Source organism: Zosterops lateralis (assembly GCF_965231275.1).
Source record: "Zosterops lateralis genome assembly, chromosome: 2".
NCBI lineage: Eukaryota > Metazoa > Chordata > Aves > Passeriformes > Zosteropidae > Zosterops > Zosterops lateralis.
In genome coordinates, this window is record NC_139763.1 from 53,280,085 (window position 1) to 53,352,173 (window position 72,089).

Below are 72,089 nucleotides of genomic sequence, written 5' to 3' on the forward strand. Positions count from 1 at the left end.
AATAAGAAACTTGTTTTCTGTGATATTCAATACCTCAATAAAGCAGACATCTACAGATATGCATTATGTATTGCAGCACTAATTTACGAGGTTTCAGGGATCTGAAATACCAACATCCATGTCTCAGCACTTCTGCTAGACCTCTCCATTAAGCCTAGCAGGCTGCTTGATGTCTGTTTTTATCCATTACTTGCTGATATTTGGCCAACAACAAAAATTACTGTTTTTCTAAACTCTTCACTCCTCTTGTAAAATCTCCCTAAGTGCCTGGTTCTTTACTTAGATTGCTTTGTTCCTTCTCTTGAAGTATCTTATTCCGTTCACAGAGGTCTTTGTGCTCTTCTTGAAGAGCTTTCTCCTAACCTCCTAGGGCCTCTTTCTTATTTGAAGGGGCATATTCCCTTCTTGCAGAGCATATTTCTCCTCACCGAGAGAATTTTTTCTCCACGATGAGCTTTTTCCTCTACTTGAATGGTTTTGTTGTCCTCTTGAAGAGCTTTAAGCTGGTTCTTGAAGGCTTTGTGTTTTTCTCATAAAGCTAAAATCTCATGCTGAAGAGCTTTACCCTTCAATGCAAATGCTCATCCTTATCCTTTGAGAGCCTTAATCTCTTCTCTGAGGGCTTTATTTTGTTGGCAAGCCTTTTGCTGTTTCTCAAGGTTCTTTGTTTCCTCTGAAGAGTCCCTATGCTTCTCTTGAAGGATTTTATTCTATTCCCAAAGGACTCTGTTCTGTCTGTGGACACTTTGATTCTCCTGATAGTAGGGTTTGTTCTCAATATGAAAACTTTGTTCTTTTGCTGAAGATTTTGATTCTTTTCTTGAAAGACCAGATTCTCCTTCCAGTTTGGTTAAACCATGCCACATTACAGGAGATGGCAAATAGGAGTAGGAGCAGCAGCAATAAATTGCTGATTTTCCTCAAAGAATATTTATCCTTTGATTCAGACATTTTCTCACTTAGCTGCACCACTGAGGGGCTGTACTATGCTCCAGGTGATTCCATCTTCCATATGCAGTAGTCAGGGAACAGAGAATAGAGGTTAAGTGTCTATCAATAACAAATAAGTAAATAAATAGATATAGTACTAAATCTAAAATAAATATAACAGTAAATCAATACTGACATTTGACAAGCACTGGATATTTTAGCATGTGGTGAAGTACATTCAGCAGATTAAATTTCACAAGGCTAACTTGATTATACTATTTCCTCTTAGAGTCCTTTTAAGAGTCTAAAAACTTTGTCAATCTTTCTCATTATATAACTCGATTATAACTGAGGTAAGTGTAATAAATAGATTAGCCAATTTAATCAACAAAAGGAATTTATTGAAAAATTGAAGTATGAGTTTTGAGAAAGCCACAAGCAAAAACAGTGCTGAGCCCGGGGTCGGCAGGGAATGAACTTTAGATTCGGTCTCTATCGCCCCAAACCTCCCCCACTTCACAAATTCTGCCTTTGTAGGGTTCATTTTTGTACAGTTTTTTGGCTGGGCAGGGGTTTTCTCATTATTTTGTCCTTCTTGTTCTTCTAATGTAATCATGTCCTTCTTCTTGCTGCCAGTCTGTCAACAAGTTTTCTGGGAAGGGATAAATACTTGATTCTTTTTACAGGAATCCAGTATTGGGATACATGACCTTGATGATGCAGATTTTCTTATCATAGATGCATATTGGATGCTGATCACCAGGGCGTTGTCAGGCCCATCCTGGAGGAGGCTCATCTTCAATCACTGCCACCCTTTTCTATTACAGTTTCTTCCCCTGTCACCTGTGGTTTCACAATTCCTTAATTCTAAAGGACTAATTATTTTATACCATATATCACAGTAAGGCAGCGTGAAACACTTTTTATTGTTGTTTATTCCTTATCCTACACTGCTGCAACAAAGTTATATTGTTTGGATTGGAGTAAATGCACAGACTAAGTATGATTTTTATAAGTTTAATTTCAATATAAAGGACAATATTATAAAATCAAACATGTTTTGGATATATGTCTGGTGTTTGCTCAGAAACAATGAACAATTAGCTAACATGCCTCTCAGTCATATAATTTATGCATACAGCTAAATATATACACATATTCCAGCTGTTCAGAGAAACTACATTATATCTGTGGAGTACCCAGCAGAAAAAATTATGAGAAATTAAGGAAATCATACAGTAGTTACTGTTGTGTTGTCCTTAAATCAGTTTGCCATCTGGCAGCTAAAGGCAGACCTGTCAGTGAGGCTATCCTTATTGATGTAATTTCAAAAGGCATAGCAGCAGTGACACAGCATGCATTAAGTGGCAGCAGTGATCAAATAAATTGTGTCCATCTGAAGTAAATCATAAGGGTTTGCATGGCCAGGGTTCTCTAGCAAGACAGTCTTTATTTTCATCAATTTTTAAAAAATATTTCTCCATCCATTATGTTCATGCAAAACATCAAAACATTATTTTCCACCTGGTTAATTTTTTTTTTTTTTTTTTTTTTTTTTTTTTTTTTTTTTTTTTTTTTCCATTGGTATTGATGGCTGCCATGAAATATTTTCTTACATAGACTCTGAAAGTGAGCTTTTTGCTCCTAGCTATCTTGGCACAAATTTGGGGTAACTGTATTTGTATTAATTTCTAAATTATAAGAAATGAGATCATATATGGTCTTTATATTATTCAGGTCTCTATATTATTCAAATTAGACTAGAATTAGTATTCATAATTACAAGTATTTGAGTATATTTAGCAAATACACATGAAAAGAGAGAATTAAATAATAAAACAGCATGATCGTAGGGAGTCTGCAATCTTCATTGCCTCCCAGGTAACATTCTTTTTTTTCCAAATCAAACAAGATCTGTGTATTTTATGACAATCACTTTGCTTTGTTTGAAAAGAAGATGAATTACTTCAGACACATCTTAGATTACACCAGTAACTTACCTACTTCTTATGAATTTTGGGGGGCTGAGGAATACTGTATTCTGACTAAAGCATAAACCTGTTTCCAATATTTGTTATCCGATCAAAGTGACTGATATGTGGGTTTTTTTAATCATGCACTATGTGCTCAGGATATTAAAAATGGTCCAGTCAGTTTACAATGAGATTTTGCAATTCTGTTTAAATCACTACACACATCACATCATCTCTTTGTACTGTCTCTCAGCTCTGTTCTGTATGTTAATTAGGTAGGGGACTGAAATATGGCATGTAAAATGTTCAGTAATCCCAGGAGATGAATATATACAATTCCCACTGAAAACTTTACAGGATGATCAGCCCTCTGAATCCTTTTCTCCAGGATATTTGATTCCCCTGCCTGCTCAAGCAAATTAAATAGGCAATGCAGATGAGTAATACTGAAACCTATAATATCAAACAAGATCAGTATCTTGGGTTCATATATCTTTCCCAGTCTTTTTACCTTACTTTAACTCCTCAAGAACTATTTAAATCTTATTTCCTTCATGCTTATCATCAATATATGTCTGAATATTATAGTTCTGTTAATTTTTTTCAGGTTCTTTAAAAATGTCAGAGTGATTAAAAAAAGGTAGTTCACTTAAATTGGTATTTCTTGTAGTTGTTTTCACGTTAAAATGTAAAGTTTAAAAAACACTGGTTATTTTGACATGTAGGCTCCTTCCTTTTACAATTTAGGAATATAAGCAGTAGGAAAAAGCAGTCAGTTTCAACAAGTGATCCAGACTAAGGCCATATTTCCTTCTCAGTCTGCATAGTAAAAGAAAAGATAATCTGAAGCTTGGAAAAGAGGGAATTTTATGAATGCACTCCAGGGCTGGACTAAAACAATGCAGCTAAAATGATAGCAATAATTATTTACTTCACCAGAAACTAATGTAAACTTCTCTGAACTCAGCTTCATGATGTTTTCTTGAGTGATGTCACTGGTCACAACACTGAAGAGATTAGCACCTGCCCCTGCACTTCCTGTCATGAAGACGTTGAAGACTGTGATGAGATCTCCCCTCAGTCTCCTCCAGGCTGAACAAGCCAAGTGACCTCATCCATTTCTCAAAAGGCTTCCCCTCTAAATTTTTCACTATCCTTGTGGCCCTCTTCTGGATGCTCTCTAATAGCACAATGTCTTTCTTATATTGTGACACCCAAAGCTGCACAGAATATTCAAGGTGAGGCTGCCCCAGTGCAGAGCAGAGCAGAGCAGGACAATTTCTTCCTTGCCCTGCTGGCCATGCTGTGCCTGATCACCCCAGGTCATGGTTAACCCTTCTGGCTCCAGGGCACTTCTGACTCATGTTCAACTTACCATCGACCAGCACCCCCAGTCCCTTTCTGCAGTGCTGCCCTCCAGCCTCTCATTCTCCACTCTATTCACACAAACTGGCCCATCAAAGGTGAGGAATCTGGCACTTGCCCTTGTAGAAGTTCCTACAGTTGCTATTTGCCTGTGTCTCTAATTTGTTGAGGTTTCTCTTCAGGGCCTCTCTGCCCTTGAGGGAGTTGATCACACTGCTGTTTGGTTATCAAAGTACATGTAAAATATAGAGAATGTTAATAGAGAGTTCTAAGACAACTAAAATTAAGATTAAAAGCCATTTTTATACTATTTAAAATACTGCATCTTACCATTGTGATTTTTGTAGTGAGCTCTGTGATTGAAGGCAATGAGAGTATATCATTGCAATGCACACCGCTGAGGATTATTTCAGTGTGAAAATGTGTGTAAAACCTAATATAATAGTGAAAAGTGGCCTAGGCAAACTGTGATTTCAGTTTAACAGTTCTTAATTCAGATTGTTCTGAGCAGAAAGTAAAGAAATTTTACATTACAGTGAAATGCAACAATCTAGATTTTTTTATGACACCCACTCTGAGTGGCTGCACAGTAAAACAGCACACACAAAGCATCAGTGAAAGATCCAGGAAAAGGATTTGAATTCCTGCTGTAAGCTACACAAAAACTGAGCTATAAACCACTCTCACTTACAATGTTTCTGAATGCCCCCACTGCCCACATTTAGGTCTGCTGCTCAGTGGAAAGAAGTAGCAGAGCAGATATTTTCTTAACTTTCCAGGTGACACTAGCTAACAATTTGATTAAACTCTGACCTCAAAATAGCTAGACTTACAAAAATGCCAAGTACATGCAAAGAAAAAACAGCATAGTTCAAAAAATAGGCTTAGGAAATCAAAATCACATCCATTTTACAGCTTCTATTACATATGCCAGTTACTGCTGGATAAACCTAAAAACTCAGACTGGAACCTAAAAACCTAACTGCCATATTTGGCCCATCTGGCACTTTTACCATTCTGACAATTTTATGCTGATGTAGCTTCTTTTTCAGGTCATTCAAACTCACGATTTTTCTCTCCCAAGTGGATATGAAATTTATGTTGTTGCTTCCCGGAGACTGAAAACCTGGACTAAGACAGATCTTTGCTCTACCTGCCGGAGATTAGCAGGGTACCACAGAGAGCAAAAGCTGATGGTGCTGTACATCTGTGCATTCAACATTCAGTGGCACTAAGCCACTAGTCTCTTTTCTGCATGACGAACTGACTAATTACTTTACTTGGCCTTTCTGAGTCCCTTCAATTAATGCAATGTGCAGTTGCACACAGTAATGGAGTCACCCATACAGAACAGAATCTCGGCCAGAATTAGGCTCAAAGTCCCAGAAGCACCTGTTACAAACACAGAATGTCCAGATGGTCTGGTCTTTGTGGGAAAGTGTCAAGAATTGACTTATCTGTCTTTCTTACTTTTGGTTTAAGGTCATAAACATGATTCTTTTGAAGCCGAAAGCCAATCATATTTAGGAAAACAAACAAAACAACAAAACAAACAAAGAAAACCAAACCGGAAGGAAGGAAGGAGGGAAGGAGGGAAGGAGGGAAGGAAGGAAGGAAGGAAGGAAGGAAGGAAGGAAGGAAGGAAGGAGGGAGGGAGGGAGGGAGGGAGGGAGGGAGGGAGGGAAGGAAGGAAGGAAGGAAGGAAGGAAGGAAGGAAGGAAGGAAGGAAGGAAGGAAGGAAGGAAGGAAGGAAGGAAGGAAGGAAGGAAGGAAGGAAGGAAGGAAGGAAGGAAGGAAGGAAGGAAGGAAGGAAGGAAGGAAGGAAGGAAGGAAGGAAGGAAGGAAGGAAGGAAGGAAGGAAGGAAGGAAGGAAGGAAGGAAGGAAGGAAGGAAGGAAGGAAGGAGAGGATAGATGCAAAACCCAGTCCATTTGTAAATCTTAATAACCCAGTCAAGCTCGTTGTTATCATGTTCTGGGCAGGCAAATGGGATTAGCCTGTGATTACAATGCAGCTTTCAATATAATTAGATAGATTTATTTAAACACAGCTGCAAACCATAAAAATGTGAAATATTTAATGACTATGTATTCCACAGTTTGTAAATTCAAACTTAAATCTCTTATTATCTATTTTGCTTCTGTTTTGTTTAGAAACACTAGAAAATACTGCCCTTCTATCTCTCATTCTCTCTTTTTTTTTTTCTTTAGAGAATATCAGTTATTTGTGTTTATAACAGTGAGGATTGTTTCTGAATGTTAATTCACTTTCTAACAGTGCACTTCTTCATTCACGAGTGTCTTTTCTCCATTGGCAATAACCATGGAATCTGCATTCTATGCCTTCTGAGCTGCATGAGATGGAGAAAAAAATATAGAATTTTATGTCAGATCCCAAAAGCAATTAGGATGTCTCAAGAAATAACAGGGAACAATGGCAGTCATGGCTTCCTAATCAGAATATTTTAATGGAACAAATAATGGACAATATCAACAGCAGTACAAGTAATAACCACCTGGTTTATGCATTGCTGAAGGCTCTTATTTTCCTGCTTTATATCTCCTTCCTTCCTTCCTTCCTTCCTTCCTTCCTTCCTTCCTTCCTTCCTTCCTTCCTTCCTTCCTTCCTTCCTTCCTTCCTTCCTTCCTTCCTTCCTTCCTTCCTTCCTTCCTTCCTTCCTTCCTTCCTTCCTTCCTTCCTTCCTTCCTTCCTTCCTTCCTTCCTTCCTTCCTTCCTTCCTTCCTTCCTTCCTTCCTTCCTTCCTTCCTCTATATACCACTCAGTGTAACAGTAGTAAGAGAATGAAAGAAAGAGAAAGATTGGATTGAGGAAGTGAGGGAGGAGGATATTTCAGTAAAAGGGAAAATTGAACAAAACATATTTTCTGTGCAGAAATTCTTTCACTTGTATCAAATATTTGCTATTCTACTTTATGTCTGTAAACTTCAAAAGCTTAAAGCAGTAACTGACATATCCCTGCATGTTCACTTAACACAGAAAAAGAAATCACAATTAGTTTACTGAGTTCCTAACTCGTATTTTAACAAGAGTAGTAATGAATTCATATCAGCCATATGGGAAGCATGCCTATTTTTATTATTCATAAGTTCTGAAATAATATTGGCTGCTATAAATATGTAGGAGACAACCAGTATTTTTAATCATAAATTACAGCAACTAACAGCTACCAGCAATAATTATGGATTTTTTCGTATTTGATGCATTATTTTCCCTAGACTTTTGAGAAAGTTTAATATATACTGAAGAAAATTTCTGTATTTTCAATGGCTCAAGAGACCTATGCTACTTGAAATAAATCTAAATTAATTGATTCACATGATGCTTTAAAATGTGAATAATAAATATTTTACTGTATTTTTGGAGCAATCTTTTTACAGAACAAATATTTGAATTTTAAAATGTGAAAAGACCATGGAAATGGCATGAGGAAAGAATTATCCCAAGGACAGAAAATTCAGTATTTTCTCTTACTTGTAAGAAGTGATAGGAAAGCTAAGATGTTATTTTTCTAAACAAATGGAAATACAACGTAGGGCAATGTTGTGAACAATTCAGAAAGGCTGAATCATGCCTCATTATGCTTCATCATCACTTTATTTATGTAGAAAACAGATTAAATACTCCATACCTTAAGTTCTAAGAAGAAACAGTGGATCCACCTAGGAAGGACTGCAGCTGTGGGCACTTACCAGGACATTTTATTTTAAAAGCGTATTGGTGCATCCATCTGGTTGTATCTGAGCAGTCAGATGTGGAGCAGAGCTCACCTTACATATAAGGTAAGAGGGCATCATAAGAGAAAAACACTAGGCCAGATCCAACAAGCTGGCAGAGTAAGGATGCTGCAGCTCTGTGCTGCCAGGTGCAACCTGTAGCAAAGCCGAGCACATACAACCAGTAGGCATGTGCATATAGATCACATGTTCACCACATGTATCATGGAATCATAGAATGGTTTGGGTTGGAAGGGAGCTTGTAGATCACCTAGTTCCAATCCCTCTGCCATGGGCAGGGACACCTTTCACTAGGGCAGGGTAAGCTCAAAGCCCCATCCAACCTGGCCTTGAACCCTTCCAGGGATGGAGCATCCACAACTTCTCTGGACAACCTATTCCAGTGCCTCACCATTCTCACAACAAAGAATTTCCTTCTAATATCTAGTCTAAACCTACTCTATTTCGGTTTGAATCTATTCTCCCTTGGCTCCTGTAAATAGTTCCTCTCTGTCTTTGCTGTAGACTCCCTTCAGGTACTGGAAGGCTGTGATTAGGTCACACCCACATTCTTTTTTCCAGGGTGAAAATGTATATATACATACATATATATATACAAAAATGTAATGAACAGCAAACTATTGACACGTTACTGAGTTTTTTACCCCCTTACACATTCATTTATCCATTCTTGTTCCTCCCCAAATCACTTAAATCCATGTTTCCTTCCTTGAATTCCTCCTCAAGACATCCCATATTAAGTCATGTGCACTGCTGAAACATTTGCCACTCAACCACCATGTGACCCTGTTACCACCTGTTGCTGAAGGCGGGGTAACTGAGGTTCTTGTCAATAATAGATCCCTTGGGGTGGATTAGAGTGAAATGACACTGAATTACCAGTGTTTATATATGTATACGTATAGCAGGTTTATTTTAGGAAAAATTACTTGCATTGGAAAGGAGATACGTAACTGTTTTGGTTATTATCTATATAAAAGTATAAAGATATCATTTAAGAAAATATATAAGGAAAAGAAAGAAAGAGAAAGAAAAGATAAGAGTAGGTAGCAAAGATATCATCACCTGTGAATCCAGTGACAAGAAATTGTTGCAATTTCTATGTCCATTGGTCACATTCTAGATCCATCAGGCAAGGAGAAAGCTCCCAAACCTCAAAGTTCAATGGGTTAATGTTCAAGTGGGAATGCCCAGGTACCTTCCCTGGGGAGGAAATTTTACACTGTCTATTGTAACATTGTGGATCATGTGCAGTCCTCTGCTGGAAGGCCCCAGAAATGAGCCTGGAGGCGTTTCAGGGATCTTTGATGGTTTATGATCCCTTCTAAGACATGACAGCTGCCTCTCACCTCAGCATAGTTGAGCAGTTATGTTCCACTAGAAGGGATAAAATCCCTCAAGCCTATGTATGAATATCCCAATACCTTCCCAGGAGGAAGTTTTGTGACTGAGACAGCTGTATAAGAGAGGACAGGGGCATGATAAAAAACACTATCCCACCTTGGAGGATCTGCTTCTTATCAGGCTCTTGGCTGAAAATCAGCTTCTTTCTAAACAAAGGTTGTTTTGCCCTGGTCATGATAAAGAGATCAGAGTATTATTTGGGCTCCCTTTCCCACTATTGTCTTTCTGTGGTCTGTTGTGGTTGTGGAGGTAACCCCTTACCAGGTGTAACTAATTATGCACATAAGTATGTATATCTGCTCGTACACAGACTGTTTCTAGACACCAGCTTTCTCCATTGAAAAATGTGAACTGACTGAGAGCAACTGTGAGTAATCACAACTGAAAAAAAAAAAAAGTATTTTAAAGCCACAGCTTATTTTGCATAGGTGTGATGCTAGTGGAACTGCTATGACGACTGCTGTGTCATCACCCATGCAGTTGTTTTAGAGCAAGAAATATTGCAAGAATTTAGCTGCACTTTAACATGAATAATTATGCTAAAAGAATCTACTTATCTTCCTAAATAATTACAGATAATGAATGAATCTTTCTAATTGTTAACTGCAAACCATATATGTAATATAAACATATTTATAAATTTATAAATGCCATTTTTCTATATATACATTATAATAGATACATTCAATATTATAAATGGCAAATTAGGTGTTTCCATGTATTTTTTCGTTTATTTTCATGTCACACAGTGTGAAATTTATCCCATCTAAACTCTGTCTAACAGCTAAGCATTTTAATCCAAGTAAGTCACGACAGACTTTTTTCATAGTCATGTCAGAGAAATACATACCTCCAGGGTGAGATACATCTATTAACATAGGCATCTAAGAGAAATAAAATGAATCAGTACTATCATCAAGATGAGCTTACTTTTGTTCATTAGTTCAAGCTGACCTAGCAAAGCTTAGATATCTGCATTTTAAGTAAATAAAGTAGTTAGAATCCAGCATCACGTAACAAAAGTAGAAAGCAGCTGTCAGGGAACGTCTCCACATCCATCTCAGTTGTGAAATTTTCTTTTATTACATACTTTCCATAAGGAAAAATGCAATAAATGATCCAGAAATTAAATGTTGATAGCATTGTCTATTTCCTTTGAAAATGACTTTGTGAAATTCATAGTCATGGGCACAGAGGTAATTTAAAAGAATAAGACCTAATTTCCTGGAACATACCAAATCAGCATCTGACAGAGAAAAGACATTCTTACAGTATCTTCCTAACTTGATTTGACATAAATAGGAAGGAAGAATTAACATCCCAAAGCATGTCATGCCTCCACTCCTACCTGTTCAGTCAGAGACAGGCTGAAGCTGTAGCTCTCCTCATCATTCTTAATAACAGCAAAGGATCCTTTGCTCAAAGATACACTTGAAATCAAAGTCCTCATTTAATTACACTTGCTTAAAAAAACCCCATAATCTTTCTAGGAATCATTAACAGTTTGCTATACTCAGACCACTTCATCTGCATCTGCCTCTCTGAGTAAACACCATGACAGAACCTGAAGTCAGATAAATGCCCTACATTTGGATTTGTTGTATAGAATCCCTTCACAATAAAATTGATACCTAAAAGATGCAATCCATCTTGTCCAAATTTGTCATCTAAAATAGACTGTATCAATTGTTCCTCATTGTGTGAGACTGGAGGAGAGGTTGACTGGCTTGAAACAACCAGTCGGGAAGTGAGGGGGAGCAAGGCAAGCCCAGCCAGAGGTGGGATCACTCTCTGCTCCCCCCCAGCACACTTGAACCTTCTAGTGCTGGGCTGTGCAGTGTGTGACCATTGGAAAAGTCAGTGCTGACCACTACTGTAAAGGGGGTGGTAGACTCCAAGGGCCAGCTGGGAACATCTGTGTAAAATGCAGGCACGAGACTTTGGTGCTGAAATCAGCGTAAGATCTCCTGGAGGAGGGCCCCAGCAGATCAGAACAGATAAAAGGACAGTAACATGTGCTACTGGATTTGAAACAGCTGAGACAATGCTGTATTGAGTGGTGACTCTTCCTTCCTCTCTTCCTCTCTTCCTCTCTTCCTCTCTCCTATCTTCTTGAAATATATTGTAAACCAGACCAAAAATTTCCTGTCATTGCCTTTTTAAATGCCCTCTTATGTCTAGATAAGTTAAAAGATTGTTAATTTAAAATTAGCCACATGCCATATTCAGTTGGAATGTTCTAAAAGTTGCAAGAAAATGTTCTTAATGAACCTCCTGAGAATTTTGTTGTTTTCCCTGTGCACCACCCAAAGTAAATCCAAGTATATTCCCCTAAATCCAAAGAGTGGACAGGGTTGTGATACTTGTTTATTGCTCATCTTTGAATGCAGAAACCTAAATTGGCTTGCTCATTCCAAGCTATGTGCTTGGAATCTTTTCCCAATTGTTCTGAATATTCTCCTCTACTTGGTATGAAAAATCATTACCACTCTACTTGATATAAAAATCATTATAAATCTTTCTTTCTGATGAAATCAGTATTTCACAAAATATTTTTTCCGATGACAGTTGTGGGACCAAAAACATGTAGGCTTGGTAATCTACAGAAGACCAAATTTAGATGCTGTACACAGGTGGGCTTTTACTAAAAAGTATTTGAAAGAAGTTTTAAATTTCATGAAATATAGGAGAAACTTCTGGCAGGTAATTCAAGATCTCTTTACTTGCTGGATTTGCAAAGGTGATTCCAAGCATTGAACTCTTATGTTTTACATGGGATTGATAATAAAAAAAACAAACTCATGTACCTAAACCCAGGATAATCACATTCAAATCAATCTATACAGCTTACTGCATTGCTTTTATGTCCATACTCCATTATGCCAGGGTTTTTTATTGCTCACATCTAAGAGAAACCACAAAGGGGCATGATTTAGCTTCAGAAAAACCTATGAAATCTGCATGCCTTTCTACATATAATTAATTTGTCTGCAAATTATACCTTTATTCATGTATATATTTTTCTCATCTCAAACTTTTTAAAGTAAGGAAAGTTTAGCCCTTCAATTCATACATATTTCAGTTCCATTCATACATATTTCAGTTAAAATTATGGGGGAAAGCAGTATTAAGTCCTGCTTCTATGACAAAGTGACATGCTCAGTAGATAAGGAAAAGGCTGTGGATGTTGTCTGTCTAATGTAAGGCATTTACATGTCTGTCTAATGTAAAGCATGTGACATTGTCTCTCACAGCGTTCTCCTGGAGAAGCTGGATGCACATGGCTTGGATGGGTGCACTCTCTCCTTGGCACAATACTGGCTGGATGGTTGGGCCCAGGGAGTGGTTGGTCACTAGTGGTGTTCCCTAGGGCTCAGTATTAGGGACACTGCTAACATCTTTATCGGTGATTTAGACAAATGGATTTAAATGCATCCTCAGTAGATGACACCAAAGTTTGGGTGGGAGTGTTGATCTGCTGGGTTGGGAGGAAGGCTCTAAGAGATCTTGACAACTTGGAACAATGGGCTGAGGATCTAATTTCAGAATGGGCTTAACTCTTGCAGGAGTTGAGACTCTGCTCACAATTATCTGGTATTGAAATGAAAAGCACTGAAATCTAGTGTTTTAGTAACAAAGATATTTCTGTACTCATGAATTAAACAGGCAGGAAATCTTCTCAGGCTGAAATTATACCATCTATCCAGCTGTGCTCTTAAAAGGGCCTTTAGTATGGGTTTCAAACATGGGCAAAATTCAGAATTAGGCATGGGCCATGGAACTACTTCATCATTGGTTGTTTTGTAAATTCAGAGTTTAGGACCATCGGCATAAGCTGATCTATCCCAATTTGTCTTGGTGTTAGCTTAGTTTTCTAGCACACATGCAACTCAGACAGTTTCTCTGATGTTAATTTGAGGATAGGTTTTTAACCTATTCTTTGTGTTTTATTTTAGTTTCAAACTCATCAAGACAGACTTTGTGTATCCCAATAATAGCATCAAAATCTTTCCTGTATTTTACAGGAATTCAAAGTGAATGATCCAGGTTTGTAAATTCCTTTCTGCGCCCAAGTTTCTTTGTGAATAGGAACCATAGCTTGGCAAAAGCTTAGCTTTTGTATGTTATGTTACAATATGTAATTACAAGGAGTAGTATAATAGTCTAGTGAATAATTATTTTCTTTACTATTTCAGATAAAAATCAGCTGTTAACGAGGTTTTTACCATGATTTACTAGATGAGGACCAGGTGTTAATTTTTACCTTTTTCCTGGTTTAAGTTAGAAAATATTGCACCTCCAGAAGGCTATTAATATCCTTAATCCATCTAGGATATCTAGAACACACCTTGGAAAACTTTTATTATTTTATTTGTGTTCTTTTTGTTACTGTAAGATTTTCAGTCAAATTCAGTCTTCAAAGGCATTACTCTAACTCTCTTGGGAAAACTAGTGCTTTAAAAATGAGATATCAAATTGACAACATCAGTAACTGGGGCAGAATAGACTTCATCTGATTATCAAGATTGAATGACAACGTTATCTAGATGACACAAAATGCTTGGATAAAAAACCCCATATAACCTGCTCAGTATAGTTCAGAACATGGAAAATAGTTTTTTAGTAATAAATTCTTTACCTCCTCTAACAAAGGGAGTACATGGTAGTGCATGCAGAATCTTGCTGAAATCTTGAAGCATGTGCAATTTGTTGAGAAATATGTAACTTGGAAAACAGGAACAGCAATTCCCAGAGAAATGCTGTTTTTACATAATTCATTAGATCTCTTTATTTTTTCTCCTCCCAGTGGCTTGGATGTGTGTGACCTTAATAACTTCAGTGATATCAGCTCTAAATTGTAGTGCAATGAGATAAGTCATGCCATCAATGTTACATTCTGCCTGTCTGAAAGGTTTAGCCTTAGAGGCTTTAGAGCTGAAATCCAAACAGCTTTCTAAAGAGATTTTTTTTTCCTATGAGGTCCTTGAAGACAAAAAAAACAAACACCCTGCTTGCAGATAACTTATGGTCTTAGTACTGTACTGCAGCATGCTTATCTTCTGGTTCTGCTTGTGCACAGAATACACAGAGAGCTATCCTAGCAGAGTCACTGTTTGCATGGATAGAAAATCTAATCTTGAGGGAGATTTTGGGGACTAACTGAGGCTTACATGTTACCTACATGATTCTTAATAAAAGTGAAGTAACGTGTAATTCTGGTGCCTGAACATGGTGGCATCTTAGATATTACATATTAACATGTGGCTGACACCTGCCAGCCACAGATTTCTAAATTCTCCTGAAGGTCCCATGTCGTATATGCCAGTCCCATATGTGTGTTGCATGCATTTTAGTAATTTAAATGGCTCTACATGACATATGACTACGCGACACTACCCAGATTGTTTCCTTGATTTGCCATGTGAATTAATCTCAAGTTGCAGATATAGAATCAACATAAAGTACAAAACTTTAGAGAAGAAAGCATTCAAGCAGAGACAGGTTATATTCTAAACTTTCACAAGCTCCTTTTGGTTTGTAAAAGCCTGCCAAAGTTTGAATATGTTAAAAAATGTTATCTCAGCCCTGTAAGGCAGAAGAGCAGGTTGAAAATCTCAGTGGCAGTCCCCTCTAAAATGTCTTAACATATCAAACTTAGCCTGACTGCTGCCAGCATGGTTGTATTTATTTATTTATTTATTTATTTATTTATTTGCTGAAAATGCTGCACTGACAGACTCACTTTCCTCTTTCTGCTGTTATCAGAAGCAGAAACAACAAATGCCTTTATCTTCCTCTATTCTTCTTTAGTCTCCCCAAAAGACCAGAATGCGTCTTTTATCAACGGTTTCCTTTACATCATGTTCTCTCTTCTTTGGCTTCTTTGGATTTTTTGTTTGACCTATTGGATCCTTTACTGGTAGTCCTTGTCAGCTATCACTCATTTTAGCGGCTAAAATTTCTTTTATATTACTGTCCTCATTGTGTCAACTGTCTTCTGCTCAATCCCATAAAAATGTGTGATGCAAGGACAGGATTTTGCCTGTTAATCACACTGCACAAGGGAGTGCTGTTTAAATTGGTACTATAATGGAAGAGATACGTATGTACAAAGTAGTGGATCTGATACTCTGAATCTATACAGCTGTAAGTGAAGCACTGTAGAATAATCTGCTTTTCCTTTTCAAACTGTTACTCTAGTCAACTCCATCAACCTAGCATTTAATAACTTCTTAAGAAGGAAAATGTATTAAACTTCAATGCATGTACAGTAAAACAAAATGTTTTTTGTTTTGTTTTGTTTTTTTCAAAATTCTGCTTTAGCACAAAATATATAAGGGCCCATTTGGTTTTGGGCAATGATCTTAAAGGAAATAGATAAAATCTGCTAGGCCTTTAGGATCTGACTTGACTTCATTTGCTGTCTGCACTGGACATGGATCTTGGTCTGCTGGTGCCCCCACTCTCAAGCACAGCTCATGTGGCTGCAATGACAACTGAAATACATACAGACATCTGGACAACTTATGAACATCTGAATACAATTGACACAAGCCTAAATGTTTAGCAATTATCTTTATGAAGAGTTTGGGATTAGTTTTTTCATAATAATCATGGGTGTGCTACATAAATTGCAAAATCCAATTATCACAGAAATTAAAAAGACTAATTAATACTTTTTTTTTGTATTTTGGTATTGAATTAGGAAGAAATAAAATCTGGAAGAATGCCAGGTTATGAATATAATTTCAAGGTATAAAAGATGCAGTTTCTGACAGTTTCTGATAAAAATAATATTTTTTCAAAAGTAGTTTCTTCTTACTCATAACTGCTGAATAGTAGCACAAAGTATAATATTGTGTAGCTCTGTGAATGCAGTGAATTCATTGCTTATAAATAGACCTGCACAACAAAATTCCTCTGTTCAAGTGATAGATATTTATTCAGCTGCATTTTTCTTCATTTTACAAAGGACAGGAATTTCAAATTATATACATAGCATACATTTATAGGTTTAGAATATCTTTATATTCCTCCTGCAAAATGATTTTGAATGCCAGTGTACTGAAAAGCAGTCACAAACTGACAAGAAATCATATGTATCCATAATTTCAAAGTATTCAAATCTAATGTTTAGAGCAGACATAGAATCTCTTTTCACAGAAGTAAGAATGCCTGATAATATAACTTTCATGTAAGCAAGAAAAGTAAATATCTGTTACTACAGATTACATAATGCATCTATTCTTGCTCTTTCTGAATGAATAAGACATGACTTTTACTCAAGATTTTTGACAAGTATTCATTTTTCTGCTGTGCTAATTTTAATTCCTCAACATACTATTTTGGAGGACTGAGAAAAATTAAGAAATAAATTTTTCTGGAAGCTAGGATATTTATAAAGTATTTTACTTTGAAAACTTTTTACTTGTGAATGGAAAATCCCAATAATCTAAAGCTCTTAAACAAAATGTTAAATTATTGTTTTGTTTTGTCTCCTTAGCTTGCAGTCCATATATTTATTTGCTTCTACCAAAAATGAATGTTAAAATTAAGTGGATCACAAAGATAACTCCAATATAACTATCCAATCTGTTAAATACCAGCCTGCCATACATATCCTAAAGAATCTGGATAGATTTTAATCATGTGGGAATGCCATACAGATCCTTATGTCTCTGGATATCAGAGCAGTTTGAACACAAGCAAGTAATGCAGCACTTATTTACCATGCAAGGTAAACATTACCACATAAGAGACTTGAGTCAAGAAAAGGGTGTATGTGAAATGCAAAAATCAGATAATGGTTCCATGTACTATGACATTTCTTTCCTAGCTATCAACTTTTGTTAAGAATCTGCACATCTGGCTTCTTGACTAATAGAGTTGTAATCATGTACAAAACATCAGTAAATTAGGAGACACTGATGTAATCTCAGCCAACAGGAAAAAATATTCTAGAAGACAGACAGATTTCAAATGCACATTTTTCTGGATGTTCTTATACACAAGAAAGTCACCAAAAATGTGGTCAATACAGGCCCAAATACATGAAAGATTCAGTCTTAGAACTTAGAGAGAGCAAGTTGATGGCCAAATGAACTACCAGGATATCTCAGAATATCTTAAATTGGGCTAAATAACTATGAATAGGCAAATAAATGGTGTTCACCATATCAGTATGTGCCAGAGGTCCTTTAATGATACTAAATGGAATCACCTTCAAAAGATCAAGTGGAGAAACACTTTAATGGGCTACAGAAAAGGAAAAATACCAAATATTTGCAACTACATTGAGTTTAGAACACTCTGTTTTAAATGTGGTCTAAATAAATAAAATCAGAAGTTTTCTATATAATAAAGGAAGTTGTGGGTTAAACAAGATGTTGTCACCAAGTGTTTCCTACTCAAAATTTACTAGAATTTCCCACCCTGAGCTATATACTTCCCCTGTGCACAAACCTTTCTTTAGTAACTTACACTTCTTCAGATTGCCTAAACAATAATATCCAGTACCATTCAGGGTGCTCTGGAGCTAACCAGACACACAAGTGGGTGAGGCAAGAAGGACCCTGGATAGATCCTGGTGTCACTGCTGCAGCTGCTGGAGGTTGTGCAGTTGTGTGCCAGTTGAACTGAGAGGCTAGATGGGTTCCTCTGGGGATGTTAGCAGAGGTATCACAGCATTCAAGTAAAGATCAGATGTCTAGCAGTGTTTCAAAAGACAGAAGTGTCCTAAATGACCTCCAGAAGATTTTCCAACTTAATTTGTGTTTTAAAAAAATACAAATAAAACGTTACATTTATACGTAAATAATTCAAAAAAATCTGTATTTATATTTGAAACCTGTACTTTTAATAAAAATTGAATTAATAACTTGAAAACAGAAAGCTTAACAGTGTACTTTTCTAAAACTCAAGTGAGGCCTTGCTAAAGAAACAGAGTTGCAATATTTTAAACAATATTAATTTTGATGTAACTTTGGGAGGGGGTGGGGAATGTAGTGGTTTGAGGTGGTGCAGCCATCCCACATTAAGCTTTCCCACTTAATAAGTTAATTCAACCTACATGAGAAGTAGATATAAACCATCAAATATCACCATTATTGTGATTATTCAGTGCATGTATCTGTGATTTCAAAAGAGTGTAAGGAAATGGAAAACTAGAATTTGAAGGTCAAATTATTCCACAGAATAACTCCATTGATGCCAGCAGAATTATTATGAGTACGCATTTGCTTTCCTGTCATAAGCGGCATAAGGAAAAGAGAGAAACAGTTTTACAGAGCTTCTAAATTAGCTTCATCTCATCTCACCCGTCTATTCTGTCCCAAATTAATTCACCCTGTCTTCCTTTTCTGCAAATAGCAAGAAATGAAAAACAACCCAAACTACAACTATGCTTCTTGAAACACATTTGTCAGTGGCAATTTTGAATGGAACGTTTCCTACCTAAACAGGTATTTGATTAATTTGTTCATGTTTAAACAAGAACTCTAGAGGCAGAACCAAAAAACATCTTTGTTTTTCAGAATACAGAACCTGGAATAGATGCAGTCCTGATCTAACTGGAAAGGCTAAATAGACACACAGCCCCATCTGTGTCATACGACGTCGGCATCAGTGCCATAAGTGCCATGGAGGAGGAAAAGAGGGGTGCAGAATTCTCAGTTGCTGTTTTCCCTTGCGTTGCCTACAGGATCTGAGGATCTGTGTTCAAATTAAATTAAAAGATTAAAATAGTATCATTTAAAGCTTGGGAAATGGTGAATTTCTACTGAAGATCAACGCTGGGAAGTTGATGCCTAGTCTACCAGCTCTGTGAATATTATGTGGGGATTAGGCATCAACCATGGCAAAATAGAAGGCTTGGTGCATTCCTCTTGCTAAGATGGTTTGTCTTAAAACCAGCACAAAAAAGACACTTTTTGAAACTGCTTTCTCCAGGTTATTCAGTGCTTTTGAACTAAAACTTGTGTCAAGAGGACCTCACACTGCTACAATGATGACACTGTATTTTTTCCTAATGATCTGATTTTTTTAACTTATTACCAACTCTTCATAAGCATTCTGATGGAAGAAAAATATCTATTCAGAAAAAAATATGGATTCATTTTCTAGTTGCTTTGTTGTGGTTTATTGTTGTTTTCTTTTTGTGTTTTTGTGTTTGTTTTTTTTTTTTTTTTTTTAAATCTATGAACCAATTGTTAAAATCTATCTAAAAATACATATTTTGGAAGATTGTCATAATATTACTGATGAAAATATACACATAAAAGATATTCAGTAAAAATTTCCCTGATACTGTTTTTTTTTTCTTAACTGTGAAGAAAATTATTGCCATATAAGAACTGAAAAGAAAGAAATCATAAAACCAAATACACAAAAACAAATAAAACCTGAATGTTTAGCAATTTTCTCAGAGAAAAGCAGTGCCATAAGAAGTGAGCTGTTATTTAAAAATAAATCTGTGAAGCACGATGCAAAACAAAGCCAAATTGTGTATGCAATTATTTTGTATGTGCAGTAGGACTAGTTTTAAAGCTTCGTTGGCAATTGTCTGTTTAATTAGGCTTGCAGTACTGCACATTCAAATACCCTGTGTTTAACTCTCACTTGGACTAATAGTTGAAATTGCTCCTGAGGTAGTATTTCCATGTATTTACATTCATGCAATTGCACATTAGTGTAGCTCAAAATGCGTGCTTTAAATGGACATAGCCACAAGACAGTACTCAGTCAAGAGTACAAGATAATCAGCTTGCTTGCTTTTAAGGAACTGTAAGATTAATCCAGGAGATGTCTGCCACAGTCACTGAGAGATTTTTTTAATTATTTCAATTGGAAAACTTTTAGTAGTTTTAAAAAATATTTTGTTATTTCAGAGTTTTGATAGAAGAGTCAATATATTTATCCTGGAATAAATGAAATCAAGATGTCTTGCATGTTGTTCCTTCACATATTTTATATTCACATTCTCTACTTGTTTTGAGACCAAATTAAAATGTGTCCTGTACCATTTCCATATCAAAAAATAGTGGTGAGAAATCATAGAAGCAATGAGTGCTGAATACAGTGCATGAAGGAGAGAGCAGAAAAAGACAAGAAATTCAACATGTATTGCATTACTTTTCACAATTACAAAAAGAAAAAAAAGGAACTAGGAAATTACTGATGGAAAATATAGGGTTTCAATCAACAGCTTTTGAGCTTTAAAAAAATGAAATCTAAATAGCAGAAATGTGTCCTGAAAAAGATATTTGAAAGAAAATACATAATTTGTCTATTTTCTCACATTTAAGAAATTCATCAGTGGAAACCAAATGCATTTTAAAGAGACTTGCAGTACATTTTGGTTTAATAAATTCCAGTTGAAGGAAAATAAATCAAAAATTTAAGTGAAGATAATTTTTATAGTTTGAAAATATCACTTCCATTTAATTTTAAGGCAATGAAGAAATCAATAAGAGTGAAGACATGATCGACTCAGGTCTCATTTCCCACTGCCTATTTTCTGTATATCCTGTATGATTATAGTCACAGGAAGCTCAGGTGCTAAGTATTCATATATTTGACCTATATTAACTGCTAAGAAATGTCAGTTACTTAGTAAGAAAAAGAAGGAAGGAAGCCTTCTGAAGAGTCACTAACTTTGTGAATTCTTCCCAAGATATCATCTAGTTACAGTAAAAGATGTATTTCTCCAATATAGCCTCCTGCACTTGGGAAGTAAAATTATGTGTTTATGATTTGGAGCTGAAAAGCACTTAAAACTCCTAGTGTTTAAATTTTAGAATTTAGTTGAGTTGGCTTCTAATTATTATGCGCTTCTTATCTGACAGTACTAAAAACATTAAAGTAGAAGCAAACTCTCCATCTGTGAAGACAGTCTGTATGAAAAAGATTTCTTGTTTGGTTATAGCTGATGCTGGTTCTGTGATTTTCTGCATTTAGAAAACTTAAATTTAATGACTGCCATTAAGCATAAATGCTGCAGTAGTTAATCCCTTGCTCAAACTGTAAATATATCCAGCACTGAATGAGTAATATCATTCTACGTAGGATCCCAGGCTGTGTCTATAAAAGTATTTTTGGTAGAAGGCAAATGTGTCCATCTGTATTTAATCAGTAAAATCAATACATATACATTTTATCAGTGATATAAATGCTGTTTATACACACACACACACACACACACACACACACACACACACACACACAGAAATTTCTCACTAGGTGTTACAGAGCTCAATAAAGGAACTGGAAGTGTTACCTTAAATTTTACAAGTAGTCTTTTGACAGGCCCATTTTTTAATTTATACACTGAAGGATAATCAAGGCTAATTTAGGTTGTAATTATTCAGTTCAGTGTCTGAAATAGATATTAACTTTCAAAAAAGTTTTATTTTTAGTAACCTCAGTAAAATCAGCAGACACACTTTGTACTGTGCTGTCCAATAGAATCTGATATCAGAAATGCTATAGATACTATAGAGTTTTATTAAAAGTAATGCAATAAGCAGAGAGACTCTAGATTAAAAGAGGCTTTTAGTGTCTAGTCACTTTTCTGCTTAATGTCTACCTGGTGCAGAGATATAAAAACAGGCAAAACTTAAGGTTTCTAATGAGAAAAATCTACCTGTGGAAAATAAGGAAAATGTGGTTGTTTGGGTACTGTGTGTGATGTGAAGATCTGGTATTTATTTTACCCGTGGATGTGGTTCAGTTGTAATTTCAGCAGAAGTTTCTTAGGGTTCCTTGCTTTCAGTATTTCTTGCAAGTTTTTCTTAGAGGGAGATAATTATAACAGTAAATCATGGTTTAGATATCAAAGTGCAAATATACTTAACTACATATCATCCTATTTAAAGAATGTGGTTCTCATTGTTAGTACAAAACACACTAATTATGGTTATTTTTAGATTTGGTGCAAGTTAATTTCCCTTAAATCTGTCCAATGCATTGCAATTCTTGTGCTGGGAAATATTTTTTTTTTCCTTATTCCATTAAAAAAAAAAATAAAATACCAGCAGGGTTTTTCTGGATTTTAGGTTTTTTTACTTGCACAAGGGAAATCTAGTCACACATATTTTCTTTTTTTAAATTTGAGATGCGTCCTGAAGGAAATTTCTATCTTTCTTCGGGAGAATATGTCATTTTTGTCTGAATTTCAAAAGCTGTAATGAGATTGGTGTTCAATGGAAAAACGTTTTATAAAACCTCTCACTCACAGTAATGTTTTTACTTTTCTCAGTAGTGTCCCTGTTGAATAAATCATATTTCTAAGCTGATTTTACTGGTTACTAATGCTTATAAAATGAAAGTACTGATGGATAACAGTGTTATTCAGTATTCCCATGATCATTTCAGGAATTTTTTTGGCTAGAAAAGGATCACACAACACAGGAAATAGACACGGTATCCCTTAGCAAGGGAAATATTAAACATTATTATTATATCTGAGAAACTCACATTGTTATTTTGGGTTTTATTTTACTATATTTCTTTTTAATAAATTATTTAATAATTTATAAATAAATTTAATAAAGGGGTTATCATCTGACCCCTTTGCTGAAAGTGACAATTATATCACAATTCTAGAAGTATTACCATTAAAATAATGTCTGCAACCTGCTGGGTGATATCAAAACAAGTTTGAAAAAAATCCTTAATTTTAAATATTTCTGTTCTTGGCCACTTTCAATTATTTGAAAAGTATGGCAAAATATTCAGTATATGTAAGGATACAAAAAGATATCTTTCTAGAATGTAGACCTCTAATTTTACTGAACAATCTGATTAGCACTGATATTGCATTATAAATATCAGAGTCCTTTGTAGCTTTGAGTTTTCAGTTTAGTAAAAAAAAAAAAATCCTTATATAGCCAACCCAAATGAAAATACATAAAAGAAAAGAAAACAGTGCAGTATTCCCTTTCTTTTAATATCTCAAAAGTAGTTGTCACTGACTTATATGCTCCATATTTCTCTTTTCATCCCTTGAAATATGATGGCCAAATTCCATTTCAGCAGAGATGAATTTTGCATTCTTCTATTTCATGGAGTTTATGGCCTCAACAAAACACCAAATCAACATTGTAGTAGAAGTAGGTTTAGATATGCACCCTGTAGAGAGGTCATTCTTATTCTTTCAAGCTCAATGTTTGCTCCTACAAAAGCTTTGCTTATGCTGTTTTAGCCAGAAAAAGAGACAATATTTCAAGTGCTTGCTTGGCAGGAGTCATTGCAACATAGTCTGGAAGAAGGTGGCTAATACTGGCTTGCAAATTGAATAGTGTCAGCATCATAACACATTTGTCAAGGAAGGCAAAAATAAAATCCATGGAATTAATACTGACAATTTTCACAGAGGTCATAGAATAGTAGCAGTATAATTTGCAATGAATATGCAAAACCTGTCTCCCTGGAAAAATCAGTTATGATGAAGTACCTGAAATTAATTATGTAAGATTTCAGGTTAAGTATTCCTGTAACTTAAAACTGTTCAATTCACAGGCAAGATAGGCACAGTTTAAAGTACTGCCTTAACACACAGTCTCTCCTGAACCTGGCCTAAAGGTTTCATAATTTCATAACACTTCATAATTTCACTTTTATAGTAGCAACAGTTATGCTGTCAACTACTAGTATTAATTTTGAGTGTATATTAGAAAAACAAGTAAAATTTGGTTTTATATAGATTTGTACATATTATTTATGACACCCTTCAGATACCAAAGGTGGGGTTCATTAGACATGACAGCTACTGCTCCAGGAAGACAACAATCTCCATTGGCTGAGGTAGCAGGTCTACCACTCTCATGCCAATGGCCAAAATGCTTCAGCCACTCCTAGATGGCACCATAGGCAATGTCCCTGAAGACTGCAGGAAATAGCTGTTCTCTCTTAGAACCTCTGATACCACATGTTCCTGTATATTGTCCTGGAAAACTCTACCTGTTGTTGCTGGATCCGTAAGGATGAGGATAGCTTAGGCAGGAAAATTATCTGATATGTGTCTTCAACAGGCACACAATGAAGGATATTTTTATAGGCTGCTTGAAGGTCTCCCACAAATTTAGAGAAACACCATGACCTGTGGATCAGCAGCATCTGGTTCATGGAACAAAAGAGAGGCGGTTTCATTTTGGTGCAACCAGGAATTGTGCTACTTGGTGAGACAGTCCATCTTGAAAACTAAATTACCCAGATGGGCACAGCTGTATTATTCATCCTTCATCACAACTCCCCAGATTCAAAGACAGGTCAGAAAGGTAATCGTGTGTTTTGAGAGAAACAAATTTAAAGTGCTGATGACAGTTACATAGTGATCACAGAAATACTCCTACTGTGATTTTACTTGTTTAAATTTGGGGGACTGCTAGCAGGGCAATTTTTGGGGGAGGTTATTGTATTTAAAGGATTTATTTGTTGGTTTCTTGTTTTGGGGCTTATTTTACAGCAGTCCTACTGTATTATTCTTCTCCCTGTCCCATACACTCTCAAATCTCTTTTGTTTTTTTCCTACTCATGGTGACATACACTGCATCATCTGCTAGTATGCAAATTGGAAAAAATAGCCTTTGATGGCAGAGCCACAGCATAAATGAAAGTTTTGTGTAATCTTTTAGACTATTCTTCACATTTTACATTTCTGTCATGACAGCTTCATTTAAACCTCATGCAATCTTAGGGGAAAATGGAAATAGGTTATCTTTATTTTTAAATGATGTGACAGGACTAAAATCAAGGAAATGCCTTCCATGACTGCAAAATCATATTTTCAAGAAAACTTTTTTTTTTATTACAGCAATATCAGCTATATGTAAAAAGTTTGAAATGTCATTTCAATTAGATAAATGAAAAAATTAAATATAAGACATTCTCTAGCTGTCAGTATTTACTTGAAATTCAAGCTTTCTGTGTAACTTGTCTGTATGTTCAACTTTCTGTTATAAAATGTACAGAATGCTTACAATATTTTTTATTACCTTGAATGAACAAAGATACATAAATTATAGCATTATATACCAATGGGAATGTAAAAAATATGAGAAGATAAATCCTAACACACTCTCCCATATTAATGAATTTCATGGTGTATGTGAACATAATTTCCTACCAGCAGGTTTCCAAGGAGGGGAAAAAAAAAAAAAAAAAAAAAAAAAAAAAAAAAAAAAAAAAAAAAAAAAGTGTAGGTTGGTTTGATCTAATTTAAGATTCATAGTGCACTTGGAAATTAGTCTAAATTCAATGTGGAATATTGCTGACAAATTAAAATCTCGGATTTAAATAAGTTTGTGCCTATTCAGTATGAGATATTGCATCTGTGATATTTCATTAGTAAGTGGAAATGTAAAATCTAGTAAGGGAGGACAGTTATATCTTCTGCATTATGAATCAGGTATCTGCCTGCGTAGTAGAATTTCAGCTTAATAGATAAGTCTTGTATTAAGTTGATTATATGCAGTAACATTTATAGGGAAATACATTTATAGAAAAGCAGCGAACTCATCAAGAAACAGAGTGGTTTGTACTACATTAACTGCAAATAATTTTTTTTCCCTCTAAAATTAAAGAGAAATTCCCACCCCAACCTTCTACTGCTTGAATAGGATATTTTGTCACTGTTAAAGATCTGAAATTATGAGTGAGAAAGAGGAAATAAAATCATATATTTTGAAGGAAAAATCCTAGTCTGACATAAATAACAATAAATTCTGATTAGATACTATAACAGGAAAGAAAAATAAATCATATTCTTTCAATAGCCAGTAATTTTCCCTCCAACCAAAATACTCCAAAGCTGCCGCTGAAACTCTCCTTTAAAACTGGTTGTCTCCAATGAAGGCAATTGCTTTACTCCAAATTTACTTTCTTACAAGAAGAAAAGGTATATTGCAAACTTCACAGGCAAGGCACTAATTTGGCCCTGACATGATATGATGTCAAATAGAAACATGCAATTGTAAAATAAAACAACTGCATTCCAAATAATGCACTTTGTTTGACTCTACCTTGTCAAAGTGGGACGAGCAAGTTTGTGATCAGCAGGTGTAAGACTACAGTTTATATTACTGAACAAGATATGAGCAAATAAGACAACGTAGAGATTCTGGTTGAAAACTTAATGGGATTTGTCATAGTCCTCTTGGAGATCCTTGATTAGAAAGTCATTAGATTGTTATATTGAGATTTGTTTTTCTGGAACAGAAATTTGGTGAATTCCAGAAGGCTTTCTAGATCTGCACTCAGATAAGGGGTCAGCTTTCTATGTTTTGTGGAGGTGCTGCCAATGGACTCCCTTCTCCCCTCAAAGGCACACTTACACGGTCTTCCACACTTCTACAAGGGACATCATTGCTAGTCTAGGAAAGACAGATGGAAAGTCTCATCGGAGTGTGCTGTTTAGGTGCTGAAGTTTCCAGTCTCAGGCATCATGATGTCCCTGAATACTCCATGACACTCCTCTTCATGGATGTCCCTCCATTTTCAGGTTACTTTTTCCCTAGATCTTTCCTTCTCCATCTGAGGAGCCTATTATTAAGAGGCACAATGTGTGATCGGCCTCCTAACTGGCTGTCTTTTTATTAATTGGAAGTCTCAGGATGTGCCTTTTCTGCATAATCTGGGTGTTTCCAAATCCTGAGGTAAATGCTATCTGAAAATTCAAACACTTATCCCAGTATTTTTAATGTGACAAAACTCATGTGAATTAACAGTCTACAGAAATTATCCAGTGGGCCTTTCTCCCCCTACCCATAAAGTACTAAAACCTTCAGTGAAAATGACTGAAATTCTGCTTACAAATATTGATAATTTATTCCTTCACTTCTTTGTTTCTTCCTAATAAAATTCAGCTGGTGCCTTTCATGCTAATTGAAAATTTTTGTGCATTTCCATTATCCATCTGTACTAGTTTTTTGATCTATCTGGCTCATAGGAAGTTCTACACACATCACAGGTATATAGTTCAGAGTCTAGAAGTTTTCTAACAGAGATTTTGCTTTAGCAAGGCCAGGAGCAACTATCCCAGTATTACTGTAGTTACATAGCAACCATTTACAATAGTAAATGCTATCTGAAAATTCAAACACTTATCCCAGTATTTTTAATGTGACAAAACTCATGTGAATTAACAGTCTACAGAAATTATCCAGTGGGCCTTTCTCCCCCTACCCATAAAGTACTAAAACCTTCAGTGAAAATGACTGAAATTCTGCTTACAAATATTGATAATTTATTCCTTCACTTCTTTGTTTCTTCCTAATAAAATTCAGCTGGTGCCTTTCATGCTAATTGAAAATTTTTGTGCATTTCCATTATCCATCTGTACTAGTTTTTTGATCTATCTGGCTCATAGGAAGTTCTACACACATCACAGGTATATAGTTCAGAGTCTAGAAGTTTTCTAACAGAGATTTTGCTTTAGCAAGGCCAGGAGCAACTATCCCAGTATTACTGTAGTTACAATAGCAACCATCTCGTATCTGTAGTGAAATAGCTTACTACTGCATTGAACATCTGTTCAATTGCAAGTTTAGATTCTTTTTCTTTGTTTTAAGTAAAAAAAATTCACACTAGTAAGCATATCAAAAGTTAGACCTAAAGCTCAATAAATCTGTTGATACTACTATGTAAGATTTGGAATCTGAGAAGCAAACTCTCAAAATTATCATGTCTTTCCTATCTTTATTATTAATATCTATGCTTTTTCTTGTAAATATTTATATATCACGGAAGTCACAACACTTAAGAATTGCAAACAGAATATGACATTTGAATGTGAATAACATGTAGATTTATATATTTAACAAGTCTTTCTTTTATGTTAAGAACTGGGTCCAAACCTTAATCTAATACTGTGAGTTATAGTACATAGTCTCTATTAACTTCGTTTAGATCTAGGGCAAGGTTGGGGAAGAAATATAGGTAAATTTGGGAAATGGTGGTATATAATAGAATATTGACTTTTGTCTTTAATTAAAATACTGTCATTTATCTCACAGTGACTATCTGATATTTCTAATATATTTCCTTCAGCTACTGTTTTGCTTGGAGCTGACTCAGAGAACACGATGCATGGGAAAATCATGATAAATTATATGATAATCAAAATACCAACATTCAGAGTGAAAGATATTTTCCCTGGTATTTTTTTTCCAATCCACCAATATTTGATATTCACCAATTTTCTCCCCTCGAAAATAAATTTCATAGAATCATACAATGGTTTGGAATGGAAAGTATCTCTAAATATCATCTAATCCAAAAGTTTTGTTATGGGCAGAGAAATCTTTCAGTAAAACAGGTTGCCCAAATCCATGCCCAATCTTCAACATTTCCAGTGATGCAGCTTAAACAGCTTCTCTGAGCAACCTCTTCCAGTGTCTCCCATCCTTATCAAATTTCTTCCTTATAGTAAATATAAATCTTTCCTCTTGCAGTTTAAAAACATTGCTTCCTTTTGCTCTCAATCAAATTTATATTTGTGCTGTTTTTAAAGTGGCAAGCAATGTTTAATCACTTGCTGAGAGTAACTCTTCCCCTTCATCCAGCTCACAGGTGACATTCCCAATTGCAGATAATTACTGCCAAATACATGAGAAGTTTGTACTCTCCAAATATGGGTAAGGAATTCTTATAATTTAAAATTTCCCAGATGACATGATAATTTGAAAAAAAAGGTCCTTTTCCTACTTGTTTCATGTTTTGTTATGCTGTTGTTTGAATAACAGATGGTTAATGGTTTATGAATAGGATTTGATGCTTAAAGTTGCCCACTCCATTGTTGGGTTCCTAATCGATTTATTCTTTTCGCCTTTAGGTGTTTTTTTTTTGTTTGTTTGTTTGTTTTTTTTTTTTTTTTTTTTTTGTTTGTTTTTTGTTTTTTGTTTTTTGTTTTTGTTTTTGTTTTTTTTTAAATTATTATTTTATTTTATTCTAATTTTGCCTATGATTATTCCATTCACAGGCATATAAGCACACTTTTCCCTGATGTGAAGAGACTCTAAAAATTCATGAATCAGTGGAGGCAATCTGCCTGATTTTTTGCAGCCCTCTGAAGATATTTTGGGTTTTCTCAAAACATAACTTCCAGATCTATGCAGGAAAAAATCTTTACCAATTTCATGATGTTTGTATTTTTAATAATTTGGATTACATTTTCAAGTACTTACAAAACACTTTCTCCAAACACACAACTTCATTTAAAAAAAAAAACCCAAAACAAACAAGCAAAAATTGACGATGATATTTTGAAGATTTTCACTTTGCAATGGAAAGCAATTCCTAAGATTGCAATCTGTTCTTTTTCGTTTTCTTGGACTTCATTGTCCTTTTTTATTTTTTCAGAGCAGAAATTTGGAAGTTTCTTAACTCTTAATCTTTGGTCCATAATTTACATAATTTTTATCTCCTTAAAAAAGGAAAAAAAAGGGAAATAAATATTGGAATACAGAAATCACTGAACAAAAGCTACTGATCTAGCAAGGAAAATAAGAGAGCAAAAAGAAGTAAATCGAATCTGCAGTAGTCTGACGTAGAAATGAAGACTTAGTTCACATAACTGTAATTTCTTCTATTTTAAAAATTTATAATTAATTCTATTATTACCTATTCACATTAACTTTGAAGGAGATATTTTTAAATGTGAATTCCTCCTGTGAATGTTCTCAGAGCATTTGTAATCCTATCATTTTTATATTATTTTTTTTCCTATCATATACACTGTGAGAGGGAATTTGTGGAGGTGTTTTATTGGACTTTTCTTAATGTTCCTTGAGTTATAGGTTATATTTTTATAATTTGTATTATTGTTCAAGATGGCTTCCTCTCCCTCACAGTTTCCCGCCTTTCCCTGTTTCTATGGTTATGTACATCCCATAATAGTTGTTTACAACATTTTCGTTATATGTCCATCATCCAAGTTATATAATTTCCCCTCCCACATGATTGTGCATTCCTCCTCCCAGTTCACCGTTATTGGTCCAAGTTGAAATCATCCCATTGTTCACTGTTCGCTCATAGGTTGATTACAGAGAGACCACTCCCATGTTACACCCACCCCCTTGTCAATAAAAAGCCGGTGCAACCCAGGATTGGTGTCTCTCTGGGACGCCACCTAGGTGAATCCGCACCACCTTGGTTGACCTACCCGAGAGTCCCATCCTTCACTCATCGCGCCGTTTGGGTTAGGTATCAGTTGCTCCTCTGGTAGCAAGAATCCTACAGGTTGCGGGAGGCGGCAGGGCTGGCCGGAGCCTCAACAGTTGGAGTTGCCGACCCCTGACTCTCCGGAATTCCCGCAGGAATTCAGTTTGGTCTGGGTTTGAACTACTGAATTGGAAAATTATTTTTTGTTAAAAACTAAAATGCTCCCGTGTATGATGGGAATAAAAAAAGGTATTTTTATTATTCTTGAGTAAGATTGCATGTGAATTCCAATGATACTCAATAGCCAGCACTCTTTAGCACTTGAATGAATAAATTAGGCAAACCAAAGTGTAAAAAACACTTAGTTCATACCTAGAACCTTTATTTTATATGAAAATGGGACAGTGAAGTTGTCCAGATTTTATGAAAAGTAGGAGGCAAAAAAGAGACACAAAGCATTGAATGCATTTTCCTAGGGACGTTGCTGAGAAAACATCTATTGCCTGAATACTGAGCTCTCTGTGAAGAAAATCAGCAAGAAGTTTTTTGCATTATTACTTTTGTAAATAGAAAATTATGGGTTTATTTCATTTTGCTTAACCAGCTGGAAGTTCAATGTCTACTCTTTTCTTAGCTCTTCCTGTAACTAGTAGAGAAGTGGTAACTTCAGTCATCTCATCTATATTAGGTACCTCTCAGAGTAGTTGACTTTTCAGTTCTTTGGCTAAATGAAGAACTAACCATAGATTAAGCACATTGTAGAGAACCAGGTATAAGCCCATTGTCTCAAACATTTATTGTTGTGTTGCAATACAAAGTCAATATAATTTTTGGTACTGAGTCAGTGTTCTTTTTGCCAATTATAATCACAAATTAACATGCATTAGCATATATATTTCAACTTGAGCCTTTCTATACTGAAGTTTAGATCTTCCTGGAATATTTTTAGGTGATACAGTTTTCTATTCCTTTGCCTTCAAAACCTAGGATGAAAATGTCTGTTCTACTGTATGAGTACTTCACCAACACAGTTGTAGTATAATCTACATGTACATATTTTTTAGTACTTAAAGGTAGTAGAGTGGCAGGTGTCCATAGATAAATAGGTTGTGTAAACAGATAAGGATTTTTTTGGTGGTTTTGTTTTTTTTTTTCCTGGAAAATTATGAGAGATAATAAGAAGAAGTGAGTAAATGAAAGAGGAAAAAATAGAACATTATCAAAATCCTTACTGAAACAAACAGATGATGCAAAAATAATATCAGGTATCAGGAAAATGTACTAATTTGTTTTAACTTCGAAAATTTGTAATCTACCTAGGAAAGGATGGTATTGTCCCATTTTGGAGGAGTAGAGTATATGGCTCACAAAATTCCAGCAGCATGCTCAGTGCTATTTAATAGATGGTCAAGTAGAGGAACACACTGCCCACTGCTAGCAGATTTCTAAGCCGATATGAGAGTCTGGGGTTCAGCTATTCTGGAGGTCTTAAAATCGAGCAATCTACTGAGATAAATCATGTATGAAGCAAGCTTACATTATTTTTTCTTCTGGTGTTGTAGCCCAGCTTTGAAATCTCAAAGTCTGCCCATAACTGGCAACTTTAAGCATCAATACCCATGCCAAAGTGGCCTTGAACATTAAAAACCTAGTGCTAGTTATGGATTCCAATTTTACTGTGTTTTATCCATTCAATTTTCCTTTCCTTAAGTATGTGGTCTATTGAGGTTCAGCTAAGGTCCTGCATGGGTCAAGGAACAAACCAGCTGTGGGGTGGGGGAGGTCTTCCTAATCTATCCCTTGTTGGGCAGATTTTATCTTGAACTGAATTAAAGACTTCATGTTCTCTACCTAAACCTCTGTGATACTGTTTGAGGGATTTGCTGGAGGCTGTTTTTTTAAAGCCTTGAAAATAGCAAAGCATCATTTGTATTCTGCAGGCTGTACAGGGATATAGCTGAATCTGGTATTTGGTTTTACCATAGTCATTCCCACTTAGACTAGATTTTTAAACAAAATTTTAGGGTAATAATGGATTTTAGGATATTTTATTTGAAAATATTTTTCCTTTAGAATCCAAAATTTGTAATTCAAGTCAAATGGCTGGAATCCCTCAAAATATTACATTTCACCTTATGTCATAATGATTAAATTGCCCTCGCCATAATTTTATTCCTACTGTCGGGGTGACAAGGTTTAAGTATCAAAAATAATTTGAAAATCCCCCAGTATTTCCTTTTAAATTCTAACTTATTCAAGATCAGTATTTGTAAGGCATAGTATACAAAGTAATGTAAAACTACTTTTTGAATAGAAGAAACCTAAATACACAAATAAAAGGAAAAATGTTACATTACTATCTCTGATTCTTAATTGCCCTTTTTAATAACCTAGTGCATGGAATGTGCATGCAATGTCTGATATACTTTCACATCTTACAGTATATAGAGAAATATAAAACTAGGGATTGTTTTAAAAACATCCGTATGGTTCATAGAATTGACACCTGAATACGCAAAGCTGTTACACATGGGTTGCATTACAACATGAGTAACGTGTGAGTTTTCAGAACAGGACTGGTCTTACCCTGTGAATTTGGTTCAGGAGAGCTGTGGGCTTGGGTTTCACATGCTACCAAAGTCAGGAAGGGGAAGCCCCTCACCATTGTCATCCCTGCCTCTCTCAATTCTTCAGACATCCAAGGCCAAACCTCATTGAGGAGTTATCCAATAATAATCAAATTTGGCCTAGCTGCCTATAATTTATCTACTATTCCTCAGGAAAGCTGCCAACAAGTTGCTAGGGAATTCAACTTTCAGGAAAGTAAAAGTGTGTGTGCATGTGCATGTGTAAAATCTTGCACCTCACAGAGACCTAAGTGAACTTTTCTGATACAAATGACTTCCTTTCTTTTAATTTGAAATCTCTTCCTCAAAAAATGCGATGAGATCTGTGGAAATGGCAAAGTGTCCTTTTCACAATACTTTACAAAGGAGATTGATAAGTATCATAAATGAAGGAGCTTCGACCAGCTCTGACTAAAATGTGTGCTGTTTGAAGTCCTGTTGGATAACAAAACACATGTCCTATTTTATAACTAGCAGAAAATGTCCCAATCTTTATTGTGGTCAGTACATGTTTGACCTCATTAAATGTTTTCTTCTGTGGCTGTTATGGGCACTGCCATCATCTTGTATGATCAGGAGTGGTATGCCCTTGGGAAACCCCTGCAGACCTCTGGCCCTACTGAGAAAAGAGACTACAGAATGCTGGCAGTCCTTCAGTCTTACATCACTGTGACATGTGGTTTCTCAAGCATTCAGAGTTTCATACAGTAGAGCATCATATAATTTCCTTAAAAGGTTGAACATTCGTTGCAGCAGCTCTCTTATTAGAGGGCAAAAATGAGCTGAGGCACAGACTTATTGTTAAACACAGCATGAAAAATAAAGTCCTGGTTTATTCCTCTTCATAGCTTAATCATCTTAACTCCAACAATCCACTGATTCTGCCTGCACCAAGCTCCTACTGTAGGTTTCCCTTGCAACTTCTGACTGCTAAACTATGACGACATGTGTTAGTTTGTAGGCTCTGACTGCAGGCTTTTACCCAGCTAGACAATGTCTCCAGGTTCCAACAGCAGTCTCTAACTGCAGATATAGACTGACTTCACACCAATAATTCTCTCCCTTGTACTCTTCAAGGTTCCTCCCCCATGATGATCCTGCCCTTAGCAGCTTACCCCCTCTTTTATCTCACTCACCCCTATTGGATATAGCTGTTACACATCAGGGGTGAGGCTGTATTGGTTAATTAACACAGCTGTTACTTATCAGGAGTGAGGTCACCTATATTCCCTTCTCCTACAAACATTGGTCCTTTTCCTTTCATCACCTTGATTTTCAGCATTGCAATATCTTTCTGTTTATAGATCTGTCTCAGAAAGAATGGGCAGCACATCAGACCAGAAAGGTGATTGTGAGTGTTGAGCCTTAATACCTTACTGGTAATAATGCAGTTTTGGCTGAAAAAGAATTAGACATCAAGAATTTAGAGAAAATTAGACCTCAGAAATATAAAACTTGAAGAATGATCTTTCCTGATGAAAATTTTACATCTCAGCTTCCATGGATTTGTTCTTTTTATAATGTAGACTAAGGAAAAAAAAAAAAAAAAAGCAAATTGGAGTCAATGAGAGCTTTTGACTCTAAAGGACTAATTGCAGAGTGTGTCTAACAGAAGTCATACCAAATCTGAATTTTTTCATATTCTTTTATGTGCTTCATGATATAAAGGATGTATCAGGCAAAACAAGGAGGCTGTGTGTACATACACAATGTCTTCAGAATACACTTTACTAACAGAAAAATAAGTGGCACATGATTTTTATGCTCTGGATGTTACTATTCCCTGCAACGTATTTTATAAGTCCATCCTAACTAAATATTAGTGAATAAACACCTTGCCAGAGCTTCACTTTGAAATGCCTTTTGCTCCATCAAAATGAATTTAACATTGAAATCACAAATTAATTTAGTCAATCCATGTAAAAAAATAGATAATTACGTTAAAATAAATTAAAAATCAAGAATTACCTGTTCAGTTTAATTTAATGTCTACATAATGTGCAATTTTAAACCAGCAGTCAAAACAATGCATTTTCATAAGTAGTTTTTTGTCAATCATGTTCAAGCTCAAGTAAATGAATCTTTGGCATCTTGCTGTAAAATTACACACCAAAAAACCAGACACATTATGAATTCAGTGACAAAACTCACTTCATTATAATTTATTGCCTATCAGATACTATAACCTACTTTGGAAGAAATTTTGGAAGGGCAATCAATTATGGATGACACCATCTGACAGTCTGAATACTATATACAACATTAGTCAAAATATTACAATTTCAGGACATGCAGTCAATTCTTTTTCCAGAAACCACAAGTTTAGGTCAAAAGTTTTCAGATTTCTGTAGGAACCTGTGATATGCCAAAATGTGCATGTATATATGTAATAGAAAAAACCAAACCCTTTTATTTAAATATTAGGAAAACTGTGTAATGTAAAAATGAAATGTAAAAAAGGTGGAAATGTAGATACAGGAAGTTTGAACTATTGTAGTCTCCATGATATAACAATGTCAGGATGAATTTGTGATGATGAGTGGATATAGGGAAAAAATATTTATGAAAAAGAAGTTAAATTTTTTCACATACTATAGCTAGAGCAAAACACTTGCACTCCTGGAATCTTGTCTACCCTTCCAAACTGTTAGGGCCAATACCAAAACATTAATTTCTCAGAAGAGAAATTAAAAAAGAAAAAAAAAATTACTTATTTTGTGCTCAGGAAGTAATGAAACCCCAGTCTTTGCTTTTCTCTGCTAAATAATAATGGATACTTCTCTGAAAACAGTTTATTTTCTGCCATAACAGAGAACAAGCTGATAGGTAAACTCAGAACAGGAGTGTTCCGGCTGAGCTCAGAGGGCATACAGGGGGCACAATCAAATAGCAGTCATAATCAGTATTATGATCGTGATAATTCGTGACAATGTTGATTTTTTTTTTGGTAGACATTTTCTTTCATGCATATTTTATGATTTGGGAATAATGTGAACCTAGAAAACTACAAAAACTGTCTGAAAACAAAGGGAAAATTTCAAATGCAAATCAATATTCTTCTCTGTTTGTAATTGCAATTACTTATATTGATTTACTGCATAAAACAGACTTTTATAATGAAACAAAGATGTTTCCAAGGTGATAGTGATAGTGGTGATGCTAAGGAACTTATCACTGAGGAAGAGAGGATGTATTATTAATAGATATGACCTGTATGTATATATTTGTATAATGTTTAGAATACATATATATACATGGATATATATATTATTTATGTATACTTTAAAAATACATGTACATAGACTCAGACATGTTTTCCTTGATTCCTAGATTCTAGAATGATTTAATGATAGAAGCATTTCTGCTGTCATGAATAAAAGAGTATAGTTTCTAGTACTTAGGCTAGAAGAAGTAAACAGTTGAAAATGGAAACCCTGAAGGCTCAAAACCATTACACAAACAGAGAGAATTGAAAATGTATTTTTAAAATGCATGTTGTTGACAATTCCAATTCCTGTAGTCATATGACCCACATGTCCAGCAGGGATTTTTCACAGAATCCCATTAAAAAGATTCCCCTCTTGGGAACAAAAAGAACATCTAAGGCCTTAGGACAGCAGTAACTCTAATTTGCAATAGAATCTTAGGGCATATTCTTCTTCTATCTTTCCTTATAAAATATATTTCTAGCACTCCAGAAGTAATAAACCTACCTAAACCAGACAGTAAGAGCAACAGATGTGTTAGTTAGACTGAATTGAATTTATGCTGACAAGTGTGGCCATGCAGATTTTTATAATGAAAAGTTAAATTTTTTAACTTCTTGAGCAACAAGAGTTATGGTAATATATGCTGTGATTTGTCACAGGGTTATATGTCATTTAAACTGCACAGTCTATGAACCTCTACAGTATAGAAACATGCTTAACCTCTGAAGAAATTACCCCTTTATGTAAATAAATAAAGACATAAATAAATGTATAACTGTACACACAGAATTAGAGCATGTGTACGTGTGTGTGGGTATGTAATTGCACTTTTTTTTATTTAACACTGATTTCCATAAAATATTATTTGATCAAATACTGTTCCAAAAATGCTTACTCCACAAATTATTTTTTAAGAAAATTGTTTCTTCCACTCTCTCGTGCTGTCAAATATAACTTGAACAACCACTGGCTGAGAAACTAATTCACTGAAAGGAAAAAAAGAGGATTTGGCCTTGCATAAGGTCCAGAAAAACATCACTTTTCCTACTAAATATAGAAACTGGTGGGCAATAACATTGCTGCAATATGTGCCAAGGTAGAGCTTTGTCAGTGCAACATTTTAGCTCTTCATCAGAATGAGGTGGCTGTTAGCACACAGTGGAGTTTCTTTGAAGAGAGATAGCTGCTTGATTCTCAGCTTCTGGAAACTTTTCTTTAGTAAGTGGAAAAATTTTCTTTAGTAAGTGGAAAAGAAAACAGCAGTCGTGTGGTTTTTAAATGCAAAACTGTAACAAGGAACTCATTACAAATATGAGTTTTGGGGTTAAAGCACATTACAAAGTAGTTCTCAATCAATTCTTTTTGATCTATATTATCTTAGCAGTGCTAAATTCTGATGAAAATCCAAGCATCTTTTTATTTATATTCAGATGAGGAGATAGCAAAGGCAAGGGGGACATATAGGAAGGTAGATAATCAATCCAACATGATTAACAAAGATACTTCAATCTTCGATTTCTTGCAAAGGTGTGTTCAGATGTGGGTTTGGGTCTTTTTTGAGACAAAAGAAGCATTGCAGCAGGAAATTCAGGCCACTGAATGGAAAGCAGGCAGAAGCAGCAGTGGCAAAGTCCCACAGATGGGGCCAGCCCAGCCACTGGGCAAGGTCTCAGCATGTCCTGCCTTGGCAGGAACAGTAACTTCAGCCAGCATCTGATAGAGCAGCAGGTTACTGAGGGGAATCAGTGCAGCAGCAGATGTGTGTTAGGAGAGACCTGGCAGGCTATGTGTGATTCAAAAACTGGCAGGAAAATGCACTGAACAGAGCCAGGACTTTGCCTGGGAAACCATTGAAAAGACAAAGAGGAAAGGGGTTATATCCAGGCCATATAGTCAGATTTCAACTGTCAAGTTTTCTTTACTCTCTGTGACCATAATTGAACATAATGACTACTAATAAATTACTAGTGAAAGAGAATCTCTTGCACATATAACAGAGTCTCTAGCCCTCTTCATTTGAAAATAATTTGGTATCCTGTAGATAAACACACATACATTTTTAATGCATGATAAAGTTTTTTCCTTGCCAAAGGGATTTCTCAGTGTTATGAGGGAAATGTTTGTGTCCTAGTATTTGTCATGCTAGTAGTAAAAACAGCTTTTGTGAAGAAGAAATACTGCTAAACAGACTGCTACCCCTCTTACCCCTTCTTGGCTACCTAACTACCTGTTCTACAACATCATTCTCTTTAGTGATTGCTTTTCCTCACAAGATCTGTGCATATCAGATATTTACTGTCATACTGACTAAAATTAATTTCCCAGAAATTTGCAAAGCAATCATATTCCTAACATTTGCTAAAGAGATCAGAATATGCAAGCCATACAAATAGAATGTAATTAAAAAACTGTCTCGGGAAGATTCTGTTGGCATCCCCCTCTCTACAGACCAGGATTATTTTTTATCTCAAAGCCTCAGCTGATCTTTCTGTAGTTTGTGTTGTCCTAAAGAAGAATAGATGAAAGGGTCCATTGAACAAATTTTGATTTGAAAATAAATAAAAACATTTGGTTTCCAGACAGATAACCACATTAATCTTATTCTAAAGGTTACAAATGTCTTATCTCAAGGTCAAGATTTAGCCTTTCTATAATATAGGATGATTCTTTGCTAGTATCTTCTCACACTATATAATATAAATCTGAATCTATAAAATATAAATCATTCACTGTAAATAGAAAGTACTGACTCAGTACCCTCTAGATTTTTTTTTTTTCTTTTTCTTTCTTCTTTCCATAAGACATCATTTTGCCTGGAATCAGATGCTCCTCCATTCAGAAACTCACTATGCACACCTTGGTAATGAAACTTGTTAACTCATTGGGAAGACGCCCTAATTTACAATTTTTAAAAATGATCATAGTGATATCTTTGACACTGTCAAGTATCCAGTTTTGCCTCTAACTGCTGCTGGAGAGACAGAATGAATCTTTTTCAGCCCACTGTCATATCTACCAACAGTAGGAAAATGTCTTGAATAGCCTCAGGTGTCTCTGGTCACATTACTTTTAAACAGAAAAATCTGTTCCTTTGTGTCTGCTAGAGGAAAATTTGATTACTGTATAAGATCAAGTGGTTCAGGAAAAAAAATATATATACATACATCATTTTTTTTTCTGCTAAAGTATGGTCCCTTTGCAATCTGAGATAATTTGGTGAAAAGTGACTCTAGTGGAAAAGATTAATTTTTTTTCTGCCTTCATAAAGATAATTAATTTCTTGAAGTGTGACTCAGTAAAAGAGAGAGACTTTTTGTATTATTATTATTTTATTTTTGCCAGACATTTAATGAAATGTATAGGGTTACTTCTTTCTTATTCCTGAGTCTTAGTTGGAGTAAAAACAGGAAACCTACATATTTTTCTCCTGTGGTATAGATATTTTCTTCAGAGGCATTTATGAAAAATTTGAATAAATTGAATCTTAGAAACATGGATAGTTTAGACTTTGAAACTCACTCATGTATGCCTCTACATTTATGGTCAAGTGTAAGTGGTTTATTCCTTTGTTAAGCCCATTTAATATGGCTATTTTTTCTCTTTTCTAAATAGAACCGATCAATTTCACTTTCTTTCTTTTGTTAAACAGGTTACTGTCAAATCAGCTGTTGCTATCCTATCAGTCTGTAGAGATACAGCATGTTCAAATACTGTATTTTTACATATAGTGTATTATGGTTTAGTACAGAATTTTCCTCTATGAATTAAGCCAATGTCCTTGAATGTTTTTACACAGTTTTTGCATTCCATGAAAGAGAGAATTTTACTTCCTCTTTCCTTAGTTTCTCTTCTATCAGATAATGAAATGTGAGGGAATCTTATCAGAGAACTAAAAAGGCAAATATTTCATTTTAAGAAAAAAAATTAAAAAGTACAGTACTTGATGTAAATAAGTACCCTCTTGATGTACTTAATGCTAGGATGTTTTTTATGGAAACAATGCATTGTGATAACTGAATTATTCCATAAAGATTGTTATTTAGATCATGCTTTCTACTTTTAAGTTCAGGCTTCTACCAGGATCTGCAAATTTAAATTTACTTTCAAGTCACAGTTTTATGCAGTTAGAAATTCTAAGCTAGACAGCAGTGTTGTTTGGGCTTCTGTTTTCAAAATCAATCATAAATATATACATTCATTCACAGATGTCATTATTATCTCACCTAAATGTTTTTGATATGATAATAATAAACAGAAAATCATAAGACAATATAAGTTGTGTTTGAAAAGAGCTTGGTCTTACACTGAAGACATGTTTAATTTTTGTTCTAACTTACATGTGAATTTTTAAGGTATTGCTATCAGAATCAAATATATGTTAATTTACACTAAGCAACATAATACATGTCATGTTCAGATTCCTTCATAACTGTATTTTTGAAGATAGGTAGATAGATACATGCATATCAAATGTGTCTATACACTCAAAATATGTCCCAGATTGCATCACTTTAAATTATGTTTTAAAATTACTGAATAGAGGGTTTTTAAAAAAATTTTAAAAGTCTACATTTGTAAAGTCATTGAATCAGTTTAGATTTGTTTCTTTTCAAATCTACCCTATTGCATGGTGAGTATCCAATATGCTCAAGGAAGTGTTTGATTAGCTTTGAACATTACTACTAATTATGGAATGAAGCTCTCCTTTTCTCTAAATTATAGTTTTTGATATTTTGTATATAAAGCCATTGTTTCAGACTAAATATGAGTACTTCGTTCCTTAAGTTAGTCTGATAATTTCCCAAGGATACATTTTACAGTCCACAGCAAGCAAAGTTTTATTAACATTTTACCTGCTTCTGTGACAGAAAGCTGTCTTCTCATTCATATTTAGCCTATACATTACATGTCCTTGTATTGTGATCATTTTAATTGAAAATATTTTAAGGAAATCAGGTAAAAAAGATCTAGATCTGGAAAATATACATAGATCGTATTTCCAGTTGACTGCATAGTATTCTCACACAAGACACTTTTAGCTGTATTTCTACAATCTACTCTCAACTATTCATGCTGTAGAACTGGATCCAGGGCTATGTATTTCTGAAAACTTAAGCCCCCTGAAAATAAATGGATGTATGAAATTGTCACTAAATATTCTTTCTCTGCCTATATTTGTCAAACGTTTACCATTGATACCATTACTTTTCAAAGTGGAAAAGTATTTGTGGCAAAGAAAACACCTAACATACATAGAACCTTGGGGAGCAGCTCTGTGGTGCTGTTAGAAGTATTTGGATGCAGTGCTAATTAGCTGTAGAATCCTGCATCAGATTTTTAAAAAACAGTTAATGTGACTCAGAGTAATTCTGCAGCATTTCATTCATTCATTCATTCATTCATTCATTTGAAAAGTGAAGGGAAAACAGTAAAGACAAAATATAAGTTTGAATTAATATATATACATATAAATATACACACATCCAGAACAGGTAAATGAATGACAGGAAAGGTGATTCTGTGAGAGAGATGGTTTTTAATATATTCAATCTATTTTTTTGAAAAAATGCCTCCATTTATTTCCAACTTGATGGTCAGTTGATAATGAGTGATGCAGAACTATTATCTGATATGTGGAATGTCAAAAGCTAATAAAATCCTCCTCCCTTACTAAGTTGTTTTCTTATGATTCAGATTGTTGGTACCACAGGTGCCAGTCAATTCAAACTGCTTCTTGTTTTGAGTCAGCCTGTATTTTTAATACTTTTTAATACTTCAAAACAATATAAGTAATATGAACAAAGAGGATGAGGCATAAAATTTGCCACTATAAAAAAAAACCCAAACCCTGAGGATGATAGGCATGTAAGATTTATAGAATGAGAGTCTCATTAAAAGCTTGTGTGTGATACAAAAAGCATTTTTTGTTTTTCTTAATTTTTGCTTTATTTTCATCTCCTGTAAAAATGCATCTATCTTTTCTTGTTTGTGTTTGCATTTTGTAAACTTTTATTGGTTCTTCCCTTAATCTGATACATGATGAAGATGATTTCAAAAAGTTCCATTTACTCTGGATATAGACTCCCCCTAAAGGTGTAACTTCTTTTACAGTATTTAACCAACCACTTGGTGCATGCATTTCTTCAAGTATCTGAAAAATATGATGATCTAACTCCAAAACTTTTTCCAAATATTTTTCAAGACACAGAAAAGTACAGTAGGAAAATGTCTTGAATATTTTAAATAAATAAATAATATAATTATTTTTAAAAATTGCCTAATTTTTGCTATGTTTGTATGACATAGACCTCAGGACAAAAACTATTCTGTAAATACAAGGGTCAAAGCAAAATATTCTCCCTATCTGTGATTATTATATGACTTTGGAATACAAAGTCGTATCTTCAAGCTAGAAACTGATAATGTGAGGCATTTTTAGGTACAAAAGTTGCACTAAAATGCAAAACTTACATTAGCTTTCTGACAAAAACCTAGAAAACCCCAAGCTAAATATTTTGGCATATGTTTCTCATAAAACTGTACAAGATCACTCCTATTCCTTTCTTCCTTTTGATGAAGTAATATATTTTATTCTACCAGAAAAACTGTTGGGAAAACAGCCTTGATTCAATACTTTGTTTTCAATATTTCCTTTATTACAACCATCACTTTGAATTTTCTGGCAACTTCAAGTATACACTAACTGTCTACATCATATTCAACAGATTTTAGTCACCAGCACCAAGATTCTTTCATTTTCCTGCTCTCAGTAATAACTTTGTGAGCAAGAAGATCAAGTGAGCCTTTTCCTCTGGCTAAGTTCTTCACTGCCTTGTCTAATCATGCATCAATCACTTTTATAAAGAGTGCATTTATTACTAAGTGGTTCAGAATTAAGAGCATACACCCAGCTAAACTTCCAGAGTGCCCTAAGGATTTTTCAGAGATGCATAGTAACATATGACTGAATATTACAGGTACATCTTAGGGTGCAAAAAGTTTGAAAAACTTTACCATTCATTTTTTTAAAAAAAAATTTAAAGGTTTATCATATTAACAAGGTAAGTTCTCTGTTTTCTCAAATTCCAATTCCATTGGCATTTTAAAGCTTTGGAAATAAGTGTTTGCCCTAATCTCTAGCTTTTCCCTGTTTTTATCAATTATGTATGGATCTTGCTCTCTGATGATCAAGTGATGTGAAACATCAAACTAAGTTTTTATTGTGCTAATGAGACGGAACTATCTGACATCTAATGACTTCTATGTCTCCTTGAATTATTCTATATCTCACTTTGTGTACAGATAATTTAGATGATTGATAATAATTCTTTGCTATTTTTGCATTACAAAAACCTCTCCTCTTCTTTTGTCTATAAGAATAAGCCAATCATTGAATTTTGTGAAGATCGTTCTTTCTTTTTTAACCTATGTTAATGTAGTAACTCAACTTATTTTGAATTCATGTATAGATTGAGTGCCATTCAAATTAGACTTCAAGTATGCTACTATTGTACAACTGATGATAGTGCTCATTACTAAATGTATTTAATCACAAAAAATAAATATTTGAAAGAATTTACAATTGATGTATAATTTTCCATGCTATTTTACATTCTCAAACGTGTCCCTTATACATTGAAATTTATCTCAAATGAGCCAAGATCACATATTGAGGTGTTTTGTCTGTTTGATTTTTACTCTTGGGGATGTGGTAAGCGTTATGCTGAAAAAAGGTGGTAGCTGCTCAAAGGAAAAGATGAAAAAAATAATAGATTTGTACGAGAGACAAGGGATAGATCAGTTTCATTCCAGTCAGAAATAATGTCATAAGTATAATTGACAAATGCCTCTTGGAGCTGGATTTGTCTCATCTGACTTTGTCACATGGGTAAAGTTTGAACTAGGTGATTAGGTCCCTTTTAACACAAAGAAATTAGTAGTTGCAGTGGCTCTTTACAAAAATATATTAAGAAGGAAAGAATAGCCCTTTGGAAAGACTTGTTTTCATTCTGAATGAAACAAGAGATCAAACAAATGGCTGCATTTAGGTGAGTGATTGTAAGTTTAGGTTAGATAAACAAAAAATAGACAAAAGAATTCTGAGAAACACAGAAAAAAAAAAAAAAGGAAAGATTAAGAGTCTTAATTAAAAATTAAATTTTTTTTAAAAAGTAGGAAAAGCATGTGTCCAAATCTAATGGCAAGAAATATTAGTTCTGTGCATGTGAGAAAGTGGATGTCAATAAAATGAGAAGATTCTGAGAAATGAGAAAAGAGGTAGCAATGATACCGTCAGTATTTCACTCTCTGATGTCTTCATTTTCATTAAATTAGCTACTTTGCTTAACAGCACAGCTTCTCTCAAATGGAATAGGAATATGGATACAGGCCATTCTCTTTTCAAACAACCGCTGCAGAAGTAAGGAATTCTGCCAAGTGACACACATTTAAACCATGATTTATGTTAACATGACAGTGATGATACTTCAAAAGAATCTTTTGCTCTTATCAAACCATCCTGTTAATTGATTATTAAAAAAGTTTACGGCTGTTTATGTATGGTTCTTCCAAGCTTGTCTCTCGGCTAGCTCGCTCTTCAGATACCATATGAACAAGTTATTCCTTTGGGTCCAGATTTCAGACAGAGACGTGACCTTGCTTGGAAGAAAGAGCAGCTCACACTGGGGTGATAAGGAAGAAGGAAGGTGTTTATTCATGAGTGTGAGTCCAAGTCCTGATTTGGGCTCTTATTTACCTTTAAGAACATGGGCGTTAATGATGGAAATGAGGGGGAGTGACTTAGATACAGGGGGCATTGACATGGCCATTTTGGGACAAGAGGGGTGAGGGGACACCTGAAGCCTTGACTAAACCATCTGGCTTTGCCACAGCAATCAAGTACCAGGGTGTGTCCATAGATCAGGTACAATAGAAGGTACAGTACACTGGGAGAGGCTATTGAGGCAGTACAATGGAGAGAGTGAGGCCTATTGAGGGGGATATGGACAGGCATTAAGGACAGGGGGGTGGGGGTAGATGAACTTTTACGGAAACTCCATAGAAAAATCATACAGAACGTTAGAAAACACAAAATGCACACTGCAACATTAGTGAAGGAAAATGAATTTGGTTTGGTGTAGTTGGTTTTGGTTTGGCTTTTTTTGTTCTTAATTTTTCAACATAAATTTATATTTATCTTGAAGAAGAAATCTTTCATTTAACGCATTCACAATTAAAATTGGGTTTGATTTTTCTCAAAGCAGTATGTTGTGTAAGTAAACATACAATGCTTTTTTTTTGAGATTATAGTTATTTATTTAAAAATGCCTAAAATAATTTATTTAGTCCAAAGTCAGTGTCTCCAAGAACTCTGAATTCTCTGAGTGTGTAGACCAAGAAACAAGGGAATCCTCTCCAGTATGCAGTAAAACTATTAATAAGTAACATTTCTGCATTTGCACTGGAACTTTTTAATTTGGTTTGAACACTAATTACACACACAAAAGAATAAAAGCTCAGGAAAGTTCAGTTAAAAAAAAAAAAAAAAACTTTGATTAGGTTAAATTAAAAAAACTCATATATCACAAATTCTCACATACACACTGAAAAGGAAAGAATCCATAGAAACAAAACCCTCGTATTTTCAAGTAATCAGTGTTGTGTTTGATAATTCAACAGTTCAATAATTCAATAATTCTTTTCTTCACTAGGGCCTGTGGGAACTGTGAAGACTGTCTGGCCATCTCTTATCTAAAATAACTCCTTGCTATTGTGAACTCTGCTTGTGGCTCTTTGGTTTCCCCTTTTCCGAAGGCATGTAGCAGCTTAGCCTCTTGAGGACTCCAGTGGTTTGAAAGCTTCATTGGCTTAGAAATGGAATCAAAAATAAATTATGATCTTCCTTCTTTGTTTTGACCCTAAGACTGGCAGCGTCTAATGAAGGAATAGACATGGTCAGGAAACTGTGGGAAGGATTCAGTGATCAGAAGATTCCCATCTCCACAGGACACTTTCCCAGGGTGGCATTCCAGAACATAGCTTGAAGGACACTGTTTCTTTTAATTATTACTCTAAATGAAATTCTGTAACATCTATTTTGTGTTATAATAACATAATAAATAATATAATCATAACAATATTTAGTGACTAATGCTTCTTGAGATAAACTATATTTCCATATTAAGTAAAAATGCTATATATTTTAATTTTGTGAAGTACAAAGCACCACTCATGTCCTTGCCTTCTAGACAACATACCTAGAGAACTGGTTTCCCACATTTCTGATGTATACCCAAAACACCATGGTCTACAAAGTGAAGATTTTATAAAGATACTGAATGAGAAGGAACTACTGTGGGAAGTGTGTTTATCTGTATTTCAAAAAGAGCATTACAGCTTGGTGCATCCCTTCTTCTGATTTTGATTTTAAATACTTTGGAAGGTGATTATTTATAATTCTTCCCTACTTTTTTGTTTTGCCATATTGGTGGTCTTTCTGCAGCTATTTTTGAAATCCAGCTTATGTAAGGAAAAATGCAGCTTGTTATACAAAATGTTCAAGTTTCTAATTAGGAAAAAGGAATTACAGTTATAGTACATCCCCAGATTATATTAATATTTCATTTCTTAGCTTCCCGCATCAAGGATTAATCAGAGTAAAACTTATTCTGAATACCAATAAATCAAAATAGGAAATATTGCAAAGGTATTTCTAAATTACTTGTAATTGTTATATTGACAGGCAAAACCACCAGAAAAGTAGCGTATCATATCTATATGCAAAATAAATATTTCTAATTTTCATCTCTTTAAAGTAAAATCTTTGTATTGTAACATTTTAAACTGTAGCTATAAAAAGAAATAAAAACTTTCTGATGAATTTTTTATCCTTTAGTTGATATGGCCAACTATAAACAACTAAAGTGTCTCCAGTTTTATTTCTTAATAATTATGCTGGCAAAAAACCCGAGATAGCAAAATTTCTCTTACTATGGCTTCAACAATGTAGACATAATCATAGGAATTTTCTGCTTTACAGAATTAAAGTATTGCATTGAGAATATTTGATTCCGGTCAGTGGGCAGTGCAATCCATGAACATGAATCTCAGGTATGTTTTTTTCTCACTTTTACCTCACCTCTCTCTTAGTAGTCATCCTGGAAGTCTGGTTAGGCTGAGTTGAGCTTCTAGTTTTAATAAATTAATAATACAGCTTTTTTGTTTCAGAGAAGCTTGGGTAACATATTTCTTTGTTGCTCCAGAAATACAAAGAACTAGATTCTACTTGTAATTAACTAGTTGAGACTTTACTCATTTAAAATTCATGTCAAGCTGACATTCTGTAATGAATCTTCCTTCAATGTGAGGATTTGGGAGAGAAGTGTAGTCAAGGTGATATAATTTATAGGTGCTTAATTTAATTCAGTGGCAGCAAATCTGTCATCTCCCCATGGTATCTTTCAGCCTAAGACCTGAACTTTAAAAGAAGTTAAAAGATTTTGTTTCCTTTCAGTTAGGTTAAATTATTTGTATCCTCTCCTTCAGTTTTCATTGTTACAAGCTTTAAGGTGTTCCCTATATAGACAGAATATTTGAAGAAGAGACTTAACAAAAAGCTTTTTCACTGCAGAAACAGAGAAATATCTTTATTTTTATCCTCATCTGTTTTAAATGTACCAGATAACTGCTGCCTAACTGTTGGACATCCATTACTAAGTGTCCTAAATTTTAAAGCTCTTTTTATTTCGCTGCTGAAATTTAAATTAAACAAAGGTTACATCCATTCACACACGGGTTAGAAAAGTCCAGGCATATGTATCAGAACAGAGGAACTGAGGAGGAACACAATTTAGCAGATCAGCTTGATGAAACAGCAGTCGTGAAAATTGCTTCAACATACGGATTATTCAGTTTTCTGATAAGAAAAAAACCCAACACATATAAGTAGATTTTATAAAAAACACCAACAGTTAAATAATGACCCTAACAGTACTAACTTTATCAGTAAAAGAAAGGTAGACAGAATTGATAGATGAAGAATCTTTTTATTTGATTGTTCCTATTACAAACTTAAATGCGATGAACTCTTTTTTATATCTTTAAGCATTAGTATTTTGATTCAGAAAAAAAGCAAGAAGAAATGGAAAAGTTATATATAACATTGTAGAACCAAGGATTCTGCAAGTCCAGAGACAACATAGTGTGGATGATAAAAAACCCATTTCCTGCAATGTTTTAAACAAATACTCAAAACATGTAATTAAATTATTTTTAACACAGACAATCATGTCAATCTGAGAAGTAAAGGAACAATATTGCCAACTATTAAGATAAGATACTGTCTAAAGGGGAAGATTAGTGACTTGTCCTCAAAATCACTGTAAGGATATGTATTTTTATGGTGGTGTTTTGAAAAATTATGAAAAATTGCTGTTATCAGTGTTCTGCGCCCAACCAAACTGCTGTAAAAATCCAAAGTGTTTGGAGGTGAGTTCTACAGGAATAACTCTGTTCACCTTGGAAATAAATCGTGCACAGCACACCACAGGACCTTTCTGCATTCGTTGTGACTCAAATCAGAGAATAGGATGTTTGATTAAAAAATAATCCAATGTCATTTAGATTACTATTTTCAATATGGCAGTTTTTGAGAGCAGAAAGTTACCTTTAATTCGCTAGTTCCAATACTGACAGTATGTTAACTGTAATTTGTTTGGCAAAAATAAGCCAGTTTACCTCAATTTCTGCAGATTTCAGAAGTTGATAAACGAAAATAACTTTGGAGTTTTAGCATCAGGTTCTGTGTTTATAAAACTTCTTTTTGTACTTTCATTAATAGAGTTTCAGATACTCAGGATTTTTCCTTCTATCATGGCACAATTGTCTAACTACACTGAATTAATTTAGCCTTCAGAAGTAGATATAACTGTGCAAAAGATAGGGAAAGACAAGGCCCTGGAGTGTGTTCTCTCTGTTCTTGTAGAAGTTACTGCGTATAAATGGCTGAGTTAAACAGAAAAAATTATTGCCCTATGGTTTATTGGTTAACTCTTCACGGAGTTTCATATATTTTAAGACCTGAAGTTTCATTAGAACATCTAGTTTGACCTCCTATATCAAGAAGAATGCTATCCATTTATTCTCACATTGAGCTCAATAACTTATTTCATTAAACCTATATTTCAAAAGGGCATTTATCTAGATGTAAAGTGTGAACAGTTCAGTACTTTCCATATTAATCTTTCACAATCTTTACTATTAATGACTACTATTATTTCAACACTTACCAATATCCTTTTTAGTCCATTTTATAGTTGAAAGTAATCTTTTTTTCATGTTACTCCACTGCTTTATGTTATTTTCTTCATCATTAAAACAAAGACTCATTTAAGACTTCATATTTTCTTTCTTTTAAGGTATTTATAAATTATTATCATTTTACCTCCCAACCTTCTTTTTCTGTTAATTATTTGACTGAGACTTTTTTTTGTAGTTCTACCAACTTTTTTTCACCCTCTCACCTAGTAGGTGTTTCTAACTGATATATTAGAGAAATAGAGCACATTATAAACAAATAAATTGCCAAGAATAAAAAGAAATATTACTCATTAAAAGAGTATTATTGCTTGGAAAAATGTATGCTTGCAGATTTTGGAAACATAAAATAAACTGAAAGAAAAAACCCCAAACATTGCTTTTGGGTTTTCAAATTATTTTCATCTTCATTAAAATTAGGTAAGTTCTGTTGAGATAACAGTAGTGTGCTAAGAAATTTTCTGGTGTGTCAAGGGGAGTTTTGAGCAATTGTTCTAAGAAATGAAGATAGTTATATTACACTGTTACAACAAGATGTCACAAAGCATGGAAAAAATTGTGGTGGTTAGGGGAAGAGAAGTCCATGAAGCAAGCCCATGTATTTGTCCTTTCTTTCTTTTCACTAGTGTGGCTGAGGTTTTATAGACGTTCAAATAGTAAAAAAAAAAAAAAAATAAAAACTGAGTTTGTATATATATATCAGACACTGAACTCTGCAGGGTGTGACTCCTTTTAGATAAATTACCTATTTAACTTCCAAATAACTCTATATATAAAGCTTATTTATTCATTTTACTTGTCCTGTTGCAAAAGAACATTAGAAGGTATGTAAACTCACATTATTTAATTGAATAACCTAACATCAGCATTTAATCCCATGTTCTTATCCATAGGGATGGTCTCTGATAAATTCTCTTTGTAAGCTCTCAGCCAAAGTCGAAATACTGAATAAAATGTTAAGAATATTTCTGCTCCTAACTCACTGCCTACTGTAGTTTCATTGTATCCTGATTCATTACAGAGGACTTCAGAGAAAGCACCTTTATTTATTTTCTATTTATTTACATATTAAACCTTCTTCAATTGGTTGTCTGACATGCTGAAAAGGAGGAATTATGCTTTGGCATCTCTTCACGTAGAGCACCTTTATCCAGAAATGATTAATTTCTTGTTTAGAATATTACAGGGGTTTTTTAAATATATTTTTGACCATGCAGATCTATGTGCATTTTCAAGTGCGTATTCTTGAGCTATGGACCAGAAGAAAAATAGAACCTTTCAGATGTCTTTACTGGGGCCTTTTTTCAGGGACATACCTTGAACTGAAGATGTCTTACTGGCAGATGTATGTGAAAATACTTCAGCATAAGTGAATTTAGATTTCTCTCCTGTTTTCTTCCTTGATGCATAAAATAACGTCTGGATTTTAAAACTCTTACAGCTACTCATTTAAACTACTACTGTGACGATATGCACCTATGTTGAGATTTCTCACTTAGCCATTGCTCAGATAGAAGAAGGTATTGTTTTGGGTAAAATAAGTAAATAAAGGAGTAAATAATGAAAGGTCAAGCACGTCCTGTAACAAACTTTAAATCTTTATGGCTATTTTATTCTGTGCATCTATAAAGATTCAAAGTTCATCTTAATGGCATCTCTGCCTATTTTTACCTGTGGATGATAAAGAAAAAAAGTCATCTTCTATTGTAACTACCTAATTACCCATGTGGGGCTTTTTTAATATGGTAGACCCATTCACTATTACTTAGGAGTATTTCTTTTCTTTGGTATAATTTAATTTGACATCCAGGTAAGTCAGTGTCAAACTATGAAAGCCAAGCTGAAAAAAAAAGAAATCTAACCTGACATGTGGACAGTACGTTAGTGGCAGCTGAAGGGTCTTGCTTGTCCATAACCATTTTGTAGCTTCACTTTTAAATACACTGTGTTGTCTTAGCAAATTTGTTCCTCATGTTTGTGCCACATTGAATGTTTAAAGGTGATAAATTGTCAGGATTTTATAATTGTAATAACTCTAAAATGGTGTTTTGTTCCCTTTTTTTTTTATTATTTTTTTTTTTAATCATGGACCTATACAAATATAGAACCAATTAAAATTTATATATTAAGGGCAGGATTTTCAAAAATTTTTGACAGCTTTAAGTGAAATAGCTTAAAAATTCAGTGATTATTTTCAGTTTAAGATACCACTACTTACAATTTTAACACAAGGTTCATGGTAATGCTTTGGGTTTTTAATGTTGCAGCACTAGCAGTTCAACATTGACTTATTTTAAAAATAGACTGTGCCTGATTACTTGAATTATTTTTTCATTGTCAGCTGATTGTTTTGTCTAGAAAACCTCTCTGAACTTCATTAAATATGTCTGAGGAGTGTCACAAAAGAAAGAAATGGGTACACTTGAGGAAAAAAACGTTTTACATAAAGGTTATGCAAAATTGCCAATAATTGTTGTGTTGGGAATTTATCAGTGAAACTCTGCATGTATGGGTGCTGAGGTGATATTTAATATTTTAAGTAAGGGAATAGATAGAAAACATTGGTATCTTGACATTTTCAGAGAACACAAGTTTCGATAAAGTATTGTTTGAGATAGAAAAAGATTCCGATGCCAATAGAAATAACTTTTAAATTGGAGAAATTGTATGCTAGGTCATAATATGGGCTTCAAGATCTTGTTCTGAGGGCCTCTAAGAAAGACCACGTTTGGTTAGAAACAAAACAAATATTGACTGGTGTAGTTTTCAAAAATAATAATAAAAAAAACCAAACCAACATAAAAATGAAAAAGGTTATAAAGAAGACATATGGGGCCACAAAAATCTCCATAAGAGGATGAAAGAAAAGAAACAAAAATAAATTTTAACAAAAGTTGTGTAAAAAATAGTGATTCTCAAGGTAGGAGTGATAAGATTGCAAAAAAGGGCACTGAAGTGACATCCAACAGGCCTCACAGTGCAGGCCTAGGATGGTGCTATGACCAACTGGCTTGCTCAGCCTTCCTCCTGGACAGCACAGGACAGCAAAGTTGTACAGCTTGAATATTTCCTCTATGTCTGTGATTAAAGTGTTTTGGTAATCTAAGTCTGTCTGTACTGCACTCTCATTTTGGTTTGGAACCGCAATACATGGTTTCTTACAATAAAGGAATACACACTGAATAACTTTAATTCAGTTTTCTTTTCCAGAACTGTTCAGCTCTTTGCCTCCAGTTTGTTCATAGTCTATGCAGTTGCAGAGTTCAGCTTAAAATCCTTGGCCTCAGAATAATGAAGCAGAGTAAAAAAGCATTTTTTGTTTGTTTTAATGTGTATCTTTCATTTTGTTCAATGATATCCTCTTATACTTTTATCTTATATGAATAAGATATTGTAGGAAGTTTTTGGGCAAAGAAGCGATCATTTAGTCTGATCAATGTTCCCATTGCACTCTTTAGTATTGCAAAATATTTCTCTGAATTGCTTAATTAACTTTCTGTTTTATTTATTAATTATAAATTTCTGTTTAATTTATTAATTAATATTAAAAAGCTAGAGCTATAAAGGAGTTTTATATATCTACAAAACTTTTTCTAGAACTGCAATTCTTTTTCTAGAATTGCAACTGCAATGTCAATATCTTGAGTCTTGACATTCTTACAGTTCTTGGGTCCTCTCCAAATTCTGTGCAAGTCTTTTAATTTGTTTCCATCATCCATAGAGGGACAATGACAAGACAGAAAAAAAATATCTGTGTTGAAGAATGACAGTTTTCTAGACTTTTGTTTTGTGAATGCTAATAACAGTGTAATTTCACATTGTTGGTATACAAGAATATAGTAGTGAGAATTGAAATTTCCCAAATTGGTATTAACAGTTCGCAGAAACACCACAAAATGCAATTTGGAATTGAAAAATAGAAACAAAAGCAATACAAGCATACGTATTACCAACTCAAACAATGAAAAGGACTTGACATTTGATAAGAGGTGAAGAACTGTTGTAATACATATACTGACAACATGAGAACCTTGAAAAACTGTTATATGTACATAAATTTTAATCTGTTTAAAACTTATTTGGAAAGTCTTAATTTATTTAGGTTTTTCTTATCTTGATGCTTAGTTTAGAACAAAGAATTATCTACAAAACTTACAAGAACATGTTTTTAGAGCTCTTTGAAAGAAGATGTGGAGAATGCTTTTGATTAGCTGAACAGAAAATAGGATCTGGTCAAAGTGGAAATCCCTCTGGGACAGAAGGTCTAAAAGGGTGGAGTGATTGTTGACAATAGAAAGTAGAAAGCTTGGAAGGATGACAAATAGGTATATTTAATCTGGGAAGGTAAGAGCAGAGAAGAAAGGGAATTTCATTTCAGAGGCTTTTAAGAGCACAAAGAATGAGTGAGATTTAGGACAAACGATTATTGGTTTTGGTAGCAGCAATACGAAAAATGACATGAAAAATGAAGGCTGGGGACTGAAAAAAAAATATATAAAATAAACACAGACAGAAAAGTCCCATTTGAAGTACAGTAGGAGAGATTTGATTTTACTGGGTTCCGAGGCAAGAAGGTAAGACAGTGTTTTACACATCACTTCCCCAAGGTCTAAGTCCCAGACACTGCAGAGCCTTAACATGTGTTTTCAGCACACATTTTATGGATACAAGGATTTCTGTAGGTCAAGGATAATTGTCCTTTTACAGGGTCCATGATTTGTCTATGTTTATGGAGCATAGGGGTTTCTTTGTTAACAATGGGATTAAAATTAACTGTATTTCATAATTTTTATCAGAAATAGAGGTGTCTTGACTAAAATAGTTTTATCAGAGTTAGTAGAAATTAGATATATATTTAGAAGAGCAAATAGTAGACCAAAATATTTTCTTTCTAAAATTCTTCTAAGGCTCTAAAGACCTTGTCTGTGGAGTATGGGGTGTTCATGTCTGATTCTGAGGAACAAATAGTTTCATATTGTAATAATCAGTGATTTGCTCCCAGTGTAGAACAGGCTGAAGAGAGAAAGTAATTTAGTTTAAAATTTTGGAGAACAATGAGGAGTAAGTCTCATTTTATTTTATAGTTTGTCAAAGCTTATTAAGATAAAGGATTAAAACCTTTTAGAATCAGATAAAGTTGGTTCTTTACTTTAAGAGGTTACTGTTCAGATTGTTTTAACCCTTGGGGATTATACAACTACTTACAAACCTGAAAACCTAAACTCTGATTATTAAATTCACACTTTCCTGGCCCTTGTATAGAAAATAGATTGTAGAGCAACAACGAACTTAAAAACCAGCATAGATAAATGAAAAAGGAAACACAGGGCAAAGAGGCAAGTAAACATCATTAATCTTTAACTAATACTTCTTGTAAGCCAAGGATTATATTGAAATGAGAAGTCTAAAAATATTATTTCCAGAAGATGGCACTCTTATACTTTGTATTTCTGGAGTATAATTTCAGTCACTATCCATAACTGCATATGTATCCCCTATTTGTCTAAGCTATTTAATTATTTATCTGTACACAAAAGGAAGGGTAACATGTAAAACAGAGTAATCTTTATACAGCCTTTGCTTCAAGAAACAGTATTTATTTTGTAAGCAAGAAGCATCACTAATTGAAACAAATCATTTTCTTTAACTAAAAATTATACATGTATCCAAATATGTTGTGTTATTTTAAAAAGAAAAAGCAAATCTTACTCCCACTCCTAAACTGATAAGTTTATTACTTCTCTCTTGAAGGTAGCACATAAAAGTAGAGAAAAATATTGACAGTTGGAACGATAAAGAAACAGTTACAGTCTTTGAATAGTTAAAAATAAAGAAGCCTAGAGGGAAGATGGTTATAATTATGCAATAAATGACACTCCTGAGAGTGATGAACCATGAATAGAAGTTTCACTCCTTCACTAATACAAATTTCATCTCTCAGTTCAGGCTTACATCCCCAAACAACCATATTTATTTTCAGCTATGATAAATTTTATACTTTACTTTCCAATGTGATACATATTTTCAGAATTAAAAGAATTGTGTAACTCTGTTCTTTATCTATATTTGAAAAAACTACTGCAGATTTTAAAAAATATATAATGCAGAATTCTTAAAATGTTTACTCTAAAGCTATTTTTTTCTTTATATTTTAGATTCTGTGATGTGTTATGACCTGCCACTGAAGGTGAGAGCAACCTATGTTCCTGTTAATAGATCCCTTGGGATGGATTATAATGGAGTGACACTGAATGATTGGTATTTGGAAACATATATATCTGTAGGGTTTATTCTACAAAAATTTGATTACAATGAAAAGCAGATATATAGCCATTTTGGTTATAATTATCTATAATAATATGGCAGTATGAAAGCATAAAACTCTCACTTTTAAGAAAATGTAGGGAAAAAATGGAAGAAAGAGAAAGAAGGGTGGGAGTAAAAAGATACATAATTGCCACCCAATGGGTGCCATTGGTTGTTGCCACAGGTCAAAGTGATGATTGAAAGATCTGTCGGGGTGGGGGAAAAAGCCCACCAAATACAAAGCCTAGTGGGTTAATATACACTGAGGTTCAGGTGGAAATGTCCAAACACCTCACCCGGCAGAGGGGGGAAGTTTTACACTGTCTTCTTCTCACATGCAGGCCCCTGGTGGAAGGCCTCAGAAATAAGTCTGGGGGCTTTTCAGGGGCCTTTGATGGTTTATGACACCTTCTAAGATATGACAGCTGCCTCTCACATCAGTAGAGGGGAGAAGGAGAGTGGGGCTTGTGAGTAAGAGAGAGCAATTTGGCACAATGTAAAGCACCATCCTGTCTCCACAGGATCAGCCTCTATTGGCCTCAAAGCCTGGTCTGCAGCCTCTGGCAGGGACAAGTTCGCCCCCTCTGTCTTGTGCAGACCAAGTGTCTGCCATCACACACTCAAAACCTCACCTTCCTCTTCTCAGGAAGTTGCAAACCTGGCTTCAGCAAAGCATCCTGGTGCCTCCACAAATGGACAACTTGTTATGAGTACAGTCTCTCACATGATGTTACAACTAAGGCACTTAAAAGATAAAAAAAAAATAAATGTCTTAGTGCTATGCATAAGGAGTCAGGCATTGAGTACAGCAATAAATATAAAATCAGCAAAAAGACACATTTTTCCAGATATGTGTTATTTACAGCAGAAAATAAATACATCTAAGGACATGTATTATTCCAGTTAATTAATACATTTCTTTGTAAATTATGAATATTCTTGCAATAATATTTAACAAAAATCTACAACCACGCAGAACTGTATGAATTGAATTAGAACTGTTTAGCTAAGTAATATTCATCCATGCAGTAAGCTCTGTATCCATTAGATAGTTTGTGATGAGATATTGCAAAAGAACTCATAAGTGCTATGTAAAGGTAGTTCTGATAATTTTCTACAATTTTGAATATTGTAACCTACTTAGCTGTATAAATATTTTTGAGCTATTTACATAATAATTGTTTGTGCAGAATGCCTGCTGATGTTTTCTTGCCATTGCTATTGAGCTCACGTTCGAAAGGTTGTTCAGGTAAATCTTTCTGAGCTGGAAATTTGTTTGAGGAATACAGATCTCCTCAGTATTTGTAAGATCATGGGCTTTTTGGGTAGAATTAAAATAGAACATGATCCTGTGGTACTACTTCCTCATTTTTATTTTCTAAAGAGTCTAGGAGAACAGTCTTTTGAAAATCTAGAAAATACATACACATGAAATTCAACAGATTGTGCTATTGTTGGTAGTAATGGTGTTCAATGAAGAGTGCAGCACTTTAAGAGACCTTGGAAGCTCTCAGGTTTGTTCTGTAGGAAACATGAATTCATCTTGCCATGTTTCGCGCGGCAACGAACAATGAAAGCACATTGCAAATTCCTCCCTCCTACCCAAGGGCTGGATGTGGGCTGATTCAGGCTTGAAAACTATGTAGCCATGTTATTTTTGTTGTGTTATACAAATGTAATTATAAATGCTGTTGGAACCACATAGATAATTGCACAGGAGACTGAACTATTTTACATGACTCACTGGTTTAGACAGCACTTATTCTGCGATGTGTGTGTATTTCTGCTTGTTCAGTGAAAATAGTTTTATGAGGCTGCACAATTCACGTCACTCCTCTGAATCTCTTTTAAATCTCCCTATCCAAAGACCATAAATGCAATAAGTTCAAGGTTAACAACATCACAGAGAATTTTAAGGCCTACAGGGAAAAGAAAGGATCTAGTATCTTCTGTCGGAAGCAAGAAGGATAATCTTGACTTCTCTCTTGCCAGTTTAGATTTAATTTAATTTTATCTATGCAATTTGAATCTCATGATAAGTTTTATTGTATTTTATGCTGAGTTAAGCTTTGAAATATGACAAACATTTCCAAATTTCAATTATAGTAGCAGTAGGTATTACTGTTTCTTAATAGAGTACATAGTATTTCTTGACCTGTGGTGAATATATGTTTTTTGGGTTGGTTTTTTTTTTTGTTTTGTTTTTTTTTTTTTTTTTTTTTTTTTTTTTTTTTTTTTTTTTATAATTGCCATTAATTTCTATGTTTCAGCTTTTAAAATGCCAGAGATAAAATCTAGTTCACATCAGTTATATCTCAAATCTTCAATCCCTTCAAACCTTGTTACAGGTAGCAAGGCTCTGGAAAAGAAAAAGAGTAATTGTTCCCTCTGCTAACTTTTCTTTTTTGCAAGTACATTATAGTCAGGAGAATGGGTTCTTTTGAGACTGTGATTATTGCAGATTGAAACTCTTTTAAGTGGAATGTGGTATGGCATATCCTGTGTAAAACTGCTCTTTACTGATCCAGTCTTAGAAATCAGAAAGATATCCTAAATCAGCTTTCCTTTAAATGAAAAGGATGGTCATGCTCTTCCTTTTATAGCAGCTCATTTAGTTCCCATCTTGATGAAAGGCATCCATCTGTGAATCCTACATGGATCACAGTTCCCTAAGTAACACAGATGCAAAAGAAGCAGAGGGAAATGGAAGATAATACTAAATTTGCGTTGTTTAGCATTAATGAGCTCCCTGTTGATCACACAGACTATTGTAGGTCATAATATAACTAACTTTCTTTTTGCACTGTTAGTCAGGCAGTGCAGCAGCAAGCATCCTAAAAACTAGTGCCTCTGTCAGAGAATTGGAATTTTCAATGTGAAATTTTTAATTTCACTTCTGATTAAAACCAAAATAGAATCTAACATTTCTTAATTGCATATACATCATTTTCCCCTGAAATACTAAGTGGTAGTGTTAGTTTCATACTGTTTAATTACTGCAGATCATTTACTATATATACAGTCAAAAGAGAATTATTAATTTGTTTTTGCAATCTTTCTTTTGTGAACCAGCATTTTCCATCATATCTTCCAATTCAGATACACTTCTGTTGTTCAATTGCTTGGTCAAATATTTGGGGTATTTCCAGAAGAATTTTGCTTGGTGGAATTCCAAATCCTTGATCTTTGGAAACATCAAACCTTTAGAATAAATCAAACAACAGATTACATTAGCTGTACTAGCAGGGCAACATAATGCTTTCTAAGGCACTCTTCAAAACAGAAGTCGGAATAGTTTTGCAATACCTTAAAGCAAAGAAATAGAACAGTCATGTTCAGAAACCCATCTTACGTTCCCACTGTTAATAGAAAATGAAAAATATATAAAATAGAATATATATAAAACTCCACACCTAAGCTTTTAACTTGGCAATGAAAGGAAGGAGTCTGTTACGTATCTGGGATCCATGTACATTTCATGCAGGTGAATATGAACATCTGACAAAAGCGCCTGAACTCTGAAGAAGGACTGAACTGCAGATCCTCTGAAGGACTCTGAACATTGCCTACAGTGTTATACTTAGAAAGACTAAGTATACAATTTGGCCCCCCACCAAAAAAAAGGGTGTGGAGGAAAGACAAAGATACAACAAACTACAAAATGTCAAAAATATCAGGCAAAATGCATAATGCCACGTGTTATTTATTCCTCTATCAATATTCCTATAGGGATTCTTGTACTGCTCCCAGGGATATATCTTGAACACCACTGTGGAAGATAATTCATGTGAAAATATCTAACACTCTTCCTGGGCATGACTGTGCAGAAATCAATTCAGGAAACTGTCAGCTAACATATCTGATTATTATTACCTTACTCTTTTTTACTCCATTTGCTGCTTCATCTCCGTGGTACATTTTTACTAATATCTAGGTTGGGAACTATTTAGAACACTAGCTTGCTTTTTGATTACTTGTCTTTACAGTGCCCAGTACAACAGAGCTCTGATTTGTGACTGAGGTACAAATAAAAAAAAAGTCAGAATTAAATAATAGTTCAATAAAATAAACCTCCTGAACTAGCATTCTCTAAAATCATTTGACTCCACTGAAATCAGTATGTGTAATTATAGTTACTGTCCTAAGCATAAGTAGGGATGAGATCTTTCCTTAACTTGGGAGTAAAGATGGAAATTTTCAGGAAGTTGTAATTAATCTCATAGCCCAATGACATCTGTAGCCAAGATTTAGAGCTGAATTCCCTATCCAGCACCAGAACTGGTTTCTTATAGCATTTTCTTCCACAATGTGAATGAAATAATTAATTGGACATTGTTTGCTGACATTTTTTTAGATTCCTGTCCCATTCCTGTAGTGTACTGAGAAATCTCTACATGGCAACCCTGACCTCCAGCTAATAACTATCTACCCAAGTTTCAAAACCTATCATGAATTTGTTGACAGTGCATTCTATCTTGTTGCATAGATTACTGAACACATTAAAAAAGGTAAGTATGAAGCCCAGAGGAATACCTTTTATACCTACCTGCCTGCTAGGCTTCAGAGTGTTGAATGTTACCTTTCACATTTGGCAGTCCAGCCAGCTCTATCCTCTGTTTGCAGTGTTCACATCTTGTGCATATCTCCTCAGTTTAAATACAAGGATGATCAAATCATAAACCTTCCTAAAATTTAGGCAAACAATAACATCCATTGTTATCCTCTTTTTACAACCCAGTCATTTAATCTTGAATAGCAACCAGGATAGTGAGTGACAATTTGCTCTTGCTAAAAGCTTCTGTTGACTGTTTCCAATCACCTTATTTTCCATAAGATGTGTAGAAATTATTTCCATGAGGACTTTCTTCATAATCTTTTAAAGGACTGAGGTTGGGATGATTGCATATTAGTTGTTTTGTTCTCCTTTCTACCCCTTCCGTCTTTTACAATCATTGGAAATCGAAGGAAAAAACCAAAAAATCTATTTCTTTGTTGTAAGTCTAGAAATCTAGTACTGAGGAGTGTAGCACTTGGCATGACGTAGGTCCTAGTTAGAACAGCTCTTGGCACAAGCCCATGAACTTTATTGGAAAGCAAGTAGAAGATTAAAGGTGATCAATCACTTGTCCCTAATGACAAGCTAACTCAAGGAAGAGGATGGCCAAATGATAGAAACAACCTGCTGATAACCAAGAGGTGCAAAAGCATCAGAAATTGTGAGAAGCAGGTTATGAGTGTCGACAACAGAGACAACAAATCTGAAAGTACTTTTCTGTATATAAGGACACAGATGAGTACTGGGATAGACAAGAATTTCTGAAAAACTCTCTGTGGAAGGAAAGCCTACAGTCCTGCACCAGAATCCAAGAACATCTCTGTAAGTCACAGGGAACATCAGGAACAGAAAACAGCCCAATGGACACTGTGGTCCTGCCCCACGATTATGCCAAGTGTGGCTGGTACTGCAACACTGACCTGTCCCAGCTTTCTCCAGGAGCGTGCTATCTCTCCTGGAGGACAGGAAAAATACATAAGAAAATCTTGCATTAAAGGGCTTAACTCCTTTCCCTCCCTGCACTGTCTGCTTCACTGCATAGAAAAATAGTATTTAAAATTTAATTTATCTGTGATTTAATTGCTTTGGTATCCAAGTCCATTTAGCTTCCATAATTTCATTTGGTCTCAAACCATGACAAGGAGAAATAAACACCTCCCACAGATCCTCTATATGCAAAAACAGATAAAGACAGCAGACTGCAGTTATCAAGTAACAATGTGGAATAGGCAGGAAAATAAATCTAGCTGTACCTGCTCCTATACCTGCTCCAATAAGACTGGGTTTTTTAACATAAAATCAGGCTAAAACTAATCCATGTATCTTCCCTGTATGCTATTTCTGTATAATTTTTTTGTATGTCCATTGCATTGCTGATTAAAATGAAAAATTCTTTACTGGGCTAGAAATGGTTGCAAAAAGCTTTATGAAAATTGTCTGATTCCTAAGTATCATCAAAGTACAACCACCTTCTAGTTCTAAAATGGATGGCACTAGCAATTCAGACAAATAGAACTGCTTTTGCCTTATATCACCAAATGTTTATTTTTGGTTTTAGCTACCCTGTATGCAAACTAAATGGTAGACAGCCTGATGTACCATACAAAAATTACATTTGAACATGTGGGAGGGAAATAAAGCTGTGAAACTAAAATGTTTTCTGTACATGCTCCATAATATTGACAAACCCCCTCTCCCTAAAAGACAAAATAATCCACATTGTACTGGCTAACAATTTGCTTTCCAAATTACAGTTAATACTTTTTTGTATGAAAAGCAACATGATTTACTACCACAGCTGTCATTTAGATAAAGTCTTATTTCAACATTTTATCTTTTGGTGTGTGGATCATTTGTGAATATTTTAACATCTATCAAAGTCAAATGAAATAGAAGGTAGATTGCAAGTCTGGGTATTTGCATCTTATTTAACCTTTGAGATCTATTTTCTGATTGTCTCACTTCTCACAGATATATTCTAATATAAATTCGAGTATAAACTGGGCTTACAGATTTGGGGGACACTGACTTCAATTGTTCTTACTTTTTTTAAAATTTTAATTACAATTTTTGAAGCAAAATAACACCTTTAGAATTCTGAGGGTTTTTTCCACCAGAAAGTTCACAGAAATAAATTCATAGCAGATACTGGACCACTTTCATTTTTTTTACACCAGTTAAATTCTCTCTATAAACATATTTGTATTTTCTGGATCACATTTTCATTTCAGTTTTTAGTTTTTCTGGTTATTTAAAACCTAATTAAAACAAGAAGACACTGCAGCTATGACATTTGCAGATTAAAAAATAACTTTGGAGAATTGTTATTGTCCCATCCACGTCAATGAACCCTGGTCTTGGTACCAAGTGGAAAACACAAAAACCAAAAAAGAAACAGCCCACATACGCACTGTAACTTGCATCAAAGAACCTGAAAAAGAAGTATAAAGAAGATATTGAAAGCATCTGTTCTGGAGGTTAGTGCTCTAGCTCACTTTAGTACAACGTTTAGAAGGAGTTACATCTATTCTCCTCAGCAGAGAAGGACCAAGAGCAACAGGATCAGTTAGTTTGGACCACCCAGGAAACCAAAGTGAAGAAACCCATTTGTGATGTACCAACTTCTTTAACAAACATGAGTCTGCTCAGCTCATAAGCCACCACACAAAGCCCATCAAGGATAAACAAAACTCCTACAAAATCATAACTTGATGTTTAATACCTCAGGGGTGGAAAATATTTTAAAATTGAAGACTATTGCTTTCCTGAGCCTCCTGATACTTGAATATAGTGAATAAGTGAGATACAATATCAGAAAAGGTTGTATAAGTATTGAATTTCCTTTGCAATGCTTACCTTGACACTGCATTTGATTTCTTTTCAAAGTTTTTAAAGACTTGCTTGGTGTGAGTGATTTCAGTGTTTATTTGTTTTCAAGACAGTAGAGAAAGTTACAAGAGAAAGGAAGGATTTTGATACTGAAAATCAGTTCTGTATACACACAAAAATAATTATATGTTTAAAAGCTTCTTCAGCTAACACAAACCAACATATCTTTAAAATTTACATAGTCCCTAGAAAAGAGAAAGAGGTGGTATCATTTGTTATGTAAGCTTAGGGGCTTCTTATGAGTAAAATGTAGTGTTTTCAGAAATGTGTTTCTTCATAGTTCTTGGCAGGAAATTCAGATTCTGGAAGAGAACCTATTCAATTTACTTAGTCCTTTTACCCATAAGAAGTTAACACTTTAAAATAACTTTAATAATCTCCTTTATCAGGTCTCTGGTGAGGGGTTTTAAAGTTTTACAACATTTTTAATGACCTAGTTTCATACACATTATTGCTCAATTATTATGTTTTGTATAACATAGATACTTTCAGAAAAAGGAGTAACAGGCTTCCTTCTTTGTTTGAAATTATGCTGGGAAAGAAAAAAAGATTCTTGACTTAAACTTCAAATACCTTTTAAAGAACTGCCAAAAGACTAGTACTTTTAAAGAGTTTCTAATCTATTTTTATGCTCATGGAATTTCACCATTTAAATGCTTGGCGAGCACACCAAACAATACTTGTTTTAACCTGTAGTCCCCTTTTATAATGCTCCCTTTTCCAAGGAAATTCTTTAATTTGTTTTTACTGTCTTAAAAATACTAAAACAAGACAAAACAAAAAAACACCAAAAAAACCCTGAAAACAGTAATATCACGTCTATACAGTGAGAGTATAACATTCAAGGAGCTTAACAGCAGCTTCAGTCAGCTCTGTAAAAAGTAGATAAATGAAATCACAGTCTATCCTTCACAAATACCTTTCCTCTAGGTGACTCAGTGTATGCAATTGTCCTGCTGAGGATGCTCTGTGGATGTTGGTTGTAATATAGGCAACTAAACCTTAAATCCTGATCATGTGGGCCACTTTGAGACTTTCATAGCCTTGCCAACACATTCATACACATTTCATTGCAGTGTCTGTTTTTACACATACGTTAGTATCATAATATTAATCCTATTTCATCTGGGGAATTTAATGGGATAAAAGATAAAAGAAGCAGCAAAGTATTACAGCTAGATAAAAACACTAGTGCACTTTGCAGATGGGTTATAAAATGTTCTCAGAGGATCATGACTCAAAGCCACCATCTGTTTTTACAGAAGCTTAATAAGAACGTATTACATAGTCACTTCAGGAATAAACCACAAGACATCTTGCAAGTTTTTCAGTGTTCAAAACAAAGTCACAGAGCACAGTTCATCTCTACTTACAATTCACCAAGGAAACCCAGAGTAGTTAATATCTGTAAACTTGCAAATCATGTAGAAGGCAACATTTCAAGGTAAATTTTTCAAATTATGGGGGAAGCATATCCAGATCACTCTAGATATAAATAATACAATCTGTTATGATAAATGATGAAGCTCAAGGTTTGATTTCATTATATAAAATACAGAAAGCACAAACACTGTAATTTTTAAGAAGGCTGTTATTCACTGTCTGCATCAGCCTACCTTAGCTCAGTGCTACTGCCTGCTGTATGACATTGTTCATCAAACAACATTTTCTAGCATTCAAGGGTATTGCCTACAGAGGGAATATTTTTGTAAAAAAACCCTACAATACTTCCATACTATAGTACTACTATAAAATACTCTACTACTCTACAATACTTTCAACATAACACAAGGTTTGGATGACCATTCTCAGATGTTTATTTTTTCTCTTCATTTTATCTACTAGGAATACTTACTTTCTCCTATATATTTTCTTTTCTAGAAAATAATGTAGCTCAGAGATAGTCCTACTAGCTACAGTGAGGCTGCACAAATTTTTTTTACTCTGTTTTAATTAAAAAAATGTTTAAAAAGAACAAGAAACTCTTAAGCAACAAAGGGAAGGTGTATTTATAGCATATTAACTCTTCTTGAAAAGAGTTTTGTAAACTGACCACAGGAAAAACTTAACTGGTGTCACACTTGTGTTACAAACTTAAGTTGTTATTCAGTTGGAAAACAGCAGCATGAAGTTCTTCAGGTCAGAAAAGGTGGAAAAGCTAAATAAAAAAACAGAAAGGGCTATCACATTCAAGCAGATCATAATCATAATCATAAAACTACCTGTGTTGGAAGGGAATTAAAAGATCATCTGGTTCCAACTGCCCTACTGTAGGCTGGGACACCTGTCACTAGACCAGTTTGCTCAGAGCCCCATCCATCCTGGCCTTGAACACGGCCAGGGATGGGGCATCTACAGCTTCTCTGGGCAACCTGTTCCAGTGCCTCACCATGTAGGAGAGTGAAACAAGTACACAGCTTATTGAATACTGCCTGAGTGTCTCATCAATGGAGATTACTTCTTGTTATGTGTTGGTAGAAAGGAAAAGGGAAATCTCTTAGTTCTGAGAGAAATGAGGGGTGCAGAAAAGATTAATGAAGGGGATTAATTATGATGCGTGCTAGAAGAGTAGAAAAGCACGCTAAAAGGAAAGTGTGTCTGAGAGCAACCTTGAAAATTCGTGTATTAGTTTCTTTTTCTGGAATTATATTTCTGCATCAGCTATCTATAGTCTGTAAAGTTATTTGTGAAGCTTTTCTGAAATATCTCCAGTGCTGGATTTCATAATCTATCCAGACAACTTGCTCTCTACATTATTACATTTAAAATTGGAAATTGTGTTCATTAATGTTAATTTTGTGTACATTGGGCTGTATTTTGAGAACATTACTTTCTGTTCTATTCAAAAAATGCATTAAATATGATTTATTGCCCGTCTCTTAGTTCTTTTTAACTCAATAAAATATAATCAGCAGGTCATTGCCATCATCCAAATCATTAAGGAAAATATGAAGTAACCTAGGCAATTAGCAATAGTAGAAAGGTTATACTTAGTCTTAAAAACATTAAAATTTTCAAAAATATTGAAAATGTCAAGAATACCAAGACTTTGATAGATGTTAAAATGTTCATAAATGAATTAATAACCAGTGCAAAGAAAGGATTCATAAATAAAGAAAAAGAAAAAAAATTATCCGTGTCAAATGAGACTGGCAAGATGTATTTTATTGGTCTGAAGCAGGATTGTAGCACTGAGGCTGATATCAAGCTCAGAGAAAAGTAAGTGACACAGAGAACAGAGCCATAACGAAAAGATGATTGAAACAAGAGCTGCAGGAAAAAAAGGAAAGAAGAAATTAGTATTCAATCAGTTCTGAACAAGTTAAATTTAAACTGATAGCATGAAACAAGAACAGATGACAAGGAGACACTAAAGGAGAAAGACAGTCCGAGAGCTGGAAGATCTGTGTGAGATATTACCATAAGAGTTGCAGTCAGAGACCTTGAAGAAGAATTAATCACTCTTAGAAAGCATCCAGAACAACTGAACATGCCAAAATACAGAACTTTTCACATTCTTTCATTATCTGGATACTATTTTTGAATGTATATTTTTGCTGAACAAATGGAGGAGCCTCTAATTTAATTAGTTTTATAATTTAGTATCTTTCCTTCTTAGCAAATCCACTGAAGCAACAGGTAGCTGTCTTATGAAAGTAAACTTGTGATTATCCGTGCAGCATTATGTAAGTGATGTATGTATAATATGTAAAATTAAACATTATTTTTGTGGACTCCCAACATTTGCACTTTTTGCTTCAACGAGATTTTAGGTCTAATTACTAGAACAAATGACTATTCATCTACAAAGATCTTCAATACAGACCACTTACTGTTTGTTCTTAGACCTGGTTGTCAGGATAAAAAATGTGATTTTAAAATATAACTATTTTTTTTCTAATAAAACCATATTCTGCTGAACAGCCTTTCAAATGGGTAAAATAATGAGTCTTCATTATTTTTAAGCTCCTGCTGATTTTTTACCAAGACTAACAATGCCTTTAAAATAAAGTAGATTTGTTCCTTATCTTGTAAAAATTCTGTCTATCATTTAGAAATGAATCTGGTTTATCTCATATTTTGGCAACATGTAATGTACAGACTCTTCCTGCTTTTGATGACAACCTAACATTAACTGCTGATGATTGCTTACTTTTGCAGTCAGATCATGCCTAGGGAATAAAGTCTGAGAAAATAAATCATTTTTTTTTTCTTTTTTCATTAGCAAAGAAGTAAAAATTAACTTGTAATTGCTGGAACAAGACCTTTCAATACAGATATTTTGCTTTCCTCATATCAGTTTACTGCTAACATAATAAATGATATAAATATTGAGAGGGTTTTATCTCTCTCTCTCTCTCTCTCTCTCTCTCTCTCTGTCTATCATCTATCTAAATACACTTTGTCATCTAATTTTTAAAATAGAACCTACTGTTGAAGTATGGTGTCAGCTCTTTCTTATATCTATGTTATTCCAGTTAAGTGCATTGACCTCCTGCAATTCTCCAATCATGAGAGAAATAATTCCTGGAAGTTAGCTGGCCAAGAAGTGTAAAACAATACCCATAACACAATCACGAATTCTTTTTCTTGAGAGTGTAGTAATTTACCTAATAGCTATAACTATTTATAATATCTTATAAAACTTGTCAGTCAGTATTAGGCTGATGCAATATATGTGTTCCTCTATGTTCTTATCTCAAAAGGATTGTTAAAATTTGCATCTTAGGAAACTGACATCCAAAATGATTGTTTAATTATCAAAATAAAGTTTCATTACAAAGTCCCAGTGGAAGACAAAACTCCTTCCCGTGAACTTAGCAAACACCTGTATATATACATGTATATTTATTTTATAACATCCATACCCACACATGGATGGATGTCATGCATGTGAACAATCAACATGAAATAAAAATAAAACATATGCTATAACAGTATCATTGTTATAATAATGTCAGAAATATATTTTCACCTCATTTTTTCATCAGTTCATTTAAGTAGTTTTATCTATTCCATCTTACACTCAGAATAATGGTGAGCTCAAAGGTACTCTGCAATAGAATTATCCATTGCTGACGCTGGTGTGCTAGGAAGTAGCTTCTCATGTTTATTTCAACCTTGTCCATATAGACAACGTCACCTTTATTTCATGAAAATTCCCTTTTTTCCTTGTCTTTGTACTATATGGCCATGCAACAGGGATGGCAGATAGGAAACAAATGAATATCAGGGACATTTTTATTGAATTCAGATGTTACTCATTTTGTGTTTCATTTTGATAAGGAAGATGGAGATATTACATAAATCTGTGGCTCTGCATTGCTTTCAGAAGTCAGTTTATCTTGTTATTTTTATGTATATTGTATGCTACTGCCAGAATTCCTGGTAGCAAAAATGGTTAGTGTAGAATAAATTCTTTCTTTAAGTAGTGATGAGAAAAAAACTAACAAAACCAAACACAAACAAATAGCCAAAAATCCAAAGCAAACCCAAACCAATCAAAAAACCACAAAAACCCTCAAAATAAATAAACAAAACACAAACCCAGGATGTGCAATCTTTACTTTTTCTTGGAATTTGAAGTCTCCAAGGCAAACCTCATTCTAACATCAGTCCTGACACATAGTATTTACTATATCATCCTTACATTACTGAGGTGTCACACTGAAAAAAGGATACATTCTCTAAAACAAATTTGTTGGTATATATTTTCTTTCTCTGCTGCTTACATAGGTGAGAAGGATGTTGCATGTTAACTATTATCTTTCATACTGCAACACCTTAATAATTTCTGTTGGCTTTTTTCCTGAACAGGGATATTTAGTAGAGCTTTTTGATCCACTTCTATGGGAATGTGTGAGCCTTAACTCTAGAAAAGGCACAATTCCATCTTTAAATGTAGTGCTGTTAAAATATGCTTCTGATGCGATGCATTTCTCTGATGCATGCTGGATCTACCAGAACTTTTCTGTTAGGTTGTCTGAGAGTCACACTGAGGAATACAGATTTTGTGTTTACTTAATCAAATAAAATAATTCAGTAAAGCTAAAGAGCACAAATAACCAGTATGTTCAGAAGGTAAACGTGTGTCCTTCAGTACAAACAATTGCTTACAGAGTTTGAAAATGCATATTACTTGTTAAAAAAAATCCACATATAACAGGTAGAATCACAATCTCTTTTTTCTCCACAGAGTAAAAAACCTATCACTTACGTAATGTTCTATCTGTGGGGATGAACAAGTGGAATATTTTCACAACTAAGTAAAAATATAATTACACTAGGGGACAATATTTTATTTTTCAATATGAGAAATTTTGGTCCCATAGAACACGCTTTCATGGAAGATTGTGTGTTTTTATACTCCATTTTTAACATCACTTTTCATTTCTTCATTCAGTTGGAAGGGAAAAAAAAAAAAGAAACCAACACAAAAAGCCTATGCACCTTTTACTTTGAAGTGATGTCTACAGTTAAGTCACTGTAACTTAAGTGAATGTCATTATTTAAATAGTCATTCAAGCTGAAACTGTCCTTGGCAGCACTGTACAGGGCAATCTTTCCATAAGAATAAACAATTCTCAAACAATTTCTCCAATCTATTAGGCACAAACATATTTTTTTGCCAGCATGAGGCATACACGTTTCTCTTCGAATTATTTTTATTCCTTTCACTAATGTTTATAAATGTTTATCAAGGACAAAGCTGAAGAATGCAGAATTATATGTTTGTATGAGTGCTCTCCTCTTTCTCTCTCCTACACTTTTTCAGCATAGTAAGTTGTTACCAGTAGCTTTAACAACCTGAAGTCACATCTAGTTTTTCTGTGTGCCTCTAATGCCACACAAAAACTTTTAACGATTATGGACTTTCAATACTGGTATTTTACTGCTCTCCATGACACAATTTGATAGGTGCCTCCTGTAAACAGATTGAGGAAACTGTTTTTTACAAATGGAGAAACTTCATAACAGTTATTCTTTATGTTTTCCTCTGGCAGAAACATAGATGGAATGTGTTCAGCAAGCTTACCCCACTGTAACGTGGTCTTTATTCCATGCATCTTGCATGAGACCGGTTGTTGATAAATGCTGTATATTGCAGCTCTTCGGCACTCAGGACAAGTATTGAGGTATACATATAAAGTTTTCACTAAGTGGAGAGTGTGGCTTTTTTCTTATTCATTTAGCTTTTAGCTTGGTCTTTTTTTGTGTGTGTGATATGATCTGGTTTCTACCCCTATTCCTAGAAGGAACCTTAGTTCCTGTCTGGATTGGGATTCTTTCCTGTAAACAGCAACCAGGGTGTATAGGGCTGCTGTCCACCACAGTGCTACCCTTCAAAAGGGAAAGAACAGGAAATACATTGAATGTGTAGGTTATCTGGATTGGTTTTACATATATATAAACAGAAAAGACAATCAACTGCTTACAAAACCCACCAAAATGATGAATCCTGGATTGATTTAAGTGAAACTGACAAAGGAGAGATTAAATCAAAAAGCTTTCTAAGAATAGATAAATGTAGACAGATAAAACAATAAAGGGATAAAAAAATGAATAAACCTTGCTTCTAAGTCCTTTTGATCACCCAGAGGTAAAGGCAACTATTTTAAATAGCGTTACTTATACAGAACTGAAGAACAAACATAATTAAAGAATATTTGCTAATAAATTAGCAGATTTAGAGACCTTTCTTCAGATTACTTTTATGAGACACAGGTTAATTCCTTATCCAACTTAAATTTTAGTGCATGAATCATCTCCATGTGGTTAAAGAGCCAAATCAAAATTACTGTTTGCTTTCTTTAGCCTTTGCTCTCCTCACTATGTAATCTCCAATATATTTCCAGTCTGTGAACAGCTGTTTTGGAAAATAAAAATTGCTTTTTACACATGGCAAAATCTGTGACACTACACTAAGCAAAAAAGGTCTAAGTCTTGCCCTTTCATGCATCTGTCAGAATAGCAAATTTTAAGAAGTATTCATAGAATCATATATATTTTATTTGCACATGCACGCATACACATGAACACATTGCAATATAGAAGAAAAAAAATTAAAAGAACAGAATACAGCAAACCTAAGCATTGATATTTATAAAATACCCTTATGAAACTTGCTTATGTAGTTTTCATTTAATCTCTTTGTGCAAAGATGTTGTATTTTGTCTGTATTTGAGTCATCTGAATTGTTACATTTAGTCACACTCAGCAGAAGGGAAATAGACAACACTTAGGTACTGAACAACGACTCAGTATATTTGCTGCCTTTTTTGATTTTTCTTTTTCCCTGCCTTATTCATAGCCGACCATTTTAGTGATTAGAACTACTATTAAAGTAGTTCTGAATACAAAATAAGAAGGTCAGAAGAAAAAAATTAAAACATAATATAAATTCCTAATTGTAGTAATCCTGGGAAGTTCAAATTTTGTAACAAAGAACTGAGATAGAGAGAGATTAATTAAGGTAATTTTTTTCTGCTTATTATGAATGTCCGGTCTAAGATATCATTATTTTTAGGAGTCTTTAGCATCTTTTATTAGTAAATAATAGAAAATTTATTTGATATCGATTGCATAAGGCAATTTTTATCTTTTTAG

The 72,089-nt window shown here is 34.4% G+C and overlaps 1 protein-coding gene across 1 annotated transcript; it reads right to left on the reverse strand.

Annotated features, from left to right (window-relative positions):
* Positions 1–259: 259 nt before the first annotated feature.
* CCDC70 (coiled-coil domain containing 70) lies at positions 260–30,607 on the reverse strand (the record flags this gene model as incomplete). The annotated part of the gene is given in 10 exon segments (XM_083855234.1): positions 260–358; positions 362–384; positions 387–437; positions 440–530; positions 534–583; positions 586–595; positions 597–710; positions 714–787; positions 790–838; positions 30,584–30,607. Coding segments are annotated over 10 exon segments (585 nt in total).
* Positions 30,608–72,089: the final 41,482 nt, after the last annotated feature.